Consider the following 71653-nt stretch of genomic DNA (forward strand, 5'->3'; position numbering starts at 1 on the left):
GCAGGACCAAGACAAACAGGGCAAAGGCAGATGTACGCGTGTGAACTTACTGGAGCCACTGAGCTTGGAAGGTCACGTTTGTAAGTGCGTAATCCCACTTAAGAACATAGTTCTGATTTTCAACAGCAACTTCTACATTTTCCGGTGGAGGCAGTTTATATTCCACTAGAAGTCAAAGAACATGTTCAAAAAGCATACACCGTTACCCTAGTGAGACAACATATGGTGATATTCCTCACAGGCACACATTCAAAAGGCAGGCATGCATTGTTATCGTGACTGTGTAATCATGAAGAGAGTTAAGGCTCGCACAGTGTACACAGTGGAGCTGGCCACGCATCTATCTAGAAAGATATCCACAACAAACTGGGTTAAATAGACAAGTCTTAAGACAAACATACCTAGCAGGACCCCCTTTGTAAATAACAAACCACATGCTTACATGTGTACATGTTTATATAAACCCTGAAGAAAAGCATGAAAGGCTATACACAAACTGCTAGGAATGCTTACTTCTGCTAATCAGAAATGGAGCAAGACAGCAGAAAGAAACTGTATTTTAAGTCCTTTGTATTATTTGATTTTAAAAATAAAAGCACATTATACTTGGAGCAGAAAAAAGCCAACTGCCACTCTGGACCTAAATTATTGGAATGATGGCACCAATATAGAGATGCTGGCATATTTTAACATTTCACTTGTAGAGGGCTGCTTTCTGGAAGGAATTATCTGCCCCTTTCTATGGATTCTGTACCAATAAAACCAATTTCTGCCATTAGGAAACATCTGGAAATCTAAACAAAATTCATTTTCATTGCTATTTACTTGAGACAAAAATCTCCTAACACATTGGGTTATGTGCAAGCTAAACAATGGTTTTGTTTGAATGTCTACTAACCCGTCATAAGAATCTCAGCAGTTATGGGGGAAATGGTGACACTGCCATCCGGCCCGTCCCTGAGCTATGGACGTGAAGAGAGGCCTCCTCCTCACCTTTGGTCGTCGCACAGTCCACGGGGCTGTAGATGTCCAACTTTCTCTGCTTACGGTGCTCTGCCCTCACTTTTAGACAGTAAGTAGTCGCTGGTGAGAGTTTATAAATTGTATCTCTTGGATAAACCTTTAGAGTTCTTTCCTAGTATTGAAAAAGAGAAATGCCATGTCAGAATTAAGTGACCTCATTTTCTTCTCACATCAACGAGGGTGAAGTTAATGCTTACTTCTGTGCTTGAAGAGTTTTTCCAGATAACCACGTGGTATGTAAACCATGGGCTCTCCGTAAGCCACATATTTGCCATGGGAGGAGTGATGCTTATTATTATTGCCTTATCTTCAGCTTCTAAGTGTACTTTCAGAGGACCAATCTGAGCTGTAAAAATGGAAACAATTCCTGTGTCACTCTGTTAACACAGTTGCAAGACTCTCACTCAACAAACAAATCCAAGCACTTCATCTGTCCCTGGCCTAGTCAAACAGAAGGATATGCTGGGGAGACTTACTTTCTGGGGGTCTGTGGCAAAAAAAACCCTCACACAAATACATGCAGTCATGTTTACTACATGGGAAACCACATTGAAAGACAGGGCAAAGAAGAGCCAGGGGTGCGTGATGGATAATGCTGCTGCCTGCATGTTCACATCCTACATGGGCATGGGTTCGAGTCCTGGCTGCTCCACTTCTGATCCTGCTCCCTGCTTAGGCCTGGGAAGAGAGGTAGAAGATGGCCCAAGAGTCTGGGCCTCTACTACCCATGTGGGACCCGGGAAGAAGCTTCTGGCTGGAGGCCCAGTGCGGCAGCAGTCATGCAGAGAGTGAGCCAATAGATGGAAGAGCTGCTCTGTGTCTCTCTACAACTCTACCTTTCAAATATAGAGTTGGCGCTGGACTACAGTGCAGTGAATTAAGCCATTGCTTGCAGTCCCCCTTTTTAACGGGTCAAAGAATAAAATCTGTATTTCATTTGGGTTAACTACAACTTGTTTTCTTTTTTTAAACTCACGTGAAAGCAATAGATAGTGAGTAAGTGAACTGTGGATGGGAAGGTTAAAGAGTGGGAGAAAGAGAGGGAAAGAAAAGGAGGTAACAGAAGAAAAGGGAGAAGAGAATAAGGAGGGGGAACAGACAGAGAGCTTCGTCTGTGAGTTCACGCTGCAAAGCCAGGGCTGGGCAAGGCTAAAGCCAGGAGCCAAGAACTGGGACTCCCATGTGGGTGGTAGGAGTCCACACACTCGGGCCATTTTCTCCTGTCTCACCAAGCACATTAGAATGCAGCAGTATCTGAAACACAGCAGTCGGGACTCAAACTAGGATTCAGACATGATGCTGGGCTCTGCAAGCAGTGGCTTAATTCACTGCACTGTGATGCCAGCCCCCTCTCTACACTTGAAAATTACTGAGGTTCCCAGAAGCTTTTGTTCATGAAAGTGTGTGTCTTTAGGGATTTAACATGTGAAACATAACACCTTGTGACATTTGTAGTGGTTATGAATTCATTCAAAATAACAGTGATAAACCCATTACATCACAGCAAATATTTATTATAGAAAATGTAGTTTCCTTTTTTTCAGTTTCAAAGGGAGAAATGTTCTTTGGGAACAGTGAAAGTGAAGAGAAGGAAGGACGGAGACAGCACCTCTGGAGGGGATAGGGAGATGCGGTGTCCCCTGAGGGCAGAGGGACACTGGGGAGGGGCTTCAGGAAGGGTCTTAGGTTCTTAAGGGCTCCCTGACTCCTCTTTGTCTGGGTGGAAACCTGCAGAAGGCCTTCCCCATCAGTGCTCTCTAACCAGTCAGAACATGGCTGGGCATTTCCTGTGCTACCCACCTGCACGCATCAGAAAAAGTAGTTTCTACATGAACAGAAACTATGGAGAGTCTAGATTCAAAAAGAAGACTGTTGGACTTCACAACCACCTGTGTACTCTGTACCCCATCGCACATTAAACAGTCTCCTTAGGAAAAATGACCTTATGGATGCAAGACGGAATCAAACAAAAAGAAGTGATCATGAAAGAAGTTTTGTTTTTACAAATACCCTGAAGGGTCTTGAGGACTGACCCTGCTTTGAGAACCATCACTACTCAGAAAGCATTGAAATGGTGCCATATCCTGAGGTGGCTGCAAGTTTAAGGGACTTTTTGTTCCTAAACCATGCACGTGAATATACTTAGAGAGTGAAGTGGTCTGGCAGTGTTTACTACAGATTCCATACACTTCAGCCAGTGATTGTGTCTTACCTTTGTGAAATGGTATAAAGGAGTCCACACTATGCCAGGCAGAAGTGCTGTTGCCTCTCTCTGCTCTTATACGGAATTTAATTTCATCAAAAACATTCACGTTGGGCAAGGAAAAGGTGCATGAGGTACCCATAATATATTGACACCCGGGCAATTCTGTCCAGTCATTCATCTCAGACCTTTAAAGCAAAACAAGCAAATGAACAAAGGAGCAAGTGTTTCAGAGCAACAGTGTCAAATACACGTCTCATTTACTGCTATGAAGCTTGTTTACATGGTTATCTCTTTACTTGAGTTAATGTTCTGTTGACATTTTAGTACATACCCTTTCACACAATTTCAGGGTTACTTGTAAAATGGAATGATTAAGACACACAGGCTTCTTTTCCCTCTGAGTATTTACTTATTTCTTTGAAAGGCAGAGTTACAGAAAGAGAGAGAGAGAGAGAAGGAGAGAGAGAGAGAGAGAGAGAAACAGATCTTGTGCCTGCAGGTTCACTCCCCAAATGTTTGCAAGTCCGTGCTGGGCCAGGCTGAAGCCAGGAGCCAGGAACCCCTTTAGGGTCTCCCATGTTGGGAGTAGGGGTTCAAACACCTGGGCTGTCTTCTGCTGCCCTCCCAGGACAGTAGCAGGGAGCGAGATTGGAAGTGGGAGAGTTGGGCCAGGAACCAGAGCTCATACGAGATGCCAGCACTTGCAGGCAGTGGCTTAACCCACTAGAAAACAATGCCAGCCCTACATAGTTTTTAATACAGCTCTGCCTAACAGTTTGTTCCAAGAGGATCTGAAGGAAGCAGATGGCCCATAAGGCCAAGGTAGATTTCATGCTGGTTTGGGTTACATCTTTGTGTGACTTTTGGCAAATTACTTTGTGATCCTGGGTCTTGTCTTCCTTACTGCCATCCCCACAGTGGGGTCTGACGATTGCCTTCGGAGTGCCTCCTGGGCACTCAGACCTGTCCTCAGCCACCCTCCTATTGAGGGTGGTTTCAGGGTTTCCTCGGCTTCTCCCAAACCAACCAGCTACCTCTTGGACTCTGGGATTCTTTTTCTTACACCGCCAGAATTTCAAAAAACCAGAACCAACTTAGAATCATAACAGACCCATCCCTCAATGTGCCATGGCCAATCAGAAAACATGAAATGAGTCCTCTTCTTCAAATAGATGAAGAAATCAAGGTTGGCATGGAGGGTTTAAACCAGGCTGCATCAAGGGGAAGGAGAGGCTGAAGTAAGGGCCAGAAAACACACCTGGCAGCTTCCAGCATTTTCCCCATGTGAAGCCTACTGACTGTAAACCAGCAGAAACACCATCTGCTAAGAAGGTTTTTTGTTGTTGTTTGCTTTTATATTTACTTCTATCACTAACTGCATTGAAAACAGAAAGTCTGTAGGCAACAACTGAAAGATATTAGAAACCAGAGAAGACATTTAGTGACTTTTGCATGGATCCAAGTACAAGTCTATCCTATAAAGGAAACATTAAAATATTACTAAACATGTACCGAAAATAGGGAACACTTCATTTCTGGCCAGTTTCTCTAAGCCCTTCACTTGTCTGAGGTCTCAGCTTCTAGCTGGTATTAAAAATACCTGAATTTAAACAAATGTTCCAGAAACACTGTCCCACACCAGCTGTTCTTCAACATCCAGAAACTCTTACAGTAACAGAAAGCCTTATCAAAGATTTAAACCTATTGCTTCAACCCACTTGTACTGTCATTTGTCTGTCCTACTGCAGGTGAAGCAGGCGCTTACTCCTTCAAAACGGTTAATGCTGGGGCTGGCGCCGGTGCAGTGGATGCCCTGTGCCACTGGCATCCCAGATGGGCGCCAATTCATGTCCTGGCTGCCCCACTTCCAATCCAGCTCCCTGCTAATGGCCTGGGAAAGCAGTGGAGGTTGATGCCAGTTCTTGGGCCCCTGCCACCCACTCTCTTATGGAGAACTAGATGAAGGTCCCACTCTGGCTTTGATATGGCCCAGCCCTGGCCATTGCAGCCATCTGAGGGGTGAACGAGCAGATTAAAGATCTCTCCCACTGTCTTTCTCCCTCTCTCTCTAATTCTCACTTTCCAATAAATAATTATTTTTTTATTTTTTAAATTTATTTTTAAATTTTTTATTTATATTGTTGACAATCTTTACATAGTTAGTTACAGTAAAAAGGTTCAGGGGCTATAGGGAAGTGGGTAAGACCATTGTGTCCATATTGTTTCCCTCTTGTATCTGAGGTAAAGGGGGATAGTGAGGAAGAAGCCCCACCCAGTCTCCCACCCACCCCAAGTCCCGGATGTGGGGCATGCTCTGAGATCCTTGCTCAAGTGGTCTTAATAGTTCACCAGTTATGAATCGCTGCCATTTTCGCCAGTCCCTGCTCGGTGAGGTCGTTGAAGAATCCACTGATTGTCAGAGTCTTCATTTGCCCAGTATTTCACTGCCAACATATAGCTGAGGTGGTTGATTGACTTGTTCTTTCTTCTGTCTTTTCTTGGTTAGGGTTCTGAGTCCAGCATTTCGATTGGAGAGATACCAACAGAAACTCTGAGGCATTCCCAGACCAGATTCCTGTATGTTCTAGCAAGCACAGGGCCCGGCACAGTCCTTCTCCATGATCAGCTGGTGGTTGCAATTGCTGGGTTGGTTCTGGTCTCAGTCCCGACTTGCACTGGAAACAATGGGTGCTGCAGTCCAGCCTGGTTCTGCCTAGCACGTACTTGGCTCTCACATCAACTTGTTCATTCAAGAAAACTACTGCAGTGATATCTATGTTTCTATGTTCTAAAAAGAAAGAACCCTAAACTTCACCTCAGTAGACTGGAAGATGATATAATTTCAAAGATAATGTACTATTCATTTTGTAAACCATTAATTCCAAGGTGGGTGTTTGGCTTAGCAGTTAAGTCTTTGGTTTCACGATGTAAACTCCAGTTACCTTTCTCTTTCCTGTTCAATGAAATATTCTAGCACTCCAAGGAGTGCTCAGCACAAAATTGACTCATCAGAGGTTGAATGGAAGATTGAAAGCTACATGAAGCACACAGTGATGACAGTTCTTATATACGCATCACGAACACCGATGTTCCTTAGGCTTGGCAGTTGTACCTATTTCTTCATCTATGTATCACTACCAGCGATGTATGCCCTAAGCTCTCACGGATACTGTATTTAAAGACATTTGTCTGCTGCTGTCTTTTTTCTGAAGATTTATTTAATTATATTGTAAAGTCAGATAAATAGAAAGAAGCAGAGACAGAGAGGAAGATCTTCTGTCTGTTGGTTCACACCCCAAGTGGCCACAATGGCTGGAGTTGAGCCGATCTGGAGCCAGGAGCCCAGAGCCTCTTCTGCATCTTCCAAGTGGGTGCAGAGTCCAAGGCTTTGGACTGTCCTTGACTGCTTTCCCAGGCCACAGGCACAGAGTTGAATGGGAAGCGGGGCTGCCAGGATTCGTATCGGCACTCATATGGGATCCCAGTGCATGCAATGTGAACTTTAGCTGTAGGCTACTGTGCCCAGCCCCGTGCTGCTGTTTTGAATTACACTTCAATGAACCCCTCACTCTCCTTAGGAGCTTATATGCAATCACCAATACTCCCTCACTCTCCTCAGGACCTCACATACAATCACCCACACTCTGAACAGCTTCTGAGATGCTTTACTGTTTGGGTGCCCCATTCCACAGTGCCTAGAGAAGTCTTGGTTTACACACATTCCAGCTCATTTAATATTATGGGCCTCTTCTCACTCTCAGACGTATCCTGGTTTGGATGCTAAACTCTAGATGGCCTTCCGGGTTATCACCTCTACTTAACAAGTAAGGGGCTGAGACACGGAGTCACTACCACTGGATGGATTTTAACACAGGCACCCTGCCTCACTGCACTTAATGCTACACTGCCTTCTCGGCTTGTGGTCTGGCCGATTTATGTTAGGTAACTGCTTGCAAGGCTAACAGAACAGAACAGAGTAAGAACAATAATGCTACTGACTAATAACACAGGAGGAACAAGAGTACCAGAGCACGTGCTCTCTGTGTTTAGGATAATGATAACTATCAGGGCTCATGAAGTAATCCCCATTTACCCATACCAGTTGTTTAAGGAGAGTAATTCCAGACCTGGCATGGTGGCCTAGCGCTGCGTGGGGAGCTGCAGATGGCCCAGAGAAGAGTCTGGGGACATACTGGAATAGGGGTTACCAAGGGCTTGTTGGACAGATGTGGAATGACAGCTGGGAGCTTCCATGGACCAGGCCACTATACCTGCAGGTGACTGAAGGAGCTGAGATGAGGTGGTTCAGAAAGTAGAATCCAGGTGGCATGTCTGGGTAAGGTCAAGGAACCCGCCCATGTGTGTGATCTGGGTTGGGATAGGTTACAGTGCTCACTGGTGCATGTGGAAGTCGTGCTGGGGCTGAGGGGCAGGCTGGGCAGAGCTGGTCTGCAGTAGTCACTGGCAAGTGTTGGGGCAGGAGGTAGGCCATGTCAGGATGGGCCACAGTACCCACCAGCATGTGGGAGAACTGGGGCTGAGGGGCAGGTCTGGCAAGAGATATGTGGGCTCGTCTGATGGATGCAGCAATGACAGGTGTTCAGTGAGAGCTGGGGTTGGTGGCAGGCTGAGCCAGGCTGCAGCCAGGCTGCTGCATGCAAGAACTAGGTCAAGGAGCAGGCTAGGCTGGGGGAGGCCACAGTACCCACACATACACATGCAAAGGCTGGGATTGGGGGCTGGAGGCTGGGCTAGGCTGCTACACCTGCTGGCATGCGCAGAAACTGGGAATGAGAGTGGGTCTAGTGAGGACAATTGGGGGTCACTCCAACTAGGCTGCAGCACCTGCTGGCTCGTGTGAAAGATGAGGACTGACCAGGTAACTGCAACCACCGGCATGTGCACTGGCTGGTGGAGGAGACAGACTGAACCTGACTCTGAGCTAGCTGGGGCACACAAGAGCCAAGTCTGAGGACTTCCCAGGCAAGATGTCTTGCAGCACTCCCCAGCCAGACACTGCACTCAAATCACAGGCTCAGCAAATCACAAGGATATGTGGTCCAACCTTGCTGTGCATGTTTCAGGACCAGGCCTCCTCAGTTGCTGGTGCCTGTGCATTAGAGAGCATACCCAGATGCACGTGAAAGACAAGCCAGCCAGCTCAACTAAGCCAACAGAAGACATCATGCACCTCCTCAAAAGATGGAAAGCAGAACATGTTAAACAACTCTCCTGGCCAAGCTTTGCAGCAAGCATCTAGGTCTGTGGATGCACTGAGGTAGAGCTGGTCAGCCGACACACCCCCACACACCTTGGAAGGATTTTCTCAACCCTGGGGCAACAAAGTAGACAACATCTCAGAACCATGACCATTGAAATATGGTCCTTGGAATATTCATGTCCACACGGGGATCTCTAAGGTAACATTAAAAAACTGTCTCCATCCCCAGACACTGACTCAGCATGACAGCAAGGAATGAATCTCCCCCAACCCTCCCCCTGTGGATACCAAAGGCAGACACACACACACACACACACACACACACACACACACAGGAAATGAAACTTTTATCTGCACACCTTGACCCTGCCCACCCTAATCAGAAGCCCACAAAGCTATGCCTCCCTCTCTGTAATCAATATTAAAAATAAAACAAAAATCATTCCAAACAAACAAACAAGGAAACAAACAAGAAGAAATCCTGAGCATAGGTGGCCCACAGCTATTCCAAGACCTCAGCTAGCCTTTGTTCATATTCTCCCACATCTTGCAGATATGTTCCACTTCAGACTGCAGTATATACCAACAGTGAATGAGGCTCAACATCCAGAGAGGAAGGGGAAAGGCTGTGGATTAGAAAGCAGTCTACTAGGCCTGATGAGAGAGCCTTGTGGTTAATCCTCGCCTTGCGTGCACCAGGATCACATATGGGTGCCCCTTTGTGTCCCGACTGCTCCACTTCCCATCCAGGTCCTTGCTTGTGGTCTGGGAAGGCAGTAGAAGACGGACCAAAGGTTTGGGACCCTGCACCTGTGTGGGAGACCCAGAAGAAGCTTCTGGTGCAGGGCTTTGATCTAACTCAGCTAAGTCACTGTGGTCACCTGAAGAATGAACCAGTGGATGGAAGATCTCTATAGCTCTCTCTGTCTTTCTAACTCTGCCTTCCAACTACATACATACATACATAGATAAATGTCACAAAAAAAGAGATGAATTTGACTGGGTCTGTTTGTAAAAATGATGTTATAAACACAACATAAAGTAAACATAACATTTCTTAGAAATAGCAAAACCAAATATTTCCCAAATCTACAAAGCACTATGATGACAGTATCCTAAGGGTTATTCAGATCATTCTGGCACATGAATGAGCAGTTACCTACGTTTGATAATCTGCTGAAAAAGTCACGTTTGGGATGGCCTCGTTGCTCCTGTTCCACTTCAGGGTAAAGTTGTCATCTATGATGTAAACTTGTACATGGTGGGGAGATTCCAGCTGATGTTCATCTACAGGGATGGAAAGATGAAAATCATTATATATACACTGTAGAACTATTTTTAAGAATGTTACTCTTGGGCCCAGTGCAATGGCTCAGTTGGCTAGTGCCCTTACAAGCACTGGGATCCCATATGGGTGTCATTTGGTGTCCCAGCTGTTCCACTTCCAGCCTGCTCTGCTCCCTGCTTATGGCCTGGGAAAGCAGTTGAGGATGGCTCAAAGCCTTGGGACCCTGCACCTACATGGGAGACCCGGAAGAAGCTCCTGGCTTTGGATCAGCTCAGCTCTGGTGTTGTAGTCATTTGGGAAGTGAACCAGCAGATGGAAGATCTTTCTCTGCCTTTCCTTCCCTCTGGAATCTGCCTTTCCAATTAAATTTAAAAATTTATTTAAAAGAATGTTACGCTTAATAGATACACTTACTTACATCAAAGTATATTTTCAAAGACTAACAAATGCTGTCTCTACAGGGAGCCAAACTGCACCTCAGCATTGACAGAACTGATCAAAAGTTATGTTTTGCTTCTACAAAGAAAGTTGTCTTGGGGCCAGTCAACGGGCTAATCCTCCACCTGCAAGTGCCAGCATCCCATATGGATACCAATTCTTGTCCTGGCTGTTGCACTTCTGATCTAGCTCCCTGCTTGTGACCTGGAAAGGCAATGGAGGATGGTTCAAATCCTTGGGATCCTGCACCCACATGGGAGAACTAGAAGGATCTCTTGGCTCCTAGTTTTGGATTGGCATTAACTCCAGCTGTTGTATCCATTTGGGGAGTGTACCAGTAGATGAAAGTTCTTCTTTCTCTTTCTGTAAAATTTGCCTTTGAGAAAAAATAAATAAATATTTTTTTTAAATTAAATAAAACTATCTTTTAACCAAAGGGGAAGAAAAAAAACCTGTCTTTATAAAAAACTTGAATTTTCCTTTGATCTCTGGCATGTTACTGACACATAGTTCAACTGTGCAACAGTCTAAGTTTGGCTTCATAATCAATTTTGAGTGATGTTTCTTATACTCTGATAGATAACCAAAGAGATGTGGTTTCCAACTGGACAGCTGCTTAGTTAACAGGAGCAGGAACGACTGTGTCAGCCACGTCCTTCAGGAACACCGAAAAGGACTTGGTGGAGTTGAATTATTTATCTGTAAGGATTTCCATCTATGAATCTGCCTTCTCTGTCACTGCTGCTAACATGAACACTTCTGCCAGCCTGACTACTTCTTGTATTAGCTTTGCTTCCTCTTACTTGTAATATACTTTTCTTCTTCGACCGCTCAAATCCTCCAAAACCCAGCTCAAGCTTGACTCCTTAGAGAAAACAATTTCTCCAAATACTGGCCTCATGTTGACCCCACTGTTTGCTTACACGTTGCGAAGTTTAATCGGTGTCACTGAATTTCACTCTGTAGGTTTACTTACAGTCACCATATGATTAGACTAATATTCAATGTTGAGTGGCTTCATACAGTATTTCTCTTCTTGTGACTGATTTTACTTTTTGTGCCTCCGGGGTCCACCCTGTTGTAATACTAGAACTGCCTTCCTTGTGGAGGCTGGGCATGATTCCACTGAATTCATCTGTCCCATTTTCACCAGTTCGTGAACATCGGCAGCTCCTCACCAGGGACTTCCTCCTGTCATTTGCTTCTGGGTTTTATCTGTTGTGGAAAATGCTGTTGTGAATATGGGTGCACAGATGGCCCTTTGAGACTCTGTTTTCAGCTCTTTGGACACACGCCCGAGAGTGAAGGATTGCTGGATCACATGGCGATTCCACAGTGAATTTCCCGAGGGATGGCTGTCGTGTTTTCCACAGCAGTGGCATCATTTTCCATTCCCACCAACAGTGCACAAGGGTTCCTGCTTTCTCATATCTGGACCAATAGGCATTTATATATACATACACACACACACACACTCACACATGTCACCCAATGGGTGAATGCAAATATTTCATTGCAGTGTTGATTTATAGTTCTGTAATCATTAGTGATGTTGTGTCTAGGATTTAAAAAAAAAACAAATCTGGTGCTTCATTGAGGAGTCTTTGTATGGGACACATGGGATTTTTTTTTCCGTTTGTTTCAAAATCTACAGTTTGATTACAGTGTGTCTTATTGTATATCTTTGAGTGTATTTTACTTGTAGTTCTTGTGCTTCTTGGATGTTTATATTCACAATTTTCATCACACCTGGGTAGTTTTCAGCCGTTCTTTCTTTAAGGACCATCTTGTCTCTTTTCTCTGTCTCCTGGAACACTCCCCTTGTGAGTGCTGGCCTGTACAACGGTACCCTTTCTGCTCCCCTAGATTCTGCTCACTTTTCTTCAATCTCTTTTCTTTATTTCTCAGGCTTCCTAACTTTCAGTGACCCATATTCAAGTTCACTCAGACTTTTTTCTGCCTCCTCAAATCTACCTTTGAAACCATCTAGTGAATTTTTCATTTCAGTTGTGACTGATTTCTTTCTTTTGATTATTTCTATTTAGCTTAGGAATACATACACTGTTTTCCTGAATTTCTTAACATTCTTTAATGGTTTGGGCATTTTGTTTGTTTGTGTGAAAGGCTGAATGATCTTCTATCTACTGATTCACTCCACAAAGGTCCACAATAGTTGGGGTTGGCAAGGCTGGGGCAGGAGATATACCTGGATCTCTCATGTGGGCAGCATGAACTCTAGTACGTGAGCCATCAGCTTGCTATCTCCAAGTACATCAGCTGGAAGCCAGAAGTGAGGCACAGCAGCCAGGACAGGAACCAGGCACTACTGCATCAGATGTGGTGCAAGTCCCAAGCGGCAGCTTAACTTCCTGCCATTGTTTGGGCAACTTTAAGAAAACTGTTCTAAAGTCTTTCCCTAACAGGTGAGCCACTAAGGTCCTTTTCAGGGTGAATTTATAATTTTCTCTCACTGTTTTGTTCTTTTTCCCCTTTAAATGGGTGCTCCTTCCTATTTTCTGTGTGTGTCTTATGATCTAATAATGTAATCCAGAGATCAGATTCTCCCTCTTCCCCAGAGGTTGCTGGGTTTTCTTTTGTGTTAATATGATTAATTTTAAAGACTACTGTAAATGTCAGTGCCAAATAACTGGTTTGAAGTGTAAACTCTGCAGTCTCTTCTGAGTCCCGCCCTGAGTATGCCCCATCACTTTCTAATTTTCTCTGCATAAGCAGTTGTTCTTCAAATCTGAAGTGTCTGCCTAAAAAACTGAAAGAAGAAAAATGAAGAGAAAGGAGAGAAGGGGGAGAAAGGCTGTCAGACCTTCAGATCTCCTAGAAGTCACCTAGTGGGGGGGAAGAGCTCCCAGCAAAAGGGGGTGGGAGGGGCAAGTGACAACAGCCAGAAGCAGCAATCATTACTCCCAGACACTTAGATAATGGGCGTGTCGCTGCCTACCTGGCTCCTGTGAGCTGAGATAGATCCCTCCAGGAACCATTGCAGGACTGCCTACCCAGAGCCAGAAAGCAGGAGACAGGAAGCCACCACTGTGCTAAGGGCTGAAGTTGACCACAAATAAGTACAGTTTACTGACAAAGCCCTTCCTTGGGGTTAGAAACCTTCAATAAAGTTCTCAAACAGTTACATTGGGCAGACCCTTCTGCCAAGGCAGCTAGGGTCTAGGTGGGAGACACTCCACATGTTCCTTATCCTGCCAGATTCCTGGGATCTACAAAAATGATGTATTTTTAAAAGTGCTGCTTCTTGGTGTTGAGCACAAACTTCCACCCATTTTTCAAGTTGCTGAAGGGTAGTGGCTATTGAACCTTGGATTTCATTGCAATTCTTAAGAGTACTATTCATTCGAATGCTGGAAACTTCACAAAGGCCCTGTCATTCATTTTGACAAGCTCAAACTTTGAAGGAGAATTTCACACACCAAAGGCTTCAAAGACATGACCAAAGAGCACTGGGACATTAAACACATCCTCCCCCCTCCCTGAAAGGAGGGAAGTAGGGTATCAAGTATGACGCATCACACAGGTGCAAGGGTTGCCTCGCAGACACCCGTGTGGAAGTTACTGGCAGCTCAGTGACCTGCAGTCCTGGTGGGCTGGGACTGGACACGAACTTCCCCAGGGGCCCCTCCCCGTGCCCAGGTCTGAATGCAGGGAGAGTTGGCGGTTCCCCTCCTGCCTCAGGGTTACAGGGTGAAGAGTGGCAACCAAAGAGAGCAGGCGGCTCCCTCTGGGTTTATCCTCTCAATTAGTAAGTATTCAGGGCGGACAAACCCTTGCAGCACCCACCCCTTTCCTCCCCCAAGGCACTGGGCAACTGTCCACTACCCCGAAGGAACGCCTTGTTTTCATCAAAACGGGCCAGTGGAGCTGAAAGATGACTTGAAGCTCTCGCAAGGGGCTCCAGGCCCAGGACGACGCCCCAGGACGCCGTGGGTACCAACTGAACCCCTCTTTGTCCGCTCGGATGTGGAAGCCCCACAGGGTTGCCAGGCGTGCACTGCGGCCCACGCGAGCAGAAAGGCCGCCCAGGGAACACGTCTGTCCCCACCGCCACCGCCATCGGCCGAGGCCTCTGCCGCTCCCGTCCCAAGCCCAAACCTCCCGGCTCGTGCCCACCTGCGGCTGCGGGCGACACCCACGGTGTCCCGACGACCAGCACCAGCGTCGTGGCGCCGAGGAGGGGGAGCATCGTCCGCCAGCCGCCACCGGCACCGCCAGTCACATCCTCGGTCACCTCCTCGGTCACCTCAGGCCGACCGTGGGGAGACGTGAGCACAAGCGGCCATCCCAGGAAACACGGGCAGGCGACAATCCTCACAGGTGAGCAGCTCTTTCCTCCTAGAGCGTCCTCTAGGAGTGTCCCGGGCGAGCGTCCCGCCCTCGGCGAGGCTCCACCAAACAGCGCTCCGTTCCACCCTCAGGGGCCACGCCCCCAGAGCGCCCCGCCCCGCCCCTCCGCAGGAACTCGGCCGCAGGGACCGCCCCCCCTCCCGCCAGCGCTCAGTCCTCGGAGCAGGCTCCGCCCCTCGCAAAGCTCTGCCCCCACGGGTGTCCCATCCTCTTGGCCCGCCCCTGCCGTGAGCCTTCCCAACTTGGCGTGCGCCCCGCCCCTTCTCTGTTCACTCCGGCGCACGCGCACTCGGTGGAACGTGCCGACCCTGTGTCGCTCGCAGCTCCTCTCGCGCCAGGAACCGCCTAGTTGGGCCTCGGCCTCCTGTTCTCGAAAGTCCGCACCCAGCCTGAGGGCCGGACTCCTCACAGCAACGCCGCGCGCTGGCAGTGCGCCTGCGCAGGCCGCTGGGGCCGGCCTCCGCCCTCGGCTTCCCGCTGTGGTCTGGCGTGGGCGAGGACCCGGCAAGTCCAGGTACCGAGTGCTCCAGGCTGAGATCCCTGGGCACCCGGGCTGAGGAGGCCTCTCTGGGCGGGCCAGCTCGGAGGACACCTAGCCTGCGGAGGGAGCCAAAGATCCTCTAACCCCGCCTTTCAAAGAAAAATCTAAGAAAGAGGAAAAACATGTGAAGCATAAAAGGCTTTCCAACGGCCTGTTGCCTTCAGGCTTCTATGGAAAATGCCCATTTCCTGCTGCCCCAAAGCTGTGCTTGCCAACTAGTCGGAGCAGTTTGCACGTGTAATATTTAGAACAATAAGCTTAAAATAGCGGAGGCAAGTGGAATAGAGGTTCTTTGTCCAAGACGGGTGTGCAATAATAGCAAGGTTAAATGGGGCATCCCTGGTGGGCACCTCTCCAAGGAAAATCGGATAGAGAATACCTACTTAGGAGGTTTCTTTATTTGTTTGAAGGGAACTGGGTCCAGCTCCACCCTTTTGCTTTCCACGCCTCCCTCTTCTCTTGGACCAAGGGCTTGCAGAGTGGGAAGCAGGTAGACTCCCTCCCAGGATGTTCCTACTAGGTGCTGCGCAAAAAAGATTCCCTGAACGTGTGCTCCTTGGGAGAAGACTGGTAAGCTCTTATTGTCCGGTATTATCAGGCTGGGTGGCACACTTTGGCCTCTTAGAAAATATTCTAAAGGGCCCGGCGGCGTGGCCTAGCGGCTAAAGTCCTGGCCTTGAACGCCCCGGGATCCCATATGGTCGCTGGTTCTAATCCCGGCAGCTCCACTTCCCATCCAGCTCCCTGCTTGTGGCCTGGGAAAGCAGTCGAGGATGGCCTAATGCATTGGACCCTGCACCCGCGTGGGAGACCCGGAAGAGGTTCCTGTCTTCAGATCTGCGTACCGGCCCGTTGCGGCTCACTTGGGGAGTAAATCATCGGACGGATGATCTTCCCCTCTGTCGCTCTCCTCTCTCTGTATATCTGACTTTGCAATAAAAATAAATTAATCTTTAAAAAAATATTCTCAAATGTTCTGTTTAGTGTTGTTTACATAGTTGAGAGGGATGCATGCCCCTGTGGACATCTGATTAGGGTGGGGAGGGTCAGGCATGGAGATAGGTGGGTGGGACACATGTTTCAATTGTTATTTCCTCCTGTGTCCACAAGGGAGGAAGGGGAGAGGGCTGCCTCTTGCTGTCCAACTACATCACAGCACCAGGGAATGGGGAACCAGACATTGGAAAGCCCGCTGTAGGGCAGAGTGTTCTGAGGGTGTTCCTACAATGGCTTGGATAGTTGTGAGAAGTTGTTAGTTGTTGGTTTCATTGCTTGTGGGTTGAAAATATCTTTCCCAGATCTGTTGGTTGGCAAAATCCACCTCAGTGCAGCCACAGACTCAAAAACATGCTGCGAAGCTTGGCTGGAGTGTTGTCCAACGTGTTCTGCTTTCCACCCTCTGAGGAGGCACTTGCTGAGGAGGCCCTGCAGGCCTAGAAGAGCTGGCTGTCATGTCCTCTGTTTGCATCTGGGCATGCTGTGCACTGCACAGGTATCAGCAACTGAGGCGGCCCAGTCTGAGGCGGCATACTCCAAGGTTGAACTACATATCCTGTGGTTTTTTTTCCTGTGGCTGGGAATGTGAGTGCATTGGTCCAGTTGGGGAGTACCCCAAGAAACCTCTCCTTGGGTGACCTCAGACTTGACTCTGGCCTGGACCAGCTAGTGCAGGGTCAGGTTCAGTATTGTCACCAGCACCAGCCAATACACATATGGGGGTGGATGCAGCTGTCTGGTCAGTCCTGCCCCAGTTTGTTACCTCATGTGAACTGACAGGTGCTGTGGAGAGCCCAGCCAGCCCACCACTGGCCTGGTCCTCTCACATACCAGTGGGTGCTGTGGCCTGGTTGGGGCAGTCCCCAATATCTCCCACCAGGCGTCTAGCCCCAGTTTTTGTGTGTGCCAGCATCTGCTGCCCGCATCCCAACTGGCTCTCATGCACACCAGTAGGTGTTGTGAGTTGGTCAGCCCATCCTGCCCCTAGATTCAGCTCTCATCTTTGTGAACAGGTGTCATCCCCTTGTCTAGCCTGGCCTGCCCTCAGTCCTGGTTCTTGTGTTTACCAGTGGTAGGTACAGCCTAGCAGGAAAGTGTCCACAGTTCCCCTGCCAGGCATGGACTCAGCTCTGGATCAGCTTCACATGACTTGCACTTGGTCCTGGCATTTTTCCGCTGGTGCTGAGGCACAGCTCAGGTGACCCACACCCATTCTGGCTCTCATGCATGCCAGCGGCTACAGCAGCCTGGCCGCACCTGGCCTGCCCCTGGTCTCAGCTCTCATGCTCATCTGTGGAAGCAGCAGGCCAGCAGGGGAGTCCCTGTGGTTGCCCTACTAGGCTCCCTCCCACCCCTAAGTTTTGCATGTGGCAGCAGTTGGCTGCAGTTCAGGTTGAGATGGGCTGCCCTCAGTGTTGGCATTTGCCATCAGGAGCTGCAGCCTGGCTCAAGGTAGTCTATCCCTCGTCCAGCTCTTGCAAGCTGGTGCAGCAGTGCAGCCCAGCCCAGCCTGGCCTACTGCACAGCATTAGTGCTTATGTGAACTGGTTGGTGTTGCAATCCAGCTGGACCCAGCCGTACCCTGTCCTGACTCTTGCTCATGCTAGTGTGTGCTGTGGACTGGATCACACAGCCTGCCCCCAGAACAGCTTACACATATGCCAAGAGGTATTGTAAGAGCCCAGCTTGGTCTGGCTTGCTCACGAGCATGTACCATGTCCTAGTCTGCTTGTCTCACACTCATTCTGGTTCTTGTAAGCATCAGTGGGTGTTTGAGTCTAACCTAATTTGACCCTCCCCCTGAGCCAGCCCACACACATGCCACTGGGTGTTTCAGCTTTGTTGAGAGTGTTTGATGCAGAGCCCTGGTTTTTGCACTCGCCAGTGGGAATTATAGTCCTGTTGGGGATTCCCTAGATTTCCCCTATCAGTCTTCCCATCCCTGGGTCTTGCATGTGTTGGTGTGTGCTTCATCCCTGCCTGGCATGGCCTGTGACAGTGTCAGCTCTTCTTGATGGGGGTTGTAGTCTAGGCCAGTCGGTCATGGGCCACAAACTGTCTTGGCTCTCATGAGTGCCATAATGTGTTATGGTCTAGCCCATGTAAACCAGTGGGAGCTGCAGCCTAGTCAGAGTGACCCACAAGTCACCCACAGAGTGACTTACCAGGACCACTCCACCCCCTGCCCCGGTTCCCTTTCTTGCTAGTATGTAGAAGATACACAAATCTGTCCACATTGCATTCAGCTCTCATACATATCAGTGGGCATTAAAGTAATGTTCAGTCCAACCAGCTCCCCTATTCAGCCCACATCGTGCTGTTCAGTGTTTTCCCGTCTAGGCATGACCGTCATATTCCTGGTTCTCATGCTCACCAGTGGGAGTGGCAATCAAAGAGGGAGATGCCCCCTGCTTCCCTACTGGGCCCACTCCCACTCTGTGTTACTGCACTCTGCAGGTTGTTATGCAGTTTCAGTTTTAAAGAATTAGAATCATCTGCCAGCTGATGCTGCGGCAAAGACCAACCAGCCAACACCGAGCTTTGCTTCTGATTCCACCTCCCTGTGAAGGCACAGCCTGCAAGATAGCAGGTGCGACGCATGGAGGTTGGTCCCTGCAAACCATAAAGGAGACTTGCATTGAGTTTGAGACCTCTGCCTTTGGCGAGGCCCAGTTGGCAGGGAAATGGAGCAGCCAGGACTCATCAGCATATCCTGACCTTGGGAGTGACTGTCCCAAGCCACTGTGTCAACCCCCTCCAACATCCCCCCAAAAACACAACAAAACAGGTGATGTCTACCTGCATGTGGTAGAGGCCTCCTAGGAAGGCTTCAGAGTGAATGATGGACGATGACATCTTTCCACTGAGATCTGCCAACACAAACACCCACGTTGGTCATGCTGCCCTGTAAGACTTGTTCATTCATTTCCCAAAGCCCAGGGGTAAAGATGGTGGGAACAAACTGGATGTCCCCAGTGCTTGTCATTTCTCAGCATCAGAGAGGATCTGAACGTCTACTTCTCCATCCACAGTGAAACAAAACCCAGAGAAACCTATGAAAAGCCCAGATACAGAGGGGTCCCCTACTTGTGTGTGACACACACACACACACACACCCCTTGCTCTCCATCTAGTCATATGTGATGGGAGGAGTCCCCTCTGAGTCCACGAAGAGGAAGCAGCTGAGTTCAAGATGGCTGGGAGACTGTGACAGCACTGCCAACTGTCCCTGGCGAGGGCTGTGCTCCAGCCACATCTTAAGTTGGGGATGGAAACCGGGAGAGCCAAGCAAGCATCAAGAGATGTCTTCACCTAAAACCCCAGGATGCTTGGCCAGGGGCACTGGGATGGCTCCAGCAAGCGTTGGGCTCCAGTCACCAGTATTTCTAAAATGTACTTATTTTTATTAGAGGGGCAGATCAGATTTATGGAGAGAAGGAAAGACAGAGAGATCTTCCATCCACTGGTTTACTCCCCAAGTGGCAACAAAGGCTAGAGCTGAGCTGATCCAAAGCCAGGAGCTTCTTCTGTTTCCCACACAGATGTGGGTTCTGAAGGCTTTGGGCCATCCTCTGCTGCTTTTCCAGGTCCTAAGCAAGGAGCTGCATGGGAAATAGAACAGCCAGGACACGAACCAGAGTCCATATGGGATCCCAGTGTTTACAAGGTGAGGATTTAGCCATTGCGTCATCGCACAGGGCACCACCAGGATCTTTGAAAGGCATTAGCAGTGGCACCTTCAGCACATAACAGTTTATTAAGTTCAAGCACAAAGACCTTTTGGGTTCAGTTTGTTTTAGATATGATATTTTCAGTAGGGTTAAGGTAAAAATCTAACAAAACATACAACCCAGTAAAACACATATTCAGAAACATCACCTGGTTCTCACTTTACATCCCATTCATGTCATGACCATGTTCTAAGCACCTTCTATGAGAGGTGGCAGGTGCTGGGGACTTAGTGCAGAGTGAAATCCAAATCCTGCTCCCAGGCTGCACCTGTTCCAGTGGGAAGACACCACACACACACGCACACACACACACACACACACACACACACACACACTCTCTCACTCTCTCCCTCAGAGGTCAGTGGTTCCAGTGTTAGAATTGGAGGGTGTGGGTTTTATATAACATCTAAATTCTTTTTTGTTTTTATTTGAAAGATGTAGTCCTTATTAACTGGAAAGTCAGAGATACAGAAACAAAAGGACAAGACAGAGAAGAGAGAGGTTTGTTCCCACTGCTGGTTCACTCCCTGGAAGGCACCAACAGCCAGCACTGGGTCAGGCCAAATCCAGGAGCCAGGAACTTCATTCCAGTTTTCCATGTGGGTGCAGCAGCCCAAACACTTGGGCAATCTGCTGCTGCTTCTCTCAGGCCACTTTCAGGAAGCCAGCCTGGAAGTGGAGCAGATGGGACTCAAGTCGGCACCAAAATGGGATGCTGGTGCCACAGGAACAGCTTTACTTGCTGTGCCACAGTTTCATTTCCTAAGCAGTATTTTGAAAATTTTCATTAGAATCCACATGAATACCCAAGGAATACTCAGGGCTTAGGCTCAGATCATGGGCTGCCCTGTGTAGGTTATCGAATGTATGCCTCTATTTATAGGCCCACATTCACACACAGTGACACACAGTAGTTACACATCATGTTACAAGTATTGCACATTAATGTAACATTTCTGTCTTGAATTATACAAGTCTTTCACAGATAGCCTTAGGAGACAGCCAGCATCTCCAAGGGACACAGTACTCTCATTACTGACAGTTTATTGGATGCCTCCCTGTGTGTGGTATTTCTAAGTAAACACAACTGTTCACAGAAAACACCCATCTCCCCTCCCTACCCTGTCCCCTCCAACCAAGCCCCTGTCTCTAGGCAGGAGACAGGGAGCGCCTCCTGTGGGCTGGGATGGAGTTGCCTAGGCACGCCTTGGAGATGGGGCCAAAACAAAAGCTCTGATGCTGCTTGGGAGCTAGTTCCTGGTAGAACCCAGATGGTCGTGGTGTTCTGGCACATCCTAGGGCCATCCTAGCAGCTTCCTCAGAGTCTGTTCTCCATCTGTACACCCTGTAAAGGCATGCCTGCTTCCTGGAATCCCCATCTGATAGGGTTTTTCCCCTGTGGGAATGCGGGGCCGGAAATGCTGGTTGCGATCACTGAATCGGTGCAGTGATGTTGGCAGGGGTCAGGATGTGGCCCTGTCTCCCCTGCCTGAACGGTCAGGGCAGCCTGGAGGATGGGCCAATCTATGGAGAGGAGAGCTGGGGGCCAGCGTGGGTCCTGGAGGAGGCTGTGGCTTCAAGGCCAGGAACGTGCATATCCATGTATAACCCAGTTCAAGGAAGCCACAGGTGTCTCTGGAAGGCATCCTGTAGTTTTGAAGCTGAAGTTTTTCTTCTTGGATACACCTGCCTCACCCTGTCCCAAGCCCCCATATGTGAAGCACGCTGAGGGGCTGGCCGTGGCACTAATGGTGGCACAGATGAGGCTCTGGGCTAAACACAGGGGCTGATCCCCGAAGCTGCCGACACACACCCTTCTTTGTCTTCTCCAACATCACCCGCTGCTTTCCTCTGCAGGTCCTCTGCCTCTGAGGCTTTGCCACTACTGCCATTTTGGTGCCAGGACTCCTTGTGCACCCTGTGATGGACCTGTAGCCAACAACTCTAACAGCTACTGCTCTAGTTAGTCCTTTCTCCAGGAAATCAATGGTTATAAACTCCACTCCCAAGTTGCTGTGCAGTGAAATCAGGCATCAGGAAGTTTAAATGCATAGCTTGAAATGACCTGGTTTTATCTCATATAAGGAGAAGTATTTACAGGCAGGAGTCAATGTTATCAGGATACCGGGGTGGCATTTCCTCAGATTTAAGGATTGCCCTTCTGCCAAACATTTTGCTATTTTTCATGGTGAGTGACATTGCGAAGCACAGAGTGATAATGGTGTCTGAAACACCTGCATAGATCTCGAATGGGCCTATCTTGGTGGTAAACCATCAGGATGCGCTGTCTGCAGAAACGGAGAACCAAGTAGCACGCTGGGAATGGGAATGGACAGAGACGTCCAGATGGACCGGTGGCATCAGGCCAGGGACGCAAATGCCCGCAGCTGGTGGGGCGGGACCCGGGATATGTGTGGCTCTCTTCTGCAGCTGAAGTCTTCAAAGTCACGGCCAGCACAGCTTTTCCAGTTTTCACACGTGGACAGGAATGTAGAAAGCCTTCCCCGGGTTCCTGCTGTTCCCTCCTTAGGAGGCAGAGTGCTTGCACGTGCTTGGAGGACTTTGGAGATGTGTTTCCCCTTCCCCAGGAACCGAGTTCCCTTCCGTGTAGTTCCGGAGGGGAGTGAGGAGCTCAGACTAGCCGGGGAACACTCCGCACCCAGAGTTGCAGATGGCGCTTCTCTGCTCAGCCACTTTCCAGGTGTAGAGAGTCCACGCTTGTTTTACTTCTGCTTTCATCTTCGTTAGAATAGTTGCCCGAATCTTGACTCGTCTGGGAACTGTACTTCTTGAGATCTTCGTCGGTGCTGTTGATGTCTTCCTCTCTAGGGATCACAGTTGCGCCTTCAATTACGAAACACTGTTCAGTTTTCTCCTCAGAAAGTGGAAGCAGGAGATTCTCTAAACGTTGCTCAGAGAGACACTAATTTACAAACAAAGGGAAGAACAGAAACGGATGGTTTAAAATGATGGAAATACTCTGAGGGCTCTGATGGCTTTCATTTCTTATGCCTGCTTCCTGGCATGTGATTAAAACGTCAAGCGAGGCCCCACCAGATGCATCACAACATTGACACTTGTCACCAGCGACGGCATTGTATCTTAACCAGGGAAGGATGAATACTAGTTGTGGAAATTTCAGTTAGCAACAGAAAAAAAGGATTAAGTGTCCTCAGAAGAACTGTGTATCGAGAAGCAGCACACATGAGAAAGGACCTTCTCCTGGTCCAATTAGGAATAATCAGTGACTGTCATGACCAGGTCTTAAGTCTATTTTAATAGTAGCTTTGGGAACTAGTACCGTGTAGTATTCTGTTGTGGTGCTGGCATCCCATGTGCCAGCTGCTCTGCTTCTGGTCCAGCTCTCTCTAGTGGCCTGGGACGGCAGCTGACGATGACTCAGGTCCCTGGGACCCTGCATCCACTGGGAAGACCCTGAGGGAGCTCCTGGCTTTGGATCAGCCCAGTTCTGGCTGTTGTGAACACTTGGGGCGTGTACTAGTAGATGGGAGCTCTTTATTTCTCATGTAACTCTATCTTTTCAATAAGAATAAGATAAATCTTTAAAAAAAAGAAAGTCTTAAAAACTAACGGTTCTGAGCATAAGGCAGGTAGAGCAGTACAGGAGTGTAGAACAGCTCCTGTTCCCTGGGCAGCTGGAGCGCTGGCCGCCTGGTGTGTCTCCTGCGCTCCTTCCCCCACAGGAGGCTGCCTCGGCGGGTCTGTTCCCAGCCCTGCGGGGCCTGCTGGCACGCCGGGAAGGGCTCTGTGCACAGCTGCGCAGCCACAGTGTGCACGAGGCTGTAGCCCTCTCACCCTCACCAACGCCCAAGCTGGGACCCTCTGAATGAGGCAAGCTGGAAACCCGCGCCAGGTCACCTGGCACCCCGATTGCACTGTGTGCCAAAGAGAAACTGATGGAAAATGATGTGTCTAACTCAACTTCTGTGACCTCCTCCTTTGCAAAATGCACTTTCTACACTGACAGTACCTTTTTTGTTTTTTTTTTTTTGCTATGTGGTGAAGAAAACAGATACTTGAAATGGTAAAACATTCGCCACAGTAACCAAACTGCCAGGAAAATATGAAACTAAGGGCAAACTTTATATTCCGTGCTTTGTTATCATAGTCAATAATGCAAATACGAGATTCACAGTAGCAGTAATATCAATAAATGAAACTGTATGTACCCACGGTAATGTATGGACTCTAAGAAAAACACACAAATCAGTTTGATCTTTTTCCTTGATTCTAAGATAACTTAAATAGTCTGTTGAAGTCAAACAAATGTGTTTGTTCATTTCCCAGCTTGACAAAGCAAAGGCACCCACCTCAGCTATGCTGGAAGGCGGCTTTGGGGACGGGAAGAACACAGAGCTGAGGTACCTCAGGAGGCCCCTGACGATGTACGTGAGAACCAGGAGAAGAGGGAGGACGGTGCAGACTGCTGCGATCAGCCAGGTTCTGGACATATCTCCTAAAATACACAAACGGCACTCAGCATCAGTGCTGCTGGGGACACGCTCGTGCTGCCAGCTGAAGCTCGAGACCCGTCACAGAGAGGACACACTGAAACCTGCACACTCACATCCTTAATTGCCTGTCTGTGGCACTGAGGACATGGCAACTGCAGGCAGCTTCCTCCACATGTCAAGGCTTGCCTGCGAGCTGAAGAGCAGAGGACTGCACAGCTGACAGGCCAGAACAGTAAAGCACCTCTGCAACACACACACGCACACACTGAACTCCCCTTCCTGGCTCGAGCCTGTGCTAGCCAACACTGGAAACTGTACACACGGAGACTATACCGCTCCTCCATGCAAAACAAATTCACACTTGGGCAGGTGTTTGTCCTCCTCGTTCAGGCACCTGCACTCCATACTGGAGGACCGGGCTGTGCTGCTCAGTTCCAGCCTCTTGACAGTGCAGGTCCTGAGCTGCAGTGATGATGACTTCAATAACCAGGGCCCTGCCCACCCCTCTGGGAAACCTAGACTGAGAGCCTAGCTTCTGGCTCCAGTCCTGGCTGTTGCAGGCACCTGGGGACTAAACCAATAGATGGGCGTTCTCTCTTTCTTACTCTCTCATCTTTGCAGGAACTAAATATTAAAAAATAAATTGACGGCAGGGGTGGAGGGTTGGGATTGGCGGCATATCAGGCTAAGACTCTGCCTGTAGCCATGGCGTCCCAAATGGGGACTGATCTGTGGTCCAGCTGCTCCACTTCTAATCCAGCTCCTTGCTAATGGTCTGGGAAAGCAGCAGAATCTGGCACAAGTTCTTGGGTCCCCGCACCCATGCAGAAGACCTGGAAGAAGCTCCTGGTTCTGGACTGGCCCAGCTCTGGCAGCTGTGGCCACTGGGGGAGTGAACCAGCAGATGCAAGATCTCTCTTTGTCTCTCCTTCTCTGTAATTCTGCCTTCCCAATAAAAATTCACAACTGAACTAATTGATTTACACATAATAATTGAGGACTGTGTAAAAACGTTTTGCTGAACTGACAGTTTTATTAAATGTCAAGGAGCAGTAATCAAAGAATTATGTAGATATTGGATGAACTTAAAGCATCCAGAAAATACTGCACATTAAAATAGTTTCTAAAAGGGGAAAGAACTGGCTTGAAAGTCAGTTTGTCACTCACACAGTTCATGACATGAGTCTATGTATTACAGAAGGGACTGTTTTACAATTTTCAATGCACTGCCTAATGTTGAGTATCTATATAGAGATAAAGGATTCTGACCTGGTTTTATTTTCTCACAAATAACATCAGTAAAATCACTGCTTTGATTGGGCTCTTCACCCATGAGAGCTCTGGCTTTGAAACAATATAGGGTCAGTGGTTTCAAATCAGGAAAAGTAAAATCATTTCTTTCTTGTCGAATCTTTCTCTGTAAAAAAACAAATCATGGATAATGTTTAGTCACTTCATGCAATTAGAGAAGGATATTGATAAATATTTTCTGAATTCTTTCATGTTCACTCTAGTATTAGCCTCTCCCAAATATCTGGTCTTTGTTTAGAAAACAAAGTAGATTCACACAGCTCATTGTAAGTAAATCATGTAAAGTTAAAATTGGTGTTTGTTGTGACAAAGTGTATGCTAGAACAGGACAATGTTATCTTTAGAGTACAAGTTGAAGTGGTATGGTTATTATTTATAGGGGTTTAGGATTGCAACTGTCTGTAAGCAGACACTTTGGAACAAAATGTTGCCAGAGATCCTGTGGGGGGGTCTGGTGCTGCGAGCACCCTTGTCTGTGAATTCACTTGTTCATCCCTTTTGTCTTTACTACACTACTGAAGAGACATTTTTGCCCCAGTCACTCTCCTACTGTGTACTGGGATGCTAAGGAGAGGGACTTGGTTGGGCAAAGCTGAACTTTGTTGGCACATGACGGTGAGGAATTTTTCTGCCTTGGAAGAGTCAGGTTCTGTGCCCTTGGAGGTGCTGCCAGGGACACATTACAGTGCCTGGAGATGGTGGTTTTGGCTGCAACAACTGGGAGGGAGTGCAGAGGCCAGCAGTGTGGCCTAGTGTCCTACAGTCCAGCAATGCACAGGACGGCCGTACCACACGAGTGGTCTGTCTCAAAACTCAACAGGGTTGAGAAATCCTGGGAATTAAGTCAAAAAAAGCAAATCTCTGAATCCTAGTCCCTGGGACTGATTCTGTAGTGTTGGGCTCAGGTGGGTCCTTGAGGCAGATTGACCCACAACTCCACCAAGTAAGACAGGAGTCAGTGGGGGAGTATGGGAGTAGCTAACATTCCTCCTAAACACCAGGGCTCATCAAAAAGCATTCAAGTTGAGAGGTTTCTCCCAAATGTTAAATTCAAGCTTTGTCCCTGCAAGTCAGTCACAACCCACATTACAACATTATAGAGTCATTTTACCTCAGTACTGGAAGTGTTTTCCCAGTAAATGATTTCATAGATGAGTGAGCCATGCAGGTCTGCAGGTTCCTGTGAGGTTCCAACATAGGCGTGCAGTGCGTCACCCATGGTTTTCACATTGAGAACTGGAGGAGGGATGGTGGCTGGGGACAAATTCACAGACGTGACATAGCATTAGATGCTTTGAAGAACTTGCACTGAATTGGAGAATCATCATGTCGAGTCACAGCTATCATTCTTACTTTGTTTTTGACTCATAAACTCCTTCTCTTTCGACCAAAGGGATGTGTTATTTCCATCCATCGCATGTACACGGAGTGAATAAATAATTCCTTGTGGAAGAACTTCCCGAGGAAAGACACACTGGGTTCCTCTGACATTTTCACAGCCAGGAATTTGTTGCCATTCCCCTTCCTGGTCCTCAGGAGACCATTTTAAATGGGCACTTTTAAGACAAAAAAGAAAAGCTTCAAAAGTTGAAAGAGATGAATGAAATAATGTTTACTGAGTTCTTACAGTCTACCAGGCGCTGGTAGGAGCTAAGGCCACAGAGACGCTGTCCTATGGGGAAACTCCCAGTACTGTGCAAGAGACCTACACAATCACAAAGCCAAAGGGAGAGTGCTGCATGCAGGAGGAGGCATGGAAGCAAAACAATGGTGAGAGTGCCACAACCACTGTTCCGTGACAGCCATGAAACAATCACACTCCTAACCACAGCCACTACTAGAAAGCAAAACTATAAACACACTCACACCACAAAACGGATTGAAGACAAAGGTACCGAACACTCAAGCCTCTTTCTGTCCTGATTATCTTCCTGTGTTCTTGAACATACTCAGGTCAATCTGCTCTACAGGGTGGAAGACTACACACAATAGGTTGTCAGTGTGTGTGGCTTCCCCATCCCGCTCCAGGGACACGCTGCTGGCACCTTGAAGGTGGCAGGGAGGGAGTATTTGCATTGTAAAAGTTACTCGACACTAGAAAGGGGGCTTTGCCTGTGAGGAAGTTGATGATCACGCACCTGGTACACCACCAGGCTAAGAGTGGTGAGAGACACATGCACCACACTGACACAGGAGCAAGCCTGAAGCTGAGTGTGTGCCCAAGAGTAGGAAGTGCTCAGAACTAAACTCCAGACCACTGCCTTGTTTGAGTGCCACCAGCGTTCACCACTCCACATATGATGCCTCCATGTGCCCCTTGCTCAAGCACACAGCTCAGGGTACCGATTTCCCCAGTGCAGAATTCCCACTGGTTCTCAGAGGCCTACAGGACAGGCTGAGCTGCTCTCATTCTATCGGTCAACTTGATTTTACTTTCTTTTTTTTTTTAAAAAAAAAAAGATTTATTTATTCCCTTTGAAAGCCAGAGTTACAGACACAGAATGCTCTTCCATCTGCTGGTTCACTCCCTAAACAGTCACAACGGTCAGAGCCGAGCTGATCTGAAGTTGGGAGCCAGGAGCTTCTTCTAGGTTTCCCATGTGGGTGCAGGATCCCAAAGACTTGAGCCATCTTCTGTTGGTTTTCCTAGGCCACTGGCAGGGAGCTGGACCAGAAGTGGAGATGCCAGCACTGCAGGTGGAAGATTGACTTGCTTGTCACCATGCTGGCCCCTGGTCACCTTTCTTCTCACCACTCTTCCATATCCAAATACTCTGCTACTCCAGGACATCCTGCCCACCGTTGTATGCAAGATTCTATGATGGCCTCAAGATTCCTGTTCCCTGCGATGTGCAGGAGTGTAAATAAGATGGGTGCCCTACTCCCAGGATTAGGTCACAGTCCATGGCCAAGGAGAAAAGGCTGGGCAGAGGTAATGAGAGGCCTAACCTGAGAGAGTCTGAGTTCATCTCCCAGTGGTGAGCCTGCCCTACTGGGATAAGCTTTCAGGGAGGAGTCTGGAGGTGATTCTGTCCCCTGCATGGTCCTCACGGAGCAGGCCACCACAAGCTCCACAGCTGCCAACAACCTGAGACCTTGGGAGAGGCCACCAAGTCTTGCACGAGACAAGAGTCCCAGCTGATGACTCCAGTGTTAGCAGAGGATTCAGCTAGCCAGTCTTGGACTCCGGACTCATAGCAATGTAGAGTTCTGAGGGTTGGTTTGTTCGTTTTACCTTTTAAAAGATTTATTTAGGGTCTAGCATGATGGCCCAGTGGTTAAATCCTATCTTTGCATGTGCTGGCATCCCATATGGTGGCCAGTTTGTGTCCCAGATGCTTCACGTCCCATCCAGCTTGCCGCCATTGGCCTGGGATAGTAGTGGAGGATGGCCCAAGTGTTTAGGACCCTGCACCCATGTGGGAGTCCTGGAAGAAGCTCCTGGCTTCTGGCTTCAGATGGGCTCAGCTCCCGCCATTGCGGTCACTGGGGTTTGAATCAGTGGATGGAAGATCTTGCTGTCTGCCTTTTAAAGATTTATTTAGAAGACTTAACGAGAGAGAGAGGGAAGAGAGAGAGACAGAATATCTTCCAAGTGCTTGCTGGTTCACTCTCCAAATGGCTACAAAAGCCAGGGTTGAGTCAACTTGAAGCCAGGAGCCCAGAATGCTATCTAAGTCTTCCACATGACTAGAAGGGGCCCAGGCACTTGGGCCATCTTCCACTGCTTTCCCAGGTGGATTAGCAGGGAGCTGGACGAGAAGCGGAGCAGCTGGGGCTTGAACTAATGCTCCTAGGGATGCCCGTGTCACCCCTGTGGCATAGTCATTGCACCACAATGCTGATCCCTAAACACATTTTTTAAAGATGCAAGGTCTGTGGAATTTGCTACAGAGAAACAGAAAACCTTTTGTATTCGAAAGCACTCATTTTACCATAAATGAAGAGACTGAGGCCCTACAAGGGATTAGCTCATTGCATCCAGCTGGTTTCTAGCAGAGCTGGTGCTAGAAGGAAAATTCCCAAGTTGCTGTCTATCATGCCACCTCTCAGTCAGTCATTCTTGTGCAAGGGGGTGCAGGGAGCTGCAGCAGAGTGAAAGTAGGACCAAGACAAACAGGGCAAAGGCAGATGTACGCGTGTGAACTTACTGGAGCCACTGAGCTTGGAAGGTCACATTTGTAAGTGCGTAATCCCACTTAAGAACATAGTTCTGATTTTCAACAGCAACTTCTACATTTTCCGGTGGAGGCAGTTTATATTCCACTAGAAGTCAAAGAATATGTTCAAAAAGCATACACTGTTATCCTAGTGAGACAACATATGGTGATATTCCTCACAGGCACACATTCAAAAGGCAGGCATGCGTTGTTATCGTGACTGTGTAATCATGAAGAGAGTTAAGGCTCGCACAGTGTACACAGTGGAGCTGGCCACACATCTATCTAGAAAGATATCCACAACAAACTGGGTAAATAGATAAGTCTTAAGACAAACATACCTAGCAGGACCCCCTTTGTAAATAACAAACCACATGCTTACATGTGTACATGTTTATATAAACCCTGAAGAAAAGCATGAAAGGCTATACACAAACTGCTAGGAATGCTTACTTCTGCTAATCAGAAATGGAGCAAGACAGCAGAAAGAAACTGTATTTTAAATCCTTTGTATTATTTGGTTTTAAACATAAAAGCACAGTGGAGAATCAAGATGGTGGAATAGGATAAGGACACTTTTAAACGGATGGAGAAACATTTAATCAGGATGAAGCAGGGAGGACATATTCTAGGAAATAGAAAGGACAGAATAACAGCAGAGGGATACCTGGAAACCGACAGACACAGGAAAGCAGTGGACACAATGGTGTGGTGTTGCAGTGACTGATACTGCAGTGGCATTCAGCTAAAGGCAATCTGAACTCCACCAGCAGCCAGAACTCCAGCAGCAACCAGGTGGAAAGGGAGTTTCACTGGGAGCTTGGGAGGTGAACCCAAAGAACTGTCTATCCGGCTGGTCCGTTTGATTGACCAGGAGCAGAGACAGAGTAGCAGATCCCAGATGGACAGTGCAAGAACAGGGTGGATTTCACAGCCCAGTCAGGCCCCTTGAGTTGATTTGGGCGCCATTTTGTGTAAGGAGGCAAAGGCAAGGGAAAGGACTGAGTATACACTGAGCTGGGAGTGAACTCATTTCTGACCTAATGAGCTGCAGCAACGTGGCATTCTACGGATTCCACCAAAGACAGTTATGGGTATCCCTCAGACATAAGGGCCAGCAGATCAAGAACTGTAGTAGTGGTACGTCAGGCACCATTTTGTACATTGTGGCAATAGCTTTAGGTCTGCAGGGGACAACAGTGAACTGTGCATGTGCTGAGCAGAGAGTGAAACTCACTGAGCTTAGTACATTGTGCTGGTCTTGCAGGAAAATAATACCCACTATGGCATCATACAGGTCAAAATAGGTCCATGTAGCACCCAGACCTAATGGTCAACAGGTTCCTGCAAGATCAGCACCACCAACACCCTAGCTATATAGGATACCTGTTGGCTCCCTAAACCTGGGTCCTGCTCCAACCAGAAGTGCGAGAAAGGTTGCAGAGACAATGGTGCAGCCTCAGCACAGTTTCATAGGAGGTGGAGACTGTTGAACCAGGAGCTGGGGCTATGGAGAGCACAGTGGAAATCTAACTTAAGAACCCAGACCTGAAACTCTTGGAGGGAGTGGCACCAGAGGTTGCAAACAAAAAGCCATGTACCAACTGCAATAAGTAAAATCAAACTGTAGACTTGCGGGTGACAGAGGTTAGAAACCTGCCCCAAGGAGAAGACTCTGCTAACCAGAAGTACAATGATCAAGAGCAAAAGAAGAGACAAAGGCACAATGAGTATTACTGAAGACTTCCCTGCAAAGGAGCAAAATGCTGGGGTCTGTGCAGTAGGTGTGGATGACACAAAGGTGTGAAGAAAACAGCTCCCCTGTGTGGCAAGGCCCGGTGAAAATCTCTCTGACCACCTTAGAAGAGGGCCTCCTTAATGTGCCACAGTGGGAACACTTGGGAGAAGACTTAAAGAGAGCCAATAACCAACGGCCTCTTCCCCCAGGGACAGGATAGCTCAATTACTGATCTTACCCAGCTGCCATAGTTTATTTTCAGTTTAAAAGCCTTCAGAATGTCCCACTTGGTTTCTGATCATGGTAACAAAAGCACCATAGGGTTTTATCTTTTTGTTAATAATGCTGGTTAGGTAGGGATTCACTTAACTTGTGGAACAGATTGCTCTTTTTCAGAAAATTGGAATACAACCGAACACCCACTGACTGTAGTGATGTGCGTGCCCACCTATTTTTCCAGACCAGCGGCGGTTAAAGAAGACCTGTCAGTCCTCCTGTGACCAAAGCACGACTTCGGGGTTACCGCTGCCATTGTGACAGCAATAGCTACAGCTGCCGCTACTGACGCCATGGCCATTGTGGCCCTAGTGACTGCTGTATTGGCGACTATGATTAAGCAGCCCTCTGTGGTTCTTCAGACACAGGAGCAGTTTAACCAACATGTTTGGACTGACTTGCTAATTATGAACTTATGAGTGAACTTGATCTAAGAACAGGTGGACATATTATCTGAGGAACTCTCAGTTTCCAATTTGCAGCTAATTTATGGAGAAACTTTTTGGTTTATTTGTATGGGACTTGGAATGTTCTGTTTGATAATTTATACACTGTCCACTTGGGAAAAAAATTGTAACCATCTATGCCACCCGGGTGTACAATCTGTGGTCCACTGGGGCAGACATTGGCTTGGGTTTGTGTCCCTTGGAGGGTTATTGTGCCTCGTGATCTTCCTGCATGTCTGGTTTATGTGCCTGAGACATCGGCAAGATAATGCCATTATGTGACAGGTCCTGATGGCCCTGGGAGCAGGGGCCTCCCCCCAGGATTGGTTAAACATACTAGACTAATAGTCAAAGACAAATAAATATCCAATAAGACTTTACCAACCTAAGACAGGCGCCGCGTTCACAACTACACGATTAGCCCATGACAGGTAAGGAGAGCCCTAACTCGGAACACCTAAGACAGGCACGGTCTCTTACTTATTAAAACAAAAAGGGGGAGATGTTGGGAGCACTGCACAAGTGCCCTGCCCTAAAATAATGACTGGTTCAAGGCCAGGAGGCAGCAGGAAGACAGGAGGTCACAGGTGAGGCGGATCTGCCTCCTTTCCAGGGCCTGGCCAGTCAGGTAGCACCCAGTGGACCCACGGGAATACAAGTGATGGGAGTGAGAGCTGAAATTGCTATGGCAATAAGTATAGTTATTGTTATTTTATAGGCTAGCCTGTTTTTGCAATTTTTTGGAGCATAGAAAATGTAGCTGTTTTAGCTGCTTCTATAATTTTTAGCTAGAGGAATTAAGGATGCTTTTATTAAAGCAGAGTGCTTTTAATTATTGTTTTGTTGTTTATGGAGTTACAGGGTTTATAGTTGTAGGGGGATTTAATATTTGTAATTTTTGTTTTTAGAATTATATTTTTTCCCTTGTAAACTATTTTCCCATCGAATAATGGGCAAGATGTAGAAATAGAAATGTGGTAGGAATGTACTACTGATTAGCAGGTAATCGCATGTGCCTTGGCCTTGGAGTCCTGGCTGCTGCTCCATGGCTACTATTAAAGAATAAATAATGACTTGCTTTGAAGAATATGAATACAGTGTTTTAAAGAATTATCTCTGGGGACACCTGCTTAGCCCTGAAGTGCAGACGGAATGACCGAATGTCTGTACATGCCCCCTTAGTCTTGAAGTAAAAAAATAGAACAATTAGTTGCTTGTGCAGAAGCTTGTGAGGTTTTGAGTAAATAAAAAGGACAACTTTTTCTTGGGCTGTGGTGAGAACGCACCAAGTGTCAGTGTCTGTGTCTTTCTTTATCCACGCACCCTTCCCGAGCTCCGAACTCTCGGCTGGAGCTGGACTCCGGCAGCAAAACCCTATGCCAACCTCAGAGTTAACTGAGGAAGACATCGAGAAAATGGGGCACACAGAATTCATAAGACTCATTTTAAAGCTTCTGATCAACAATGAGAAGCACATACAAGAGGTCAAAGAATTTAAGGAAGCAATAAAGCAAATCAAGGCTGATATGTCAGAAATTAAGAACACAGTAGAGCAAATTAAAAGCACAATGGAGAGTCTCCAAAATAGAATGAAGCAAGCAGAAGAAAAGAATCTCAGAATTGGAAGATATTTCCTGTCATCAGGGGGAAGCAAACAAAAAGCTGGAAGCAGAGCTGGATCAGGCCAAAAAAAGGATTCAAGAATTGAAAGACACTATTAAGAGGCCAAATATAAGAGTTATGGGAGTCCCAGAAGGTGCAGAAAGAGAAGCTGAGTTTGCAAATGTATTTAATGAAATAATAAAGGAAAATGTCCCTAATCTAGAGAAAGAATTGGGAAACAAGATCCAGGAGGGGCACAGAACTCCCAACAGGCTTGATCAAAAGCGATCTTCACCAAGACACATGCTCTTCAAGCTCCCTTCAATTGAACATAAGGAAAAGGTCCCTAAATGTGCACGTGAAAAAAATCAATTGACATATAAAGGAATGCCAATTAAACTCACAGGAGATCTCTCACAGGAAACTCTACAGGCAAGAAGAGAATGGAGTGACATATTCCAAATTAAAAAAAAATTTTTTGGCCTAGGATAACATATCCAGCAAAGCTTTCTTTTGTTTTTGAAAATGAAATAAAATTCTTCCACAGTAAAGAAAAGTTCAAAGAATTTGCCTCTTTCAAACCTGCCCTACAAATGATATTTCAAGATGTTCTCTTCACAGAGAAGAGGAATAGCACCCATGAAAACCAAAGGCAAATGGGAAGAACAGCCCAGTAAAAAGACAATAGAAGACTAAACCAATGAACAACCCATTCCTAAAATGACAGGACCAAAGTAACGCCCATGTATATTAATCTCTGAATGTAAATGGTTTAAGCTCAATCAAACGCCATGGATTAGTAGAGTGGATTAAAAAACAAAACCCATCTATTTAGTTTCTGGAGGAGACATACTTCACCAACAAAAATCAGCAGAAACTATATCGCATGGGTTTTGTTGTTTTCTGTTAGTTTCATCTCTTCAAAACACTTTCTTCTGATTAAGTCATTCAATGACTCGTAGATCATACAGTAGCATCATTTTCTTCAAGAAAGTTCTTGATTTTCATTTCTTCAGCTACACGTTAGTCATTTAGTAGCATGTTATTTAACTTCATGGTGCTCTTAATTTCTTTTTTATCCCTGATGTTGATTTTGTTTTGTGGTTTTTCATTTAAGGGGATGTATAGTAGCTGTGTAATGGAGACTGTCATATCTAGTAACATGTCATTTAACTTCATGGCATTGTAAATTTCTATTTTTCTCTCTATTCTTGACTTTGTATTATGACTTTTCATTTGAGGGGATGTACAGTAGCTGTGAAATGGATATTAACATCCAGATGTGAGTATACAATGTAGCTTGCATTTCTACTTCCAAAGATGGACTTACAATGAAACCGTTCACTATATCTTGACAATAGGATTCTGGACTGTCTGCCATTGTCCATGCCCACAATGATGGACATATGACTGTGTATGAAGAACTATATTTTAGTAATGTTATAGATGAACTAAATTGTGGCGAGGAAATTGGGGAGTGGATAAGAAAATGCCAGGAGCCTATGGAATTGTATCATAAGATGATAATAATAATAATACAATGTTAAAAAAAATAAAAGCACATTAGACTTACAACAGAAAAAATCCAGCTGCCACTGTGGACCTAAATTATTGGAATGATGGCACCAATATAGAGATGCTGGCATATTTTAACATTTCACTTGTAGAGGGCTGCTTTCTGGAAGGAATTATCTGCCCCTTTCTATGGATTCTGTACCAATAAAACCAATTTCTGCCTTTAGGAAACATCTGGAAATCTAAACAAAATTCATTTTCATTGCTATTTACTTGAGACAAAAATCTCCTAACACATTGGGTTATGTGAAAGCTAAACAATGGTTTTGTTTGAATGTCTACTAACCCGTCATAAGAATCTCAGCAGTTATGGGGGAAATGGTGACACTGCCATCAGGCCCGTCCCTGAGCTATGGACGTGAAGAGAGGCCTCCTCCTCACCTTTGGTCGTCGCACAGTCCACGGGGCTGTAGACGCCCTCTTTGCTGTATTCAGTTAGCTCTGCCCTCACTTTTAGACAGTAAGTAGTCGCTGGTGAGAGTTTATAAATTGTATCTCTTGGATAATCCTTTAGAATTCTTTCCTAGTATTGAAAAAGAGAAATGCCATGTCAGAATTAAGTGACCTCATTTTCTTCTCACATCAACGAGGGTGAAGTTAATGCTTACTTCTGTGCTTGAAGAGTTTTTCCAGATAACCACACGGTATACAAACCATGAGCTCTCCGTAAGCCACATTTTTGCCGTGGGAGGACTGATGCTTATTATTATTGCCTTATCTTCAGCTTCTAAGTGTACTTTCGGAGGACCAATCTGAGCTGTAAAAATGGAAACAATTCCTGTGTCACTCTGTTAACACAGTTGCAAGACTCTCACTCAACAAACAAATCCAAGCACTTCATCTGTCCCTGGCCTAGTCAAACAGAAGGATATGCTGGGGAGACTTACTTTCTGGGGGTCTGTGGCAAAAAAAACCCTCACACAAATACATGCAGTCATGTTTACTATATGGGAAACCACATTGAAAGACAGGGCAAAGAAGAGCCAGGGGTGCGTGATGGATAATGCTGCTGCCTGCATGTTCACATCCTACATGGGCATGGGTTCGAGTCCTGGCTGCTCCACTTCTGATCCTGCTCCCTGCTTAGGCCTGGGAAGAGAGGTAGAAGATGGCCCAAGAGACTGGGCCTCTGCTACCCATGTGGGACCCGGGAAGAAGCTTCTGGCTGGAGGCCCAGTGCGGCAGCAGTCATGCAGAGTGAATCAATAGATGGAGAGCTGCTCTGTTTCTCTCTATATAACTCTACCTTTCAAATAAATAATTTTTTTAAAGGTACAAAGAATAGCATTTTGTAGTTCAATTGGTTAGATAAAGTTTCTCTGAGAAAAACATTGGAGATTAGGCCTAAATAAGGAAAACTACATTCCATATCAATGAAGATTAAGTGAAAGGCCCGTAAATTAGGAACATAGTTAGCATTTGAAATATAACTTAAAACGGCATAGACAGCCAGCCAGACAGTAGAAGGGTGAGTCTGGCTGGGATAGGTGGAGACTGGATCAGATAGGGACAGCTGGGAGCCTGAAGACAGGAAGAACTCTGTAGCGCCAGGGAGCCCGAGAAGGCACTGGAGGTGGAGACTGGGACGGAATTACTCTTGGAAGCTCCCCCCTCCACTCCCAAGGAAGGAAGAGGAGCAAAGACAATCAAGTGAAAAGCCAGAGTGAGACTGGCTTTGTGTGAGACTGGTAGCAGAGGAAGTGAGAAAAGAATCAAATACTTGGACAGATTTCTTGACAGGATGTGACATGAACAAAAGAACAGGTAGCATCAGTAACTGAGGTAGGGAAAAAACTGTGGGAAGAGTAAGATTATATGGAGGGAACCAAGAGCTTTATCCAACCATTTACAATTTGACATGACATTCAATACCAATGCCAAAATTTTGGTAAGAAATGGTGAGGTACGTACACAGGGGAGAGGGGGGAATGAGGTGGGACCTTGAGTTTCTGGGGTCAAGGGCATGGAGACAGAAAGTTGTAAGAGGGCTGGAGGAATGAGAACAAACACCAGGAGAGCAGGCAGGACCAGAATGGGGAAAAGAGCCAGGGGACGGCAGGGCCTCAGAGCTTCAGGACAGGGAGTGCATGAAGGCAAAGTGGGTAACAGTCGCACGGGTGCTAGAGAGGCTGAGCAAGCAGAGGGCTGGGATTCACTGGGTATCACGGCCATGACTGTGAGGAGTTCTAGTGAAATGATGGGGGTTGAGACAGCAAAGGGAAGAATTGGAAAAGGAAGCACAGAGAGGGGATACGCCTTTTGGAATTGTGGTAAAGGATGGAGGTTCTCAAACTTTTTGGTCACAGTTACTTTTCTTTTAAAAAAAATTTTGTGAAAGGCATAGTTAGTAAGTGAACTGTAAATGGGAAGGATGAAGAGTGGGAGAAAAAGAGAGGGAAAGAAAAGGAGGTAAGAGAAGAAAAAGGAAAAGATTGGGAGGAAGGAGAGAGAGAGAGCTTCGTCTGTGAGGTCACGCTGCAAAGCCAGGGCTGGGCAAGGCTAAAGCCAGGAGCCAAGAACTGGGACTCCCATGTGGGTGGTAGGAGTCCACACACTCGGGCCATTTTCTCCTGTCTCACCAAGCACGTTAGAATGCAGCAGTATCTGAAACACAGCAGTCGGGACTCAAACTAGGATTCAGACATGATGCTGGGCTCTGCAAGCAGTGGCTTAATTCACTGCACTGTGATGCCAGCCCCCTCTCTACACTTGAAAATTACTGAGGTTCCCAGAAGCTTTTGTTCATGAAAGTGTGTGTCTTTAGGGATTTAACATGTGAAACATAACACCTTGTGACATTTGTAGTGGTTATGAATTCATTCAAAATAACAGTGATAAACCCATTACATCACAGCAAATATTTATTATAGAAAATGTAGTTTCCTTTTTTTCAGTTTCAAAGGGAGAAATGTTCTTTGGGAACAGTGAAAGTGAAGAGAAGGAAGGACGGAGACAGCACCTCTGGAGGGGATAGGGAGATGCGGTGTCCCCTGAGGGCAGAGGGACACTGGGGAGGGGCTTCAGGAAGGGTCTTAGGTTCTTAAGGGCTCCCTGACTCCTCTTTGTCTGGGTGGAAACCTGCAGAAGGCCTTCCCCATCAGTGCTCTTTAACCAGTCAGAACATGGCTGGGCATTTCCTGTGCTACCCACCTGCACACATCAGAAAAAGTAGTTTCTACATGAACAGAAACTATGGAGAGTCTAGATTCAAAAAGAAGACTGTTGGACTTCACAACCACCTGTGTACTCTGTACCCCATCGCACATTAAACAGTCTCCTTAGGAAAAATGACCTTATGGATGCAAGACGGAATCAAACAAAAAGAAGTGATCATGAAAGAAGTTTTGTTTTTACAAATACCCTGAAGGGTCTTGAGGACTGACCCTGCTTTGAGAACCATCACTACTCAGAAAGCATTGAAATGGTGCCATATCCTGAGGTGGCTGCAAGTTTAAGGGACTTTTTGTTCCTAAACCATGCACGTGAATATACTTAGAGAGTGAAGTGGTCTGGCAGTGTTTACTACAGATTCCATACACTTCAGCCAGTGATTGTGTCTTACCTTTGTGAAATGGTATAAAGGAGTCCACACTATGCCAGGCAGAAGTGCTGTTGCCTCTCTCTGCTCTTATACGGAATTTAATTTCATCAAAAACATTCACGTTGGGCAAGGAAAAGGTGCATGAGGTACCCATAATATATTGACACCCGGGCAATTCTGTCCAGTCATTCATCTCAGACCTTTAAAGCAAAACAAGCAAATGAACAAAGGAGCAAGTGTTTCAGAGCAACAGTGTCAAATACACGTCTCATTTACTGCTATGAAGCTTGTTTACATGGTTATCTCTTTACTTGAGTTAATGTTCTGTTGACATTTTAGTACATACCCTTTCACACAATTTCAGGGTTACTTGTAAAATGGAATGATTAAGACACACAGGTTTCTTTTCCCTCTGAGTATTTACTTATTTCTTTGAAAGGCAGAGTTACAGAAAGAGAGAGAGAGAGAGAGGGAGAGAGAATCAGATTTTGTGTCTGCAGGTTCACTCCCCAAATGTTTGCAAGTCAGTGCTGGGCCAGGCTGAAGGCAGGAGCCAGGAACCCCTTTAGGGTCTCCCATGTTGGGAGTAGGGGTTCAAACACCTGGGCTGTCTTCTGCTGCCCTCCCAGGACAGTAGCAGGGAGCGAGATTGGAAGTGGGAGAGTTGGGCCAGGAACCAGAGCTCATACGAGATGCCAGCACTTGCAGGCAGTGGCTTAACCCACTAGAAAACAATGCCAGCCCTACATAGTTTTTAATACAGCTCTGCCTAACAGTTTGTTCCAAGAGGATCTGAAGGAAGCAGATGGCCCATAAGGCCAAGGTAGATTTCATGCTGGTTTGGGTTACATCTTTGTGTGACTTTTGGCAAATTACTTCGTGATTCTGGGTCTTGTCTTCCTTACTGCCATCCCCACAGTGGGGTCTGACGATTGCCTTCGGAGTGCCTCCTGGGCACTCAGACCTGTCCTCAGCCACCCTCCTATTGAGGGTGGTTTCAGGGTTTCCTCGGCTTCTCCCAAACCAACCAGCTACCTCTTGGACTCTGGGATTCTTTTTCTTACACCGCCAGAATTTCAAAAAACCAGAACCAACTTAGAATCATAACAGACCTATCCCTCAATGTGCCATGGCCAATCAGAAAACATGAAATGAGTCCTCTTCTTCAAATAGATGAAGAAATCAAGGTTGGCATGGAGGGTTTAAACCAGGCTGCATCAAGGGGAAGGAGAGGCTGAAGTAAGGGCCAGAAAACACACCTGGCAGCTTCCAGCATTTTCCCCATGTGAAGCCTACTGACTGTAAACCAGCAGAAACACCATCTGCTAAGAAGGTTTTTTGTTGTTGTTTGCTTTTATATTTACTTCTATCACTAACTGCATTGAAAACAGAAAGTCTGTAGGCAACAACTGAAAGATATTAGAAACCAGAGAAGACATTTAGTGACTTTTGCATGGATCCAAGTACAAGTCTATCCTATAAAGGAAACATTAAAATATTATTAAACATGTACCGAAAATAGGGAACACTTCATTTCTGGCCAGTTTCTCTAAGCCCTTCACTTGTCTGAGGTCTCAGCTTCTAGCTGGTATTAAAAATACCTGAATTTAAACAAATGTTCCAGAAACACTGTCCCACACCAGCTGTTCTTCAACATCCAGAAACTCTTACAGTAACAGAAAGCCTTATCAAAGATTTAAACCTATTGCTTCAACCCACTTGTACTGTCATTTGTGTCTGTCCTACTGCAGGTGAAGCAGGCGCTTACTCCTTCAAAACGGTTAATGCTGGGGCTGGCGCCGGTGCAGTGGATGCCCTGTGCCACTGGCATCCCAGATGGGCGCCAATTCATGTCCTGGCTGCCCCACTTCCAATCCAGCTCCCTGCTAATGGCCTGGGAAAGCAGTGGAGGTTGATGCCAGTTCTTGGGCCCCTGCCACCCACTCTCTTATGGAGAACTAGATGAAGGTCCCACTCTGGCTTTGATATGGCCCAGCCCTGGCCATTGCAGCCATCTGAGGGGTGAACGAGCAGATTAAAGATCTCTCCCACTGTCTTTCTCCCTCTCTCTCTAATTCTCACTTTCCAATAAATAATTATTTTTTTATTTTTTAATTTATTTTTAAATTTTTTATTTATATTGTTGACAATCTTTACATAGTTAGTTACAGTAAAAAGGTTCAGGGGCTATAGGGAAGTGGGTAAGACCATTGTGTCCATATTGTTTCCCTCTTGTATCTGAGGTATAGGGGGATAGTGAGGAAGAAGCCCCACCCAGTCTCCCACCCACCCCAAGTCCCGCATGTGGGGCATGCTCTGAGATCCTTGCTCAAGTGGTCTTAATAGTTCACCAGTTATGAATCGCTGCCATTTTCGCCAGTCCCTGCTCGGTGAGGTCGTTGAAGAATCCACTGATTGTCAGAGTCTTCATTTGCCCAGTATTTCACTGCCAACATATAGCTGAGGTGGTTGATTGACTTGTTCTTTCTTCTGTCTTTTCTTGGTTAGGGTTCTGAGTCCAGCATTTCGATTGGAGAGATACCAACAGAAACTCTGAGGCATTCCCAGACCAGATTCCTGTATGTTCTAGCAAGCACAGGGCCCGGCACTGTCCTTCTCCATGATCAGCTGGTGGTTGCAATTGCTGGGTTGGTTCTGGTCTCAGTCCCGACTTGCACTGGAAACAATGGGTGCTACAGTCCAGCCTGGTTCTGCCTAGCACGTACTTGGCTCTCACATCAACTTGTTCATTCAAGAAAACTACTGCAGTGATATCTATGTTTCTATGTTCTAAAAAGAAAGAACCCTAAACTTCACCTCAGTAGGCTGGAAGATGATATAATTTCAAAGATAATGTACTATTCATTTTGTAAACCATTAATTCCAAGGTGGGTGTTTGGCTTAGCAGTTAAGTCTTTGGTTTCACCCAGTTACCTTTCTCTTTCCTGTTCAATGAAATATTCTAGCACTCCAAGGAGTGCTCAGCACAAAATTGACTCATCAGAGGTTGAATGGAAGATTGAAAGCTACATGAAGCACACAGTGATGACAGTTCTTATATACGCATCACGAACACCGATGTTCCTTAGGCTTGGCAGTTGTACCTATTTCTTCATCTATGTATCACTACCAGCGATGTATGCCCTAAGCTCTCACGGATACTGTATTTAAAGACATTTGTCTGCTGCTGTCTTTTTTCTGAAGATTTATTTAATTATATTGTAAAGTCAGATAAATAGAAAGAAGCAGAGACAGAGAGGAAGATCTTCTGTCTGTTGGTTCACACCCCAAGTGGCCACAATGGCTGGAGTTGAGCCGATCTGGAGCCAGGAGCCCAGAGCCTCTTCTGCATCTTCCAAGTGGGTGCAGAGTCCAAGGCTTTGGACTGTCCTTGACTGCTTTCCCAGGCCACAGGCACAGAGTTGAATGGGAAGCGGGGCTGCCAGGATTCGTATCGGCACTCATATGGTATCCCAGTGCATGCAATGTGAACTTTAGCTGTAGGCTACTGTGCCCAGCCCCGTGCTGCTGTTTTGAATTACACTTCAACGAACCCCTCACTCTCCTCAGGAATTATATGCAATCACCAATACTCCCTCACTCTCCTCAGGACCTCACAATCACCCACACTCCCTCACTCTCCTCAGGACCTCACATACAATCACCCCACACTCAGTACAGCTTCTGAGATGCTTTACTGTTTGGGTGCCCCATTCCACAGTGCCTCGAGAAGTCTTGGTTTACACACATTCCAGCTCATTTAATATTATGGGCCTCTTCTCACTCTCAGACGTATCCTGGTTTGGATGCTAAACTCTAGATGGCCTTCCGGGTTATCACCTCTACTTAACAAGTAAGGGGCTGAGACACGGAGTCACTACCACTGGATGGATTTTAACACAGGCACCCTGCCTCACTGCACTTAATGCTACACTGCCTTCTCGGCAAGGCTAACAGAACAGAACAGAGTAAGAACAATAATGCTACTGACTAATAACACAGGAGGAACAAGAGTACCAGAGCACGTGCTCTCTGTGTTTAGGATAATGATAACTATCAGGGCTCATGAAGTAATCCCCATTTACCCATACCAGTTGTTTAAGGAGAGTAATTCCAGACCTGGCATGGTGGCCTAGCGCTGCGTGGGGAGCTGCAGATGGCCCAGAGAAGAGTCTGGGGACATACTGGAATAGGGGTTACCAAGGGCTTGTTGGACAGATGTGGAATGACAGCTGGGAGCTTCCATGGACCAGGCCACTATACCTGCAGGTGACTGAAGGAGCTGAGATGAGGTGGTTCAGAAAGTAGAATCCAGGTGGCATGTCTGGGTAAGGTCAAGGAACCCGCCCATGTGTGTGATCTGGGTTGGGATAGGTTACAGTGCTCACTGGTGCATGTGGAAGTCGTGCTGGGGCTGAGGGGCAGGCTGGGCAGAGCTGGTCTGCAGTAGTCACTGGCAAGTGTTGGGGCAGGAGGTAGGCCATGTCAGGATGGGCCACAGTACCCACCAGCATGTGGGAGAACTGGGGCTGAGGGGCAGGTCTGGCAAGAGATTTGTGGCCTCGTCTGATGGATGCAGCAATGACAGGTGTTCAGTGAGAGCTGGGGTTGGTGGCAGGCTGAGCCAGGCTGCAGCCAGGCTGCTGCATGCAAGAACTAGGTCAAGGAGCAGGCTAGGCTGGGGGAGGCCACAGTACCCACACATACACATGCAAAGGCTGGGATTGGGGGCTGGAGGCTGGGCTAGGCTGCTACACCTGCTGGCATGCGCAGAAACTGGGAATGAGAGTGGGTCTAGTGAGGACAATTGGGGGTCACTCCAACTAGGCTGCAGCACCTGCTGGCTCGTGTGAAAGATGAGGTCTGACCAGGTAACTGCAACCACCGGCATGTGCACTGGCTGGTGGAGGAGACAGACTGAACCTGACTCTGAGCTAGCTGGGGCACACAAGAGCCAAGTCTGAGGACTTCCCAGGCAAGATGTCTTGCAGCACTCCCCAGCCAGACACTGCACTCAAATCACAGGCTCAGCAAATCACAAGGATATGTGGTCCAACCTTGCTGTGCATGTTTCAGGACCAGGCCTCCTCAGTTGTTGGTGCCTGTGCATTAGAGAGCATACCCAGATGCACGTGAAAGACAAGCCAGCCAGCTCAACTAAGCCAACAGAAGACATCATGCACCTCCTCAAAAGATGGAAAGCAGAACATGTTAAACAACTCTCCTGGCCAAGCTTTGCAGCAAGCATCTAGGTCTGTGGATGCACTGAGGTAGAGCTGGTCAGCCGACACACCCCCACACACCTTGGAAGGATTTTCTCAACCCTGGGGCAACAAAGTAGACAACATCTCAGAACCATGACCATTGAAATATGGTCCTTGGAATATTCATGTCCACACGGGGATCTCTAAGGTAACATTAAAAAACTGTCTCCATCCCCAGACACTGACTCAGCATGACAGCAAGGAATGAATCTCCCCCAACCCTCCCCCTGTGGATACCAAAGGCAGACACACACACACACACACACACACACACACACACACACACACACAGGAAATGAAACTTTTATCTGCACACCTTGACCCTGCCCACCCTAATCAGAAGCCCACAAAGCTATGCCTCCCTCTCTGTAATCAATATTAAAAATAAAACAAAAATCATTCCAAACAAACAAACAAGGAAACAAACAAGAAGAAATCCTGAGCATAGGTGGCCCACAGCTATTCCAAGACCTCAGCTAGCCTTTGTTCATATTCTCCCACATCTTGCAGATATGTTCCACTTCAGACTGCAGTATATACCAACAGTGAATGAGGCTCAACATCCAGAGAGGAAGGGGAAAGGCTGTGGATTAGAAAGCAGTCTACTAGGCCTGATGAGAGAGCCTTGTGGTTAATCCTCGCCTTGCGTGCACCAGGATCACATATGGGTGCCCCTTTGTGTCCCGACTGCTCCACTTCCCATCCAGGTCCTTGCTTGTGGTCTGGGAAGGCAGTAGAAGACGGACCAAAGGTTTGGGACCCTGCACCCGTGTGGGAGACCCAGAAGAAGCTTCTGGTGCAGGGCTTTGATCTAACTCAGCTAAGTCACTGTGGTCACCTGAAGAATGAACCAGTGGATGGAAGATCTCTCTCTATAGCTCTCTCTGTCTTTCTAACTCTGCCTTCCAACTACATACATACATACATAGATAAATGTCACAAAAAAAGAGATGAATTTGACTGGGTCTGTTTGTAAAAATGATGTTATAAACACAACATAAAGTAAACATAACATTTCTTAGAAATAGCAAAACCAAATATTTCCCAAATCTACAAAGCACTATGATGACAGTATCCTAAGGGTTATTCAGATCATTCTGGCACATGAATGAGCAGTTACCTACGTTTGATAATCTGCTGAAAAAGTCACGTTTGGGATGGCCTCGTTGCTCCTGTTCCACTTCAGGGTAAAGTTGTCATCTATGATGTAAACTTGTACATGGTGGGGAGATTCCAGCTGATGTTCATCTACAGGGATGGAAAGATGAAAATCATTATATATACACTGTAGAACTATTTTTAAGAATGTTACTCTTGGGCCCAGTGCAATGGCTCAGTTGGCTAGTGCCCTTACAAGCACTGGGATCCCATATGGGTGTCAGTTAGTGTCCCAGCTGTTCCACTTCCCAGCCTGCTCTGCTCCCTGGTTGTGGCCTGGGAAAGCAGTCGAGGATGGCTCAAAGCCTTGGGACCCTGCACCTACATGGGAGACCCGGAAGAAGCTCCTGGCTTTGGATCAGCTCAGCTCTGGTGTTGTAGTCATTTGGGAAGTGAACCAGCAGATGGAAGATCTTTCTCTGCCTTTCCTTCCCTCTGGAATCTGCCTTTCCAATTAAATTTAAATATTTATTTAAAAGAATGTTACACTTAATAGATACACTTACTTACATCAAAGTATATTTTCAAAGACTAACAAATGCTGTCTCTACAGGGAGCCAAACTGCACCTCAGCATTGACAGAACTGATCAAAAGTTAAGTTTTTTCTTCTACAAAGAAAGTTGTCTTGGGGCCAGTCAATGGGCTAATCCTCCCCCTGCAAGTGCCAGCATCCCATATGGATACCAATTCTTGTCCTGGCTGTTGCAGTTCTGATCTAGCTCCCTGCTTGTGACCTGGAAAGGCAATGGAGGATGGTTCAAATCCTTGGGATCCTGCACCCACATGGGAGAACTAGAAGGATGTCTTGACTCCTAGTTTTGGATTGGCGTTAACTCCAGCTGTTGTATCCATTTGGGGAGTGTACCAGTAGATGAAAGTTCTTCTTTCTCTTTCTGTAAAATTTGCCTTTGAGAAAAAATAAATAAATATTTTTTTTAAATTAAAGAAACTGTATTTTAACCAAAGGGGAAGAAAAACCTGTCTTTATAAAAAACTTGAATTTTCCTTTGATCTCTGGCATGTTACTGACACATAGTTCAACTGTGCAACAGTCTGAGTTTGGCTTCATAATCAATTTTGAGTGATGTTTCTTATACTCTGATAGATAACCAAACAGATGTGGTTTCCAACTGGACAGGAGCAGGAACGACTGTGTCAGCCACGTCCTTCAGGAACACCGAAAAGGACTTGGTGGAGTTGAATTATTTATCTGTATGGACTGCAAGTACCTTGTAAGCCACAGCAATACCTGGATCTCTCATGTGGGCAGCATGAACTCAAGTATGTCAGCCATCAGCTTGCTATCTCCAAGTACATCAGCTGGAAGCCGGAAGTCAAGCACAGCAGCCAGGACAGGAACCAGGCACTACTGCATCAGATGTGGTGCAAGTCCCAAGCGGCAGCTTAACTTCCTGCCATTGTTTGGGCAACTTAAGACAACTATTCTAAAGTCTTTCCCTAATCGGTGAGCCATTAAAGTCTTTTTCAGAGTGAATTTATAATTTTCTCTCACTGTTTTGTTCTTTTTCCCCTTTAAATGGGTGCTCCTTCCTATTTTCTGTGTGTGTCTTATGATCTAATAATGTACTCCAGAGATCAGATTCTCCCTCTTCCCCATAGGTTGCTGGGTTTTCTTTTGTGTTAATATGATTAATTTTAAAGACTACTGTAAGCTGTCAGTGCCAAGTAACTGGTTTGAAGTGTAAACTCTGTAGTCTCTTCTGAGTCCCGCCCTGAGTATGCCCCATCACTTTCTAATTTTCTCTGCATAAGCAGTTGTTCTTCAAATCTGAAATGTCTGGGTCCATAATGAAAAAGAAGGAGAATCAAGATGGCAGCACAGTGTAAGGACACGTTTAAATGATGGAGAAACATTACCCAGTGTGAAGCAGAGAGGGCACTTTCCAGGAACCAGGAGAAGAGAAAACAACAGCAGTGGGGTTACGGAGTCTGACAGACACTGAAAGCAGCAGATACTACGGTTCGGTATTGCAATGACCTATACCCCAGCAGCATTCAGTGAATGGTCATATGAACTCCAGCAGCAGCCAGAACTCCACCAACAACAAGGTGGGAAGGGTTTCACTGGAAGCTCAGGAGGTAAACCCAGACAAAAAACCATGCATCTCGCCGGTTTGTTTTATTTAACCAGGGGTAGAGAGAGAGAGAGGCAGGTCCCAAATGGGCACTGGGGAAATAGGATGGATTTCAAAGCGCAGTCCATGCCCTAGAGCTATATCGGGCACCATTTTGTTTAAAGAGGCAAAGGCTATGGAACACTACAGTGTATGCACTGAGCTGAGAATGAACTCATTTCGGGGTCAGTGAATTAGAACAATGTGGCATCCTACAGATTCCACCAAAGACAGTTATGGGTATCCCTCAGACCTGAAGGCCAGCAAAAGTCTAGTAGTGGCACATCGGGTGCAATTTTGTATTGTATGACAAAGATTTTAAGATTGTAAAGGACAACAGTGAGTTGTGCACAGAGCAGAGAGTGAAACTCACTGAGCTCAGTACATTGTGCTGGTCTCGCAGGAAAATAATACCCACTATGGCATCATACAGGTCAAAATAGGTCCATGTAGCACCCAGACCTAATGGCCAACAGGTTCCTGCAAGATCAGCACCACCAACACCCTAGCTATATAGGATACCTGTTGGCTCCCTAAACCTGGGTCCTGCTCCAACCAGAAGTGCGAGAAAGGTTGCAGAGACAATGGTGCAGCCTCAGCACAGTTTCACAGGAGGTGGAGACTGTTGAACCAGGAGCTGGGGCTATGGAGAGCACAGTGGAAATCTAACATAAGAACCCAGACCTGAAACTCTTGGAGGGAGTGGCACCAGAGGTTGCAAACAAAAAGCCATGTACCAACTGCAATAAGTAAAATCAAACTGTAGACTTGCGGGTGACAGAGGTTAGAAACCTGCCCCAAGGAGAAGACTCTGCTAACCAGAAGTACAATGACCAAGAGCAAAAGAAGAGACAAAGGCACAATGAATATTACTGAAGACTTCCCTGCAAAGGAGCAAAACCCTATGCCAACCTCAGAGTTAACTGAGGAAGACATCGAGAAAATGGGGCACACAGAATTCATAAGACTCATTTTAAAGCTTCTGATCAACAATGAGAAGCACATACAAGAGGTCAAAGAATTTAAGGAAGCAATAAAGCAAATCAAGGCTGATATGTCAGAAATTAAGAACACAGTAGAGCAAATTAAAAGCACAATGGAGAGTCTCCAAAATAGAATGAAGCAAGCAGAAGAAAAGAATCTCAGAATTGGAAGATATTTCCTGTCATCAGGGGGAAGCAAACAAAAAGCTGGAAGCAGAGCTGGATCAGGCCAAAAAAAGGATTCAAGAATTGAAAGACACTATTAAGAGGCCAAATATAAGAGTTATGGGAGTCCCAGAAGGTGCAGAAAGAGAAGCTGAGTTTGCAAATGTATTTAATGAAATAATAAAGGAAAATGTCCCTAATCTAGAGAAAGAATTGGGAAACAAGATCCAGGAGGGGCACAGAACTCCCAACAGGCTTGATCAAAAGCGATCTTCACCAAGACACATGCTCTTCAAGCTCCCTTCAATTGAACATAAGGAAAAGATCCCTAAATGTGCACATGAAAAAAATCAATTGACATATAAAGGAATGCCAATTAAACTCACAGGAGATCTCTCACAGGAAACTCTACAGGCAAGAAGAGAATGGAGTGACATATTCCATATTAAAAAAAAAATTTTTGGCCTAGGATAACATATCCAGCAAAGCTTTCTTTTGTTTTTGAAAATGAAATAAAATTCTTCCACAGTAAAGTTCAAAGAATTTGCCTCTTTCAAACCTGTGTTCTCTTCACAGAGAAGAGGAATAGCACCCATGAAAACCAAAGGCAAATGGGAAGAACAGCCCAGTAAAAAGACAATAGAAGACTAAACCAATGAACAACCCATTCCTAAAATGACAGGACCAAAGTAACGCCCATGTATATTAATCTCTGAATGTAAATGGTTTAAGCTCAATCAAACGCCATGGATTAGTAGAGTGGATTAAAAAACAAAACCCATCTATTTAGTTTCTGGAGGAGACATACTTCACCAACAAAAATCAGCAGAAACTATATCGCATGGGTTTTGTTGTTTTCTGTTAGTTTCATCTCTTCAAAACACTTTCTTCTGATTAAGTCATTCAATGACTCGTAGATCATACAGTAGCATCATTTTCTTCAAGAAAGTTCTTGATTTTCATTTCTTCAGCTACACATTAATCATTTAGTAGCATGTTATTTAAGTTCATGGTGTTCTTAATTTCTTTTTTATCCCTGATGTTGATTTTGTTTTGTGGTTTTTCATTTAAGGGGATGTATAGTAGCTGTGTAATGGAGACTGTCATATCTAGTAACATGTCATTTAACTTCATGGCATTGTAAATTTCTATTTTTCTCTCTATTCTTGACTTTGTATTATGACTTTTCATTTGAGGGGATGTACAGTAGCTGTGAAATGGATATTAACATCCAGATGTGAGTATACAATGTAGCTTGCATTTCTACTTCCAGACAAAGATGGACTTACAATGAAACCGTTCACTATATCTTGACAATAGGATTCTGGACTGTCTGCCATTGTCCATGCCCACAATGATGGACATATGACTGTGTATGAAGAACTATATTTTAGTAATGTTATAGATGAACTAAATTGTGGCGAGGAAATTGGGGAGTGGATAAGAAAATGCCAGGAGCCTATGGAATTGTATCATAAGATGATAATAATAATAATACAATGTTAAAAAAAATAAAAGCACATTAGACTTACAACAGAAAAAATCCAGCTGCCACTGTGGACCTAAATTATTGGAATGATGGCACCAATATAGAGATGCTGGCATATTTTAACATTTCACTTGTAGAGGGCTGCTTTCTGGAAGGAATTATCTGCCCCTTTCTATGGATTCTGTACCAATAAAACCAATTTCTGCCTTTAGGAAACATCTGGAAATCTAAACAAAATTCATTTTCATTGCTATTTACTTGAGACAAAAATCTCCTAACACATTGGGTTATGTGCAAGCTAAACAATGGTTTTGTTTGAATGTCTACTAACCCGTCATAAGAATCTCAGCAGTTATGGGGGAAATGGTGACACTGCCATCAGGCCCGTCCCTGAGCTATGGACGTGAAGAGAGGCCTCCTCCTCACCTTTGGTCGTCGCACAGTCCACGGGGCTGTAGACGCCCTCTCTGCTGTATTCAGTTAGCTCTACCCTCACTTTTAGACAGTAAGTAGAATACAGTGGAGAGTCTCCATAATAGAATGAAGGATGCAAAAGAAAGAATCTCAAAATTAGAGGATATTTGCCGTCTTCAAGGGGAAACAAACAAAAAGCTGGAAGCAGAACTGGATCAATCTAAAAAAAGTATTTTCATAGAAAGAGAATTGTAGACACTATTAGAAAGCCAAATATAAGAATTATAGGAGTTCCAGAAGAGAAAATGGGATTAAAGGTGTATTCAATGAAATAATAAGGGAAAATTTCCTTAATCTAGAGAAAGAATTGGGAAACAACATCCAAGAGGAGCATAAAACTCCCATCAGGGTTGACCAAAAACGATATTCACCACAACACATGATAGTCAAGCTCTCTTCAATCTAACATAAGGAAAAGATCCTTGGATGTGCTCGTGAGAAAAAAAATCAATTGACATATAAAGGAATGGCAACTAAACTTACAGGAGACCTCTCACAGCAGACTCTACAGGGCAAAAGAGAATGGAGTGACATATTCTAAATTCTAAAGGCAAAAAATTGTTGGCCCAGGACAACGTACTCAGCAAAACTTTCCTTTGTCTTTGAAAATGAAATAAAATTTGTCCACAGTAAAGAAACATTCAAAGAATTTGCCTCTTCTAAATCTACCCTACAATGGATACTTAAAGATGTTCTCTTCACAGAGAAGAGGAATAGCACCCACCAAAACCAAAGGTAAATGTGAAAAACATCCCAGCAAAGTAACAAGAAAAGACTAAATCAATAAACAACCCATTGCTAAAATGACAGGACCTAATCGTACCACCCATACATATTAACCTTGAATGTAAATGGCTTAAGCTCATCAAACAAACAATGTAGGTAAGTAGATTGTATTAAAAAAACAAAACCCATCTATTTGTTGCCTACAGGAGACATATCTCACCAACAAAGATCAGTGGAAACTATATCACATGGAGTTTGATTTTTTTGTTAGTTTCATCTCTCCAAAACACTTTTTTTTTTTGTCAAATTCAATCACTCATAGATCACACAGTAGCATCATTTTCTTCAAGAAGGCTGATTTTCCTTTTTTATTTCTTCCACATTAGTCATTCAGTAGCATATTATTAAACTTCATGGTATTAATTTCTTTTCCTGTTGGTGATTTTGTTTTGTGGCTTTTCATTTAAGGGGATGTATGGTAATTGTGTAATGGAGACTATCATATCTAGTAGCATTTTGCTTAACTTCATGGCACTGTAAATTTCAATTTTTCTTGTTGTTGTTGATTTTGTATTGTGGCTCTTCATTTAAGCAGATGTATAGTAACTGTAATGGAGATTACCATATTCAGATGTGAGGATACACTGTAGTATGCATTTTTACTTCCAGACTAAACATGGACTCCAAATGAAACTGTTTACTATATCTTGACAATAGGATGTTGGACTCTCTGCCATTGTCCATGCCTGCAATGATGGATATATGACTGTTTATGAACAACTATACTATAGTAATAATACAGGGGAACTCAGTGATGGGGGAGGGAATTGGGAAGGGTATAAGGGAAATCTCAGGATCTATAGAATTGTATCATAACATGATAATAATAATGATTTAAAAATGAAACAGAAGAAAAATGAAGAGATAGGAGGGAAGGGGGAGAAAGGCTGTCAGACCTTCAGATCTCCTAGAAGTCACCTAGTGGGGGGGAAGAGCTCCCAGCAAAAGGGGGTGGGAGGGGCAAGTGACAACAGCCAGAAGCAGCAATCATTACTCCCAGACACTTAGATAATGGGCGTGTCGCTGCCTACCTGGCTCCTGTGAGCTGAGATAGATCCCTCCAGGAATCATTGCAGGAAGGCCTACCCAGAGCCAGAAAGCGGGAGACAGGAAGCCACCACTGTGCTAAGGGCTGAAGTTGACCACAAATAAGTACAGTTTACTGACAAAGCCCTTCCTTGGGGTTAGAAACCTTCAATAAAGTTCTCAGTTACATTGGGCAGACCCTTCTGCCAAGGCAGCTAGGGTCTAGGTGGGAGATACTCCACATGTTCCTTATCCTGCCAGATTCCTGGGATCTACAAAAATGATGTATTTTTAAAAGTGCTGCCTCTTGGTGTTGAGCACAAACTTCCACCCATTTTTCAAGTTGCTGAAGGGTAGTGGCTATTGAACCTTGGATTTCATTGCAATTCTTAAGAGTACTATTCGTTAGAATGCTGCATCCAGCAAACTTAAACTTCACAAAGGCTCTGTCATTCATTTTGACAAGCTCAAACTCTGAAAGATAAGCTTTTAAATTTATCTCTGGCTCCTGAATATTTCTAGCTTTTGACTTCTGCCTCAGGACAACCACCATGCCTCTAAAAAGACTTCTCTACCCCAGCATCCCTTGTCCAGATCTTTCTTTATAGGGATGGTTTCTTCTACTTTCTAATTGGATACTTGGTGTGGGGTGCCAGGTAGGAAGGCAGAAATTAGCGGATGTGTGTGAGAGAGGCCTGAGGAAAGCAAGGCATCAGGGCAGGAAGCCTTGGAAGCAGCCCAGTATTTCCCATGGCCAAGTTCTGCCCACAACCCGGTAACTTAAAGAGATGGTCCCAGTCTTCCCCCACATGGAAGAAGGTACCCGAACGGAGTCCTCTCTCCCTTGGGCCAATGGGCTACCCAGTCTACACGACAGGAAATAAACTCTTGGGAGGAACTTCACCTATTTCTCCTTTGTCCAGGAGAAGAGGGAAGAAGGAAGGAGACAGACAGGCAGCACTGGACCCCTTGCCTTGAAAGCCCTGGTCTGAATACAGACTGCGCTCAGTCTCCCCTGAGATGCCCCACGGCCTGTCCAACAAGGTGTATTGCAGCACTCAGCTTTCTCAGTTCTTTGTTGAGATGACACGGAGATACCTGGCTTGCCAGCTATGTTCTCCTCACTGAACTATGTGACCTTGCTGACCCCAGTGTGAAAGGCCAGACACACTTCTCAAATTCCATCTGTCTGAAGAGGTGTTGGCCCATTCTGACAGGGAGTAACTGTCTCACGAATGAATTCTTTCCTTTGCTAAGACAAGAACCTCCCTTTCACACATTTCCACCAATCGGGGCAAAGGAGGAATACCTGAGAAAGGGGTTTCTGGAAAAAAATAATAAACTTGAGGCGTTCATTAAGTCTTCCTCCCCTCAGCATTTTGTTTCATATTCCAATCCGCTGAATCTTTATGCCCGAACAAGACGACATCCCCTTGTTTTCCTAGCCCAATATGCATTCTGCTTGATATAACCTTCGCCTCCTTACATAAAAGTATGTGAGCTAAAACTGGCCTGCCTCACTGACTCTGCTATGCATACAGGAAGCCCCTGAGAAGCAGACTTGTTAGCAGCGCCTTTGGAGAGTGTGGGCAGGAGGGTTTAACACCTGGAAGGTGTTTGGTGACCTTACTGCTCTTTGACAAAAAGGGGCCCATTTTGGTTGGCAGACAGCCACATTTGTCTGGCTACAGGACACAGGGGACCTCTGGTCTTGTGGCACCCTCACCACACTTGTGTGGATCTCCAACAAACTGCACTTTCTCCAGTATTCGATCTGCCTGCTTCCTTGCCTGTCTTTTGGCACCCTTTACGTCTGCTGCTCATTTTTCTTAACTGTGTTTTCCTGGAATACATCCCATGTGTTGGGATTTACAGGTTTTATGCAGCCAAAGGGAAGCAGTTGGGCTAATAGGGATCAACAAAGATCTGATTGCATGCGCAACATTTATAATATGCTGTCTAGAATAATCAAATCTGGTGATTCTGTGTCTTGAGATACAGGAAATTGGATGAGGCAGAGCCAAGGGATTTCCACAAGGATGCAATCCTTCAAAGTGCTCAAGAAATGAGATTTTGGAGCGAGGCATTTGGAATTTGGGAAATCAACAAATAAGTGAGAGACAGGCACTTGGAAATAGAGTTATTCATCTGTATGTAGTTCTCACATGCTTCACTGCATTATATTACATTAGCAATATCCTTCTAACAGTTCATGTCACCTCTTAAACACAGAAGGTGTATAGATGGTGTTTAATTGAACAAACACTCTTCTGGCTGTTTGCAACCTTTTGTATGTATGCTGATAATATGCAAGCGTTTACTATCTTTTCAGGGCTGATGTAAATCTAAACACATACAGCCACATACATACGGATATATTTTCCTGCCCTGTTTGATAGCCTTCTAAGTCTAGGGTCCAAAAGCTAATTTACCAGGTTAAAACTATTAGCATTTTTGTGACTTTTGATAGGCAGAACAACATTTCAATCTTAAGTTTGGCTTTACATTTCATTTACTTATGAATGTTACTATTCTTCTGGGAAAAAATAGTAAATTGAAAGATAAGGGATCAAGAGGCCCTTAGCACAGGGGTGGGGAAATAAGGATTTAAATTCTTACGGCAACAGTTTGATCTGGCTGAGTCCCAAGGCTCCGAAGCCAGATTTTTAGGGTTCCATTTTTCGATTCAGCCAAGGGCCACTTATGTGGCTTTAGGTGAAGTCATAAAATCTGAGTGTCTTGGTCCCCTCTTGTCTACAGTGGTTGTGAAACCTTAATGAATGTGTATGGTTTCCTTATCGTTAAAGCAGGACACTAACTGAACATATACCAACGAACAACTAGAGTTAAAGCTCAAGACAGGCTAACTGCCTGGTAATGTCGCTTCATTAGTTCTCCTGCACATCCCCCTGCGATGTCAGTGTTATATCAGAATTCTGCTGCAATTTATTTTTCAACCTTAAGGCAAAACGAGAATTTCACACACCAAAGGCTGCAAGGACACGACCAAAGAGCACTGGGACATTAAGCACATTCCCTGCTCCCCGAAAGGAGGGAAGTAGGGTATCAGGTATGACCCACCGCACAGGTGCAGGGGTTGCCTCACAGACACCCGTGTGGAAGTTACTGGCAGCTCAGTGACCTGCAGTCCTGGTGGGCTGGGACTGGACACGAACTTCCCCAGGGGCCCCTCCCCGTGCCCAGGTCTGAATGCAGGGAGAGTTGGCGGTTCCCCTCCTGCCTCAGGGTTACAGGGTGAAGAGTGGCAACCAAAGAGAGCAGGCGGCTCCCTCTGGGTTTATCCTCTCAATTAGTAAGTATTCAGGGCGGACAAACCCTTGCAGCACCCACCCCTTTCCTCCCCCAAGGCACTGGGCAACTGTCCACTACCCCGAAGGAACGCCTTGTTTTCATCAAAACGGGCCAGTGGAGCTGAAAGATGACTTGAAGCTCTCGCAAGGGGCTCCAGGCCCAGGACGACGCCCCAGGACGCCGTGGGTATCAACTGAACCCCTCTTTGTCCGCTCGGATGTGGAAGCCAGGCGTGCACTGCGGCCCACGCGAGCAGAAAGGCCGCCCAGGGAACACGTCTGTCCCCACCGCCACCGCCATCGGCCGAGGCCTCTGCCGCTCCCGTCCCAAGCCCAAACCTCCCGGCTCGTGCCCACCTGCGGCTGCGGGCGACACCCACGGTGTCCCGACGACCAGCACCAGCGTCGTGGCGCCGAGGAGGGGGAGCATCGTCCGCCAGCCGCCACCGGCACCGCCGGTCACATCCTCGGTCACCTCAGGCCGACCGTGGGGAGACATGAGCACAAGCAGCCATCCCAGGCAACGCTGGGGCGCTCACAGGCCTAGCCGGCTCTGGTGCTTCCTCTCTGAGCATCCTGCCGCCTAGACCCCGCCGCCCACCGCTCCCGAGGCCACGCCCCTGGCGAGCGTTCCGCCACGCCTCAAAGCACAACAGCCCTGAGCGCTCTGCTCCACCCGTTTTGCCCCTCAGGGGCCGCGCCCTCAGCGCCAACTCCCCATCCCCAGGGAGGGCCCATACGGTCCGAAACCCCACCCTGACAGCACTGCGCCCCGCCCCCACGAAAGCCCCAGACTCAGAGAACTTTCCTCTAGGCCCCACCCCCGACGAGCGCCCCGCCCCTCCGCAGGAACTCGGCCGCAGGGACCGCCCCCCCTCCCGCCAGCGCTCAGTCCTCGGAGCAGGCTCCGCCCCTCGCAAAGCTCTGCACCCACGGGTGTCCCATCCTCTTGGCCCGCCCCTGCCGTGAGCCTTCCCAACTTGGCGTGCGCCCGGCCCCATCTCTGTTCACTCCGGCGCAGGCGCACTCGGTGGAGCGTTCCGACCCTGTGTCGCTCGCAGCTCCTCTCGCGCCAGGAACCACCTAGTTGGGCCTCGGCCTCCTGTTCTCGAAAGTCCGCACCCAGCCTGAGGGCCGGACTCCTCACAGCAACGCCGCGCGCTGGCAGTGCGCCTGCGCAGGCGCTGGGGCCGGCCTCCGCCCTCGGCTTCCCGCTGTGGTCTGGCGTGGGCGAGGACCCGGCAAGTCCAGGTACCGAGTGCTCCAGGCTGAGATCCCTGGGCACCCGGGCTGAGGAGGCCTCTCTGGGCGGGCCAGCTCGGAGGACACCTAGCCTGCGGAGGGAGCCAAAGATCCTCTAACCCCGCCTTTCAAAGAAAAATCTAAGAAAGAGGAAAAACATGTGAAGCATAAAAGGCTTTCCAACGGCCTGTTGCCTTCAGGCTTCTATGGAAAATGCCCATTTCCTGCTGCCCCAAAGCTGTGCTTGCCAACTAGTCGGAGCAGTTTGCACGTGTAATATTTAGAACAATAAGCTTAAAATAGCGGAGGCAAGTGGAATAGAGGTTCTTTGTCCAAGACGGGTGTGCAATAATAGCAAGGTTAAATGGGGCATCCCTGGTGGGCACCTCTCCAAGGAAAATCGGATAAAGAATACCTACTTAGGAGGTTTCTTTGTTTGTTTGAAGGGAACTGGGTCCAGCTCCACCCTTTTGCTTTCCACGCCTCCCTCTTCTCTTGGACCAAGGGCTTGCAGAGTGGGAAGCAGGTAGACTCCCTCCCAGGATGTTCCTACTAGGTGCTGCGCAAAAAAGATTCCCTGAACGTGTGCTCCTTGGGAGAAGACTGGTAAGCTTTTATTGTCCGGTATTATCAGGCTGGGTGGCATACTTTGGCCTCTTAAAAAATATTCTAAAACGTTCTGTTTAGTGTTGTTTACATAGTTGATGGACCTCTGATTAGGGTGGGGAGGGTCAGGCATGGAGATAGGTGGGTGGGACACATGTTTCAATTGTTATTTCCTCCTGTGTCCACAAGGGAGGAAGGGGAGAGGGCTGCCTCTTGCTGTCCAACTACATCACAGCACCAGGGAATGGGGAACCAGACATTGGAAAGCTCGCTGTAGGGCAGAGTGTTCTGAGGGTGTTCCTGCAATGGCTTGGATAGTTGTGAGAAGTTGTTAGTTGTTGGTTTCATTGCTTGTGGGTTGAAAATATCTTTCCCAGAACTGTTGTTTGACAAAATCCACCTCAGTGCAGCCACAGACTCAAAAACATGCTGCGAAGCTTGGCTGGAGCGTTGTCCAACCTGTTCTGCTTTCCACCCTCTGAGGAGGCACTTGCTGAGGAGGCCCTGCAGGCCTAGAAGAGCTGGCTGTCATGTCCTCTGTTTGCATCTGGGCATGCTGTCCACTGCACAGGTATCAGCAACTGAGGTGGCTGTCTGAGGCGGCATACTCCAAGGTTGAACTACATATCCTGTGATTTTTTTTCCTGTGGCTGGGAATGTGAGTGCATTGGTCCAGTTGGGGAGTACCCCAAGAAACCTCTCCTTGGGTGACCTCAGACTTGACTCTGGCCTGGACCAGCCAGTGCAGGGTCAGGTTCAGTATTGTCACCTGCACCAGCCAATACACATATGGGGGTGAATGCAGCTGTCTGGTCAGTCCTGCCCCAGTTTGTTACCTCATGTGAACTGACAGGTGCTGTGGAGAGCCCAGCCAGCCCACCACTGGCCTGGTCCTCTCACATACCAGTGGGTGCTGTGGCCTGGTTGGGGCAGTCCCCAATATCTCCCACCAGGTGTCTAGCCCCAGTTTTTGTGTGTGCCAGCATCTGCTGCCCGCATCCCAACTGGCTCTCATGCACACCAGTAGGTGTTGTGAGTTGGTCAGCCCATCCTGCCCCTAGATTCAGCTCTCATCTTTGTGAACAGGTGTCATCCCCTTGTCTAGCCTGGCCTGCCCTCAGTCCTGGTTCTTGTGTTTACCAGTGGTAGGTACAGCCTAGCAGGAAAGTGTCCACAGTTCCCCTGCCAGGCATGGACTCAGCTCTGGATCAGCTTCACATGACTTGCACTTGGTCCTGGCATTTTTCCGCTGGTGCTGAGGCACAGCTCAGGTGACCCACACCCATTCTGGCTCTCATGCATGCCAGCGGCTGCAGCAGCCTGGCTGCTCCTGGCCTGCTCCTGGTCTCAGCTCTCATGCTCATCTGTGGAAGCAGCAGGCCAGCAGGGGAGTCCCTGTGGTTCCCCTATTAGGTTCCCTCCCACCCCTAAGTTTTGCATGTGCCAGCAGTTGGCTGCAGTTCAGGTTGAGATGGGCTGCCCTCAGTGTTGGCATTTGCCATCAGGAGCTGCAGCCTGGCTGAAGGTAGTCTATCCCTCGTCCAGCTCTTGCAAGCCGGTGCAGCAGTGCAGCCCAGCCCAGCCTGGCCTACTGCACAGCATTAGTGCTTATGTGAACTGGTTGGTGTTGCAATCCAGCTGGACCCAGCCTGTACCCTGTCCTGACTCTTGCTCATGCTAGTGTGTGCTGTGGACTGGATCACACAGCCTGCCCCCAGAACAGCTTATACATATGCCAAGAGGTATTGTAAGAGCCCAGCTTGGTCTGGCTTGCTCACGAGCATGTACCATGTCCTAGTCTGCTTGTCTCACACCCATTCTGGTTCTTGTAAGCATCAGTGGGTGTTTGAGTCTAACCTAATTTGACCCTCCCCCTGAGCCAGCCCACACACATGCCACTGGGTGTTTCAGCTTTGTTGAGAGTGTTTGATGCAGAGCCCTGGTTTTTGCACTCGCCAGTGGGAATTATAGTCCTGTTGGGGATTCCCTAGATTTCCCCTATCAGTCTTCCCATCCCTGGGTCTTGCATGTGTTGGTGTGTGCATCATCCCAGCCTGGCATGGCCTGTGACAGTGTCAGCTCTTCTTGATGGGGATTGTAGTCTAGGCCAGTCAGTCATGGGCCACAAACTATCTTGGCTCTCATGAGTGCCATAATGTGTTATGGTCTAGCCCAGCCTGGCCTGCCTGAAGATCCAGCTCACACAGATGCTGCCCGCAGCCATGTTGTTTCCCTTAGCAGGATCTGCAGCCTTGTAGTACAGGTCCCAAGTTTTCCTACCATGCCTGTTTCCAACCGCAGGTCCCATGCAGGCCAGTGAGTGTAGCTTTCTCATTGGCATGGCCTCCCTCAGTACCAATCATTTTATTTGCCAGCTGGATCCCAGATATCCTCCGGTTTTCCCCTACAAATCTCTCCATTTCAGCCTCCTTGCATTAACTGCAAACGCAGTGACACAGTGCACGGAAATCCCCAGAAATCATTCCTTCTTTTCAAACATACCTTCAGGTGTTCCCACGCTAGTACACCACCAGAGCCTTTTTCTGGGCAATCTGCAGCACCCCTGCCTGGGTCTGGGAGGTGTGTTTCAGCCCTCATTCCATGCCTTCCGTACATGTCCTTAAAAAAAAAAAAAAAGAAAGTAAAGATATTTCCTTTAGAAAAGGAATAAGCAAGTAAGTTGGCATACTGGTATGATTAACACATATTTGGCATTTGCCAGGCCCAGAATGCCCACCAGCCACAGGCTGCTTTTCTCCCCGCAGTGTGACAGTTGCCTAGATACATAGGCAGCTGCCTACAGTGGGGCCCATCTGACCCTAAATAATTTGGGTCCTCCTGGGGAGCTCCCCTTGCTTGGACTGACAGGTCAGCCTGTGAAGACGCTGGAGGAGGAGCAGGACTTTGCAGAATACCCGGTGTGTGAGGCTGCTGCATTTCTTTTCAACAAAACTTTGTTGCACTTACCAGTGGGATTTATAGCCCAGCAGCAGACGGAGTCCCCATAAAGACTATCGAAGTATTTCATCCTAAAGATAAACATGTTAGCAATTTCTGCCTACTTTCTTTCATGAATAGCTAGAGTCTATTGGTGGGCATAGAACTTTTATGTGTGGGTGTGTGAAAACATTTACATCTCAATGGGAAAATTTCCAAATATATTTTATAAGTGTATTTTGGCTTTTATCTCCTCACAATAAAGGCCATTTTAAACATTTTACTTGCATTTTAGTCTCTCTTTGTAGATAGATTGATCTTCCACCTATTGGCTTACTCACCAGATGCTGGCAACAGCTGCACTTGGGTTACACTCAGTCTGGTGTCTCATGTGGATAGTAGGGACCTAAGTGGTTGAGGCATTACCTGCTGTCTCCCACCTCCGACCTCAAGGGCCACATGAGCAAGAAGCTTGATACATGATACAGAGCTGGGGTTCTTGAATCTTGCTAGTCTGGTAGGGGACGCAGAAATCCTAAGAAGTGTCTTAACCATTCGGCCAAACACTCACTCCTAATTTTTTTTTATTTGTAACCAATATGTAGCAATTGTATAGAATGTAAGGTACAGTGTGATATTTTGATACCTACGATGCAATATGAAGTAATAAAATCAGGGTAATCAGCATATACATTGCCAATCTTTTTTTAAGATTTATTTATCTTTACTTGAAAGTCGAAGAGAGTTAGAGACACAAAGAGAGAGAGAGAGAGAGAAACAGAGAGGGAGGACTTCCATCTGCTGGTTCACTCTCTAAATGGCCACAATAGTCAGAGCTGAGCAGATCTAAAGCCAGGAGCTTCTTCCAGGTCTCCCACATGCGTGCAAGGGCTCAAAGCCTTGGGCCATCCTCTGCTGCTTTCCCAGACAGTTACCAGGAGCTGGGTTGGGATCAGAACAGCTGGGACTCCAACCAGTGCCCATATGGATGCTGGCACCACAGGCAGAGGATTAGTGTACTACATCACTGCACTGTCTCTCTTCCTCCCCCACTACATGTTTGTTTGGGACTATTCAAAATCCTCTCTTCTAGATTTTTTGAAATAGAAAATAATTTTTGGTTGTCTATAGTCATCCCAGTGTGCTTCAGTGGAATATACTGCGAGTGTGATGCTCTGTAGCAGGCCATTAGTGTGTGTGCTTCTGAAGCCATTTGCTGTGATTTTTAGGCTGTCTGTGTGACATGAGGTCATTTCCCATGTGGTCTTGGCTCTGTAACCTAATCCTGGGAGCTCTAGTTCATTTCTTCCTTTCTCCCATCACAGATGATTCATCAGAGGTTACATTTGCAGTTTTCCCAGAAAGTGTTTAAGATTATTTTACTTTTGATGATGTTTACGTAGTTGATTAGGGTGCAGCAAAGGGTCAAGAGCTACAGGAAGGTGGGTGAGACCATTATTTCCACATTCTCCTTTTGTTTTTTTCCTGTATCTGGGGAAAGGGGGGAGATAAGGGGGAGAGAACACACCCAGATTCCCAAACTCCTCTGTACCCTATGGAGGACAGCCACTTGACACCATCCCAGGGTCCCTGATGTGGAGCATGCTCCGAGGGTCCTGCTCATGAAGTTTTGACAGTTCAACAGTTCTGAATTACTGCATATCTCACCATTTCAACACATCGAAATCTCTCCAGAATCCACTGGTTGACATGTCCACTTTAGAGTCATCGTTTGCCCAGATATTCACTGCCAACACTTGGCTGGGATGGTTGATCAATTTGTTCTGTCCTCCATCCTCTGTTGTGGTACCATGTGTCCTCTGCAGGCTCCAATAGACTGCCATATCCTTCATGTGCACCTGGATATGCTGTCCCACTGCTCCAGCTAAGCCACTGAGGAGGCCCAGCTCTGACACATATCTGACACATGGTCAGACCATGGAATCTGCAATTCTCTCCTTCTCCAGCAATTCAGCTGGATGGATCCCCAAAGAAACTTTGTCTGAGGTGATCCCAGACCTGATTCTTGTGTGTGTTTGCCAATAAAGGGTCCAGCACAGTTCATTGCCCAAATCATCCTACCCACATGCTAGTGGTTGCAATTGCTGGGTCAGTTCTGTCTCCAGCCCTGTCTTCTATACAAATCAATGGGTGTTGCAGCCCAGCCTGATCCTGCCCACCACAACTCAGCCCTCATGGAAACCAGTGGGAGCTGCAGCCTAGTTGGAGTGACCCACAATAACCCATACCAGGCCCACCCTGCCCTGGTTCCCATGCTTGCCCATATGTACAGATAACTGGTCTAGTCTTTCCCACATCCCATTCAGCTTCTCATTGAAGCCAAGTTCAACCCAAGCAGCTCCACTATCCAGCCCACACCGGTGCTGGTGAGTGCCACTCTTTGTCTAGCAATGCCTGCCCCAGTCCTGGTTCTCATGCTCACAGTGGGCGTGGCAACCCAAGAGGGAGGTGCCCACTGATTCCCTACTGGGCTCACTGCCACTCCTGGATCTTGCACTCTCCAGGTAGTTCTACAGTTTAGCTTGACAGAATTAGCCCCCATGCTAGCATCTGCCAGCTGAAGAAAGCAATTTTTTTAGCTTTTTATTTTGAAATAAGTTCAAATAGACTGAAAAGAGGCAAACATCTAAAGGAACTCTTGCATATATTCTTTGCCCCGATTCACCAAACTACTAATGTTTTGTGGCATTTTTTCTTTCTTCATACATTATTTATGAAGTATTTGTTTTATTGGAGATGCAGAGATGGGGAGAGTGAGTGAGCTTCCAACTACAGATTCAGTCTCCAGATACAGAATTGGCCTTGGGTCAGGATGAAGCCAGAAGTTCAGCCCAAGCCTCCTACATGGGTGCCAGTATCCCCAACTGCTTGGGCCATTACCTGCTGCCACCCAGCGAAGCTGAAATTGGGCACAGAACTGGGACTTAAACCCAGGCACTGCAGTATGCAATGCAGGCATTCTAAGTACCATGCCAAATGCCTGCCTCATATCACTGATTTATTCTCCTGAATGTCTTTAGCTTTGAAATCTGGAACAGTTTCCTGACCTCTATCTTTTATATCACTTAACAATTTTTTTGTTGCTTGAAATTTTTAGGCCAATTATCTTATGGGATGCTTCCTAGGCTGGGCTCATCCTATGTTTCTCTTAAATAGATTCCATGGTGCCTCCCAGCCAGGAACATTGTATAAAGTGTGTGCTATACAGGTGTAACCCACCAGAAAGCACCTCCTTGGTTGCTGACATTACTTTGTGTCACGTGTCAGTTTCCATAGTACAGTCACTATGTTCACCTTCAAATGACTAGGTGGGAAGACACTCAGCTCCTCAAATGCCCTGTCTTCATCAAGCTTTTTCTTTCAGAATCAACATCTGTTGATGCTCCTTGTCTGTACCAGTTTATTGCAGTGGTTGTAAAATGGTAACTTTCCAATCACTTATCTGCCTTACAAGTACTAGTTTCATTGTAAGAAAGAGCATTTCTTGCGCTACTCCCGGAGAAAAAGGAAGCAAACCATAAACAAGGATGGCAAATGGGAAGACCTCCCCACTAAAGTCCATGCAAGGAAGACAATCAGATACCAACACCCTCAAAAACACACATGCATGGCAGGACAAAATAGCAACTCTTAATGTTAACCCTTAACACAAATGGCCTAAATTCATCAGTCAAAAAACATAGATTAACAGATTGGATCAACAAACAGGACCCAACTATCTGCTGCCTACAAGAGATGCATCTAACCAGAAAAGATGCTAAGAAACTGAAAGTAAAGGCTTGGAAAAAGATATTTCACGCCAATGGACAAGAAAAAAAGGCTGGTGTAGCGGTCCTAATTTCAGATGATATGGACTTCAATGTGACAAACATCAAAAAGGACACACAGGACATTTTATATTGTTGAAAGGAATGATCCATCAGGAAGTGATTACCATCCTTAACATTTATGCTCCAAGTCCAGATGCACCCAGCTACATGAAACAATTACTTATAGACTTAAAGGGAGATATAGATGAACATACGATAATCGTGGGAGATCTGAACACCCCATTAACACCAATAGATAGATCAACGAGACAAAAGCTCAAAAGAGAAGCTACAGAGCTTGCACAAACAATACAACAACTGGGCTTAGTAGACATATATAGAACATTTCATCCTAAGGCCGCAGATTATACATTTTTTTCAGCAGTGCATGGCACCTTCTCCAGGATAGACCACATGATAGGACACAAAACAAGTCTAACTAACTTCAAAAAAATCGGAATCATATCAAGTACCTTCTCAGACTACCACGGAATGAAACTGGAAATCAGCAATTCAAAATGCCCCAGGAAATACGTAAACTCTTGGAGGTTGAACAATATGCTATTAAACGAACAATGGGAGAGAGAAGAAATTAAAGATGAGATCAAAAAATATATGGAAACCAATGAAAACTCAGATACAACAGTCCAAAACTTGTGGGACACCGCCAAAGCAGTGTTATGTGGTAAGCTTATTGCAATTAGTGCTCATGTCAAGGCCCAAGAAAGGCATTAAATACAGGAACTAAGCACACACCTCCAAGAATTGGAAAAACAGCAGCAAAATGACCCCACAAACAATAAGAAACAAGAAATTATCAAAACAAGGGAGGAAATAAATCAAATAGAAATCAAACTATACACAAAATCAATGACTCAAAAAGCTGACTTCTTGAGAAGAATAAATAAAATAGACACCCCCCCCCCACTGGGCTGATTGATAAAGAAAAAACAAGAGAAAGTGAGAATTATCAGCATCAAAGATGAAAAAGGCAATATAACAGACACTGCAACCATCAAGAAAATAATTAGAAATTAGTACAAAGAACTGTACTCCAACAAATCAGAAAACCACCAGGAAATGGAAAGGTTGCTAGACTCCCACCACTTACCAAAACTTACCTCAGAGGCAACAGAAGACCTGATTAAACCCATAATCAAAGCAGAGAGAGTCAGTGATTAAAGATCTCCCAACAAAGAAAAGCCCAGGCCCAGATGGCTTCACTGCAGAACTTTACAAAACATTCCAAACAGAGCTAACCCCAGTCCTCTACAAGCTCTTCAAAACAATAGAAAAGGAAGCAACCCTTCCAAACTCATTCTATGAAGCCATTATCACTTTAATCCCAAGACTGGATAGAGAATTAACAGAGAAGGAAAACTACAGACCAATCTCTCTGATGAACATTCATGCTAAGATTCTCAACAAAATCCTAGCCAAGAGAATTCAAAAAAACATCACACAGATCATTCATCCGGACCAAGTAGGATTCATCCAGGGAATGCTGGGATGGTTCAACATACGGAAATCCATAAATGTGATACATCACATCCAAAAAGTGAAAAGCAAAAATCATATAATAGTATCAATAGATGCAGAAAAAGCTTTCGACAAAATCCAACACCAATTTATGTTGAAAACCCTAACCAAGGAAGGCATAGAAGGAACAATTCACAACATAATCAAAAGCAATATATGAAAAACCCAACACCAGCATCATACAGAATGGAGAAAAACTGGATCCCTTTTCACTGAGATCTGGAACAAAACAAGGATGTCTGCTATCACCACTGCTGTTCAACATAGTCCTAGAGGTACTCAGAGGCCATAAGACAAGAAAAAGAAATTAAAAGAATTCAAATGGGAAATGAAGAAGTCAAGCTTTCACTATTCACAAATGACATGATCCTTTACATAGAAGAACCAATGGGCCTGGTGGCGTGGCCTAGCAGCTAAAGTCCTCACCTTGAACGTGCCGTGATCCCATATGGGTACCGGTTCTAATCCTGGCAGCTCCACTTCCCAATCCAGCTCCCTGCTTGTGGCCTGGAAAAGCAGTCGAGGGTGACCCAGGGCCTTGGGACCCTGCACCCATGTGGGAGACCTGGAGGGGCTCCTGGCTCCTGGCTTCAGATTGGCACCGCATCAGCCATTGCGGTCACTTGAAGAGTGAATCATTGGATGGAAGATCTTCCTCTCTTTCTCTCTTCTCTGTATATCTGACTTTGTAATGAAAATAAAAATTAATCTCTAAAAAAAAAAAAAAAGAAGAAGAAGAACCAAGAGACTCAATACAGAGACTGCTAGAACTTAAAAGAGAGTTTGGTAGAGTGGCAGGGTACAAAATAAATGAACAAAAACCAACAGCCATAGTGTATGCAAACAGCCCCAAGATGGAAAAGATCTAACCAGCAAGGTACCATTCAAAATAACAGAGAAAAGTATGAAATATCTAGGCATAAATCTAACCAATAATGTAGGAGACCTTTTTGAAGAAAACTACAAAATACTTAAAAAAGACCTCAAAAGATGGAGCAACATCCCATGTTCCTGGATAGGCAAAATCAATATCATTAAAATGTCTATACTACCGAAAGCAATATATACATTCAACACAATCCCAATCAAAATACCCAAAACATTTTTCATTGAACTGGAAAAAATGATACAAAAGGTTCATTTGGAAACACAAAAAGTCATGAATAGCTAGAATCATCCTCAAGAATAGGAAGTTAACAGGGGGAACCACAGTCCTGGACCTCTGGACATACTATAGGGCAGTGGTTATTAAAACAGCCTGGTACTGGCACAAAAATAGAGAGGAGGATTAATGGAGCAGAATAGAAACAGCAGAAAGGAACCCACACAGATACAGCCAAATAATCTTTGACAAAAAGAAGACAATCCAAGCAAATGGGAAGGTCTCTTCAATAAATGTTGTTGGGACAACTGGTTGATAGCCTGCAGAAACAAGAAGATAGATCCACATCTTTCACCATACACTAAGATCAGATCTAAATGGATAAGAGACCTAAACCTACATCCAGAAACCTTCAAACTTTTGGAAGAAAATGTTGGAAACACCCTGCAAAATTTAGGTGTAGGCCCTGACTTCCTAAAAAGGATACCAAAAGCACTAGCAATAAAGACCCAAATAAACAAATGGGACTTCACCAAACTAAGAAGCTTCTATACAGCTAGAGAAACAATCAACAAAGTAAAAAAGCAACCCACAGCATGGGAGAAGATCTTTGCATACTACATAGGTGATAGAGGGCTATTCTCCAGGATATACAAAGATCTCCAGAACAACCAAAACACCAAAACAAACCACTGAAGAAGTGGGCATGGGAAATGGGCAAACACTTCACAAAGGAACAAACCCAAATGGCAAACAAACATATGAAAAAATGCTCAAGTTCCCTGGCAATAAGGGAAATCCAAATTAAAACATCAATGAGGTACCACCTGACGCCAGTAAGGATGGCACACATACAAAAAACTGCCAACCACACTTGCTGGCGAGAATGTAGGGTAAAGGAAACCCTAGTCCACTGCTGGTGGGGGTGCAGACTTGTAAAGCCTTTGTGGAAATCAGTATGGAAAACACTCAAACAGCTGAAAATGTGCATACCATATGATCCAGCAATAGCACTCCTAGGAATATATCCAGAACACTTGTTTTATGAGAAACCAACATGCACCCCCATGTTCACAGCAGCACAATCAATAACTGCAAAAACTTGGAAGTAACCGAAATGCCCATCAACAGAGGATTGGATAAGAAAGCTATGGTTCATCTACTCCATGGAATACTACTCAGCTATTAAAAAAATCAAAATGCAGTTCTTTGTGGCCAAATGGGCCCAACTGGAAACCATAATGCTAAGGGAAATGAGCCAATCCCAAAAGGTTAAATACCACATGTTTGCCTTAATTTAAGATGAAATGATGTCAATCCGGAAAATAGTACCTATATATTGTAATATTATTTCAACCTCAAACAGCCTGTATCTAATGCAATAAGATAATGTGATGTAATCTATGAATCAACAATCAATGTGAGTCAGACTGCTTATGATCTACATCAAAGAACTGTAAAACCTAATATACTTTTAATATCCTATATTATTCTGTAATGGGGAGGGAGAGCAGAGAAATCTTCCATCACCCTAGAATGTTTGAGGAAGATGTGAAGTATAACCTATCAGGATCATAACTGGTAACTCGTAGACAACAGACTCGAATCAGCATTAGACAATAGTAAAACTATAAATGCATATGGGGGGAATCAAGAGCGATCCTGACAACCTCTTAACAGGAGGTCATACTCATGGAGCGGGGGAGGGGGAACCCCAGAGTGGAGCAGGTGGACAGGAGGAGGCTTTTATCCCAACTCTGAAGACTCCCAGATCCTCACCAAGGACTACATCCCAATTGCCAAAGAGACCACGGGGAATTGGAGTGCCTTTGGAGGCTGAGAACTCTGAAGTCAGCCACCCCCATCTGTATCTACCACATGGGATGGAAGAAGTCCAAATCCTGCCTTGCAGGATCCAAGGTCATTGGAACGACAACCAGGAGCACTGCGCGGTCCGCAGAAACAGAACAGTAAACCTCCTTCGGGACTAGGGAGAGGAGCTTTCTCTTGGGTCCTTGCCTGGTTCCGACTTTGGGTCTCCACCCCCTCTAGCAATGACCATCAGGATCGCTCCAGAAACCCCTCAAAACAAACAAACAAAAAATCTGGAATAGATAGAGAACAACAAGGAAAGCTTAGAATCAGACAGGAAACGGTCAGCGGGGATGCGCTTATACCTCACTATGTGGGACACAACGATTATTACTCCTCACTAGGGTATTGAGGATTTCTCTGCACAACCCTCCTAAAACTGTTCACGTAAACTGTTGACATATGTCTTATATAGAGTTAGACTACCCAAAAAACAGCCAGGTTCAGCAAAATCATGCTTCAACGTTATAAAATGCTAAAAACTAAAATTAAAATAGACGTGAGACAGCTGAATAATAATCTATAGCCATTTTAAGGTGTGTAGCACCTGGTTGAATATAAACTAATAATTGAAATGTCAATGTAGAAGTCACAGGATGTGGTTCAGAACTTGCATTTTTCCTATTAACATATTGGTTATTCAATACCATGTCAATTGATTCCATTATAAATTGTTACTGATGTTATGTTGGGGCTTTTAATTGATTGGGATGATGCTCTGCCGTGTCTACCTTTAGACCAGAGATGGTCTCCCCAAGAAGCCGTTGAACTTATCTGGACAATAAGATGCTGGACTTTATGCTTGGTAAATGCTTGCAATGAAAGAATCCCAACTGAATTTGAACTGTGGTAATGCAACAAGGTGGAGGAATCCACCATGGGGGGGAGGGTTTGGGGAGGGTTAGGGGGAATCCCAGTGCCTATAAAACTGTGTCACATAATGCAATGTAATTAATAAAAAAAAAAAAGAGCATTTCTTTCCCTTTATTATCAACATGGGCTCAGTTAGGTTTATTTCATTGTTAAAAAAATTTTTACTTGGAGTTGGCGCTGCAGTGTAGTGGGTTAAATTGTTCCTGTAGTGCTGGCTGCTGCTTCTTTTTTCTTTTTAAAATGATTTAAAAAATTTATTTTGATTGCAAAGTCAGATCTATAGAGAGGAGGAGAGACAGAGAGGAAGATCTTCCAGCCAATGATTCACTCCCAAGTGACCACACGGGCTGGAGCTGAGCCAATCCAAAGCCAGGAGCCAGGAGCTTCTTTTGGGTCTCCCACATGGGAGACTCAAGGCTTTGGGCCATACTCAGCTGCTTTCCCAGGCCACAAGCAGGGAGTTGGATGGGAAGCAGGGGCGCTGGGATTAGAACCAGTGCCCATATGGGATCCTGGCACATTCAAAGCGAGGACTAGGCACTAGGCTACCATGTTGGGCCTGGTAGTGCTGGTTTCTTTCATGGACCCTGGTTCCACTCCTGGTGCTCTACTTCTGATCCAGCTCCCTGCTAATGTGCCTGGTAAGGCAGCAGAAGATGGCCCAAGTGCTTGTGTCCCTGAACCCATGTGGGAGATCTGGATGAAGTGCCTGGCTCCTGGCTTCAACATGACCCAACCCTGGTCTTTGCAACCATCTAGGGAGTGAACCAGCAGATGAAAGATCTCTCTTACTATCTCTTTCTCTAACTCTGCTTTTCATAAAAGAAATATTCTAAAAAATTTAATTATCCTCGGAGTACACATTTATTTTAACACCCGTGTTGGTTGTTATCTTGTAATAGTATATTGATGATTGATAAACCTCTATGACTGAATTGCTATTAACTAATGTGCATTGCTTACACTAGACTCACTTCTTGTGTGGTAGGGTCTGTGGGTTGTGCCAGAGCCACTGTAGTAGCAGACGGACTAGAGTCCCTGCCCTCGGCATGCCCGAGTTCACCACTTCGTCCTCCTTATTTGTTGGCATGCTCAGATTGTCCCAGTGTGATCACTGGGAGGCATTCAAGCTGCCTCCTATTCCTTGAAAAATGCCTTCTTCATTTGGGGAAGCACTTTGTTTTTCTAGCTCAAAATATTCCAAGTGTGTCTTGTTCTTTTCTGCCCAGGCTAAAATATCAGCATTTCTCTTAAGGGATGTGGTTAATCTTAGTGAGGAACCACGGTTAGAAATACCTGTCTGTGCACTAAATTTTCCAACTGTTTGAGTTGGAAGAGTCAGTTACGGGTGAGTGTTTTGTCTGTCTCTTCACGGTTCAGCTTCTGTGTTTCACTGCCCATGAAGACCTGTTAGAAACAGCTGCACTTTGGGGCATGCCAATATGTAATCACATGGGTGATTTCCCATGCTCAGAAATTTAAGTCCTCAACTCTGTTTCTTGTATGTTTTCCAATAGTGTAGCTGACTAAGGACAAGGTTTTAGTCTTGCTGTGGCAAGAATTACATGTGGTGTGTGACTGTTTCTTTTTTCCTTTTGCTATTAACTGAGATCCTCAAAAGCATTTTCTAAATACCAGCACTGGTTGTTGTGAAATTTGGTAAAGAATTGTGTATTCACAATAACCCTAACCCTAACCCTAACCAACCCTAATCCTAATGCACTTCTGAAAAAAATTGCAGAGCATCGTGTTTTTAGAAAATGTGTTCCTAATGTGGTAGCTTCGAACAGTGATTAGCTAATATGTCGAGACTCCTGTTATAGGCAGGTGAAGGGTGATTGATGGTGAGTGTGAATTCATTGTACAGCCTCAAGTGATTTTATTTTTAACAACTTCCCGAAAGTTCAGATTGGTTCGTCAGTTT

The 71653-nt window shown here is 46.1% G+C and overlaps 2 protein-coding genes across 4 annotated transcripts in view; both read right to left on the reverse strand.

Annotated features, from left to right (window-relative positions):
• Positions 1-14422, reverse strand: part of IFNAR1 (interferon alpha and beta receptor subunit 1) — a 22019-nt gene extending 7597 nt beyond the window's left edge. The window contains exons 1-6 of one of the 2 annotated variants that reach the window (XM_058661685.1): positions 14311-14422; positions 9614-9737; positions 3236-3414; positions 1221-1369; positions 994-1135; positions 51-165 (exon numbers count right to left, since the gene is read on the reverse strand). In XM_058661685.1, coding sequence (XP_058517668.1) covers positions 51-165; positions 994-1135; positions 1221-1369; positions 3236-3414; positions 9614-9737; positions 14311-14383 — 782 coding nt within the window. In that variant the 5' untranslated portion in view covers positions 14384-14422. The remainder of the gene's footprint in view (positions 1-50; positions 166-993; positions 1136-1220; positions 1370-3235; positions 3415-9613; positions 9738-14310) is intronic. The other variant, XM_058661686.1, reaches the window with a different exon arrangement.
• A 7680-nt stretch (positions 14423-22102) lies between these two features.
• On the reverse strand, positions 22103-56266 carry LOC131479902 (interferon alpha/beta receptor 1-like). Of its 2 annotated transcripts, XM_058661697.1 has the most exons (11): positions 56086-56266; positions 45325-45448; positions 38958-39136; positions 36004-36152; positions 35777-35918; positions 29750-29864; positions 26952-27154; positions 26710-26852; positions 25557-25704; positions 24144-24289; positions 22103-22735 (listed from the first exon to the last, which is right to left on the reverse strand). In XM_058661697.1, the coding sequence occupies exons 1-11, from the start codon at positions 56225-56227 to the stop codon at positions 22499-22501; spliced, it is 1728 nt and encodes a 575-aa protein (XP_058517680.1). In that variant the 5' UTR covers positions 56228-56266; the 3' UTR covers positions 22103-22498. The 2 variants fall into 2 exon arrangements, with proteins under 2 accessions (XP_058517680.1, XP_058517681.1); XM_058661698.1 differs by lacking the exons at positions 26952-27154; positions 29750-29864.
• Between the last annotated feature and the right edge of the window lie 15387 nt (positions 56267-71653).

Source organism: Ochotona princeps, chromosome 3 (genome assembly GCF_030435755.1).
Source record: "Ochotona princeps isolate mOchPri1 chromosome 3, mOchPri1.hap1, whole genome shotgun sequence".
Taxonomy (NCBI): Eukaryota; Metazoa; Chordata; class Mammalia; order Lagomorpha; family Ochotonidae; genus Ochotona; species Ochotona princeps.

Bases quoted from the DNA above. Each gene is read 5' to 3' on its own strand.
- LOC131479902 (XM_058661697.1), bottom strand. From the start codon at position 56,227: ATGTCTCCCCACGGTCGGCCTGAGGTGACCGAGGATGTGACCGGCGGT. The intron at 36,153-38,957 runs GTAAGACACAAT...CCATTTTTACAG, and splicing joins CTTTATACCATTTCACAAAG to CTCAGATTGGTCCTCCGAAA. The intron at 24,290-25,556 runs GTCAGAATCCTT...TGTGTATTTTAG, and splicing joins TTGTGAGAAAATAAAACCAG to GAGATATGTCCAGAACCTGG.